The sequence below is a fragment of the Eulemur rufifrons genome, chromosome 27 (assembly GCF_041146395.1).
Source record: "Eulemur rufifrons isolate Redbay chromosome 27, OSU_ERuf_1, whole genome shotgun sequence".
NCBI lineage: Eukaryota > Metazoa > Chordata > Mammalia > Primates > Lemuridae > Eulemur > Eulemur rufifrons.
In genome coordinates, this window is record NC_091009.1 from 22727824 (window position 1) to 22799912 (window position 72089).

The window sequence follows — 72089 nt, forward strand, 5'->3', positions numbered from 1 at the left end:
CAACAAATAAGATCGTTTATCTTGCCGGGGAAAGCAAAACATTGCATTGCCATTCAGAGAAGGCAGCTGACGTCCCTACCGCACCACTAATAAAGAAGGCCTTCAGAACGAAAAATAATCATTTTCTATTACTTTCCACCATGCCTCATCCATAAACACAGGGCCACTGGTAATTACATTTAGCGAAGAAGCATGCTCTGTGTATTACAATTTCCTGAGATGAAAAAAAAACCCTAAAGAACACCCCAGACTGGGGGTTGAGATGAAGGGCAGCACAGAAATACGGGTTGCCCTCTTCTCGGGTGCCTCTGTGTGCTGGTGAGGGGCGGAAGACGAGGGAAGAGGATTGGGAAGACAGAGTTTCCATGAGATTTTTCTCTTTCCTCTTCTTGGCCCGAGTAAAGAGGAAGGAAAGGTGCGATGCATGTGCAGGAGAGAGCAGAGACACAGAGCAGGTGGGGACCCGGAGCCCCGGCCTCGAGATGGTACCGGTCTGGCTGCTGCTGCTACCGTGCACACACCGCTGTCCGTGTACACACGGACTCGGACGCACGAGACAGCCGTGTCCACGCGCATGCGCACACACGCCTCTCGTCGCGGGCAGGGAGGCGGCATGGCTGCGCTGATAAATCCGCCGCAAGCCCGCAGACTCCACGCTTCCCTGTCGCCCAAGCATTTGGCTGGCCCGCCCGCACTGCCTTCTCTGCCAAGCAAGGCACTGACTCCACAGGAGAACCGTCCTGTCGATCTCCGCAGGAATATAAGACCTTTTTTTTCCAAGTAAAATGTTCCCCAACTCTGCAAGGGAGGTTGGCAGTACATCTCCAACTCTGGCCTGTCTTTTTAATACCCCTACAATAGCTCGGTTGGACTGAGACCAGCTGTTGGTACATTACCATTTGTAAATGCTTAAAACAGCTACTCCTTGTTTTCTTGGCAACACTGACTGTGGAAGGAAAAAAAAAAAAAAAAAAGCTAGCTCCAGCCACTTCCATTCAAACATTAAGAACCACTGACTGCCAGCTTGGCATGCACCAGCCATTGTTTGCACAGCTCTCTTCAACAAGTTTCTTGTCACCCCACTCTTCCTCCAGACACCCCTCCATACGAAAAGAAGGAGAAAAAAATTCAGCAGCATCCCACGCCCCTGCGTCCTAACTCCAGTTCACACCCACCGTGGTGTCAGTCCTCGTCTGAAAGGAGACAGCGCACGAATGCTCTTTGTCTGCCTCTTGTCTTTTATCTGACCCTGTGCCCCGCTCTCTCCCCAAGCTGGTTATCATTTTACAGCCCCGGCTGAAGATCGGCATCTTCCAGATGACCCCGCCCCTTTTCCTGCTCTCTGAATGCGCAGTAAGGACATATAGCCTTTCCCAGGACTGTCATAGGACCCCAGTAGGGGAGACAATTTTGGGGAGACAAGGAGATGGCCAAAGTCCATGTTGTCCCCTCCAGATGAGACCACTCTGAAGAAAGGCTCCTGTTCTCGGTGCACCTCTCACGTCACCAAAGCCCTCAGGTTTTCATTTGCGACAAGAGTCAGATTCCCAAAGTCAAGACTTGGCTCCTCCAAATAGATGAGGAATTGCATGAAGAACGTGTGAGGCTCTTTCCTGCCCCCCTGCAGGTCCTCACCAGAGCGGCTGTTGGCAGGAGCAGCCTCCAGGGCCACATGCCCATCCAGTGTCCCCGCTCCACACGCCTTGAATAGTAGCAGCCCACAGGCATCGACATGCCCAGGGCCGCCGCCGTGGGGACAATAGGCTTCATGTGCCATGTTCCCACTCTCGTGCCCTTCTGTTCGATGGCCTCCCCCACCAAGGGCAGTGGTGGTTGCATCTGCCCTTGCTCCTTTAGTGGGGTTTCTGGGCACAAGAAGGAGAGGTCTGTCAGCATCGTGCACACTCTTGGAGATCAGTTAATTCACGTAGCCAAAATGTCGCAGCAGGATTGAAATTCCACACACAAGCTCCAAGAGGAAGGACAGTGCCCAAAATGGGGCTCAGGAGGACCAGCGCCTGGGGGGTGGGGAGCAACCTAGCCAGAGATTAAAATTTCCCATCCTGGTTTTATGGAAATGTGACAGAGCCAGTTCCTTATACTGAGACCAGGAACCTGGAACAGGTAAGGCAAACCAGCAGGTAACCTCCAAAGCCCAGACAACTGGTTTAGGAGCAGGGGGCACACGGGAAGGAATGCCAGGCAGTGAACCTGGGCTCTGCCACTGGCCAGCTCAGCCACCAGAAACATTCAGGTCATGTTTTAAGGTCTAAATCATCTCAACTGTACAAATACAGAAGTCAAGCTGGACAGTTGCCCAGGTTCTTTCAGTTCTAGAATGCTATGCCATTGTCTTCCTAATTTTCTTTAGCTTCAGCTAACAGGAGTTCAAGTATGCCCCACCCTGAAGATACCGGATGTACAGAAATTCAAACCCTGAATTTGAAGTTTCTTTAAAGAGTTAACTCTCTTAATACATTAGATATCAGATTTATAAATATCAGTGTATGCTCAACTTTTTTTTAGGAAAAGATTATAAAATTCTTTGAACGGAAGCTTTCAATTTCAACACTTGGCACACAACAGGCTCATTATAGATAATGTTTGTTGAATGGGACAAATTTGATGTGCAAAGTGGGGCCCCCAGGAAGGCTGCACAGGTGACTTAAGAAAACCAAAGAGCTAGGGATAGGTAGGTCAGTCGGAGACTAAACATTGGCCACGGGCAATGGGAAGCCAGGCAATTATAATACAAATAAAAAACTTAAGTCTATGGGTTTTATAAAACCTTGCAATGTACGTATCATTGCTGAGACAGAAAATGCTCTAAGATTCCTTCAAACATTAGTCAGTCTGGCATATTAGTTACAACTGCCTCCAGCAACCCTGCCACGGATAAAGCCTCAGGAGAGCTTTGTCTGGGATATCCTGATTAACTCTCCAGCAGACCTTCTTCATGCTTGTTGAACTGCCCTCCCTACTGGGCTAAAAGCTCTTTGTGGGCTGGGGCTGTGTCCAGCTTGTCCATATTGTATTCTCAGAGCCTTGCACAAAAGGTGCTCTAGGAATAGTTGGTTGATACTAAGGTGGTTTGAGAGAAAAGGATGCAAGAGCTGACTCTCTGCCCTCAGATCCCTTCCCCTCATTGTGTCTAAAGGCCTTGATGACTTAACTTGTAACATCTACGGAGATGGGGAAAAAAAAAGACAGGGACACCTTCTGACACAGAGAAAACAAGCAATTCCACAGTCATTAAGAACCAGAGGTGAACTGAAGGGCCGACCCAGGCTGGGTCTCTGACCTCAGCCTTATATATGGCATTCAGCCACTGATTGCTCAGCTGGGTAGATCTCGACCCCACAGAGCTACAGAGGACACCTAAGGGAGTTGACTCCACTGTGTTCTAAATCCCTACCGAGCCTCCTGACACCTGCCATCAGCGATGAGGAAGCTGCATGAAAGAGGACGGAAGAGTTGGCGCCGTCCCCTAGATATGGAAGGAGGACCTGCAAAGCCTTCAAGGCACGGTGGTGAGTCAGCCATAAACACAAGACAGCCAGCCCTGCTGGGACACAGATAGTAGCAAGAACGGTAATAGCGGGCGCCCCATGCAAAGCATGGCTTTACGCCCTTCATTCATCTCATCCTACCACAACCATGCCAGGGAGGTGCAATGACTGTCCACATTGCACAGATGAGGAAACTGAGTGTCTTAGTCCATTTGTGTTGCCATAAAGAAATACCTAAGACTGGGTAATTTATAAAGAAAAAAAGTTTGTCCCACGATTCTGCTAGCTGGAAGATTGGGTACCTGGTGAAAGCCTCGGGCTGCTTCTGCTCCTGGCGGAAGGTGAATGGGAGCCCGTGTGTGCAGAGATCACGTGGTAAGAAAGGAAGCAAGAGAGCAGGGAGGTGCCAGGCTCTTTTTAACAACCAGATCTCTCAGGAAACAATTGAGCAAGAACTCACTCACTACCTCGAGGAGGGCACCAAGCCATTCATGAGGGATCCGCCCCCACGACCCAAACACCTCCCATTAGTTCTCACCTCCAACACTGGGGATCAAATTTCACAGTTTTAACTGTGAAAATATCCTTTCACATAGTATCAGTAGTGAACAAGGTAGAACTGGTCCGCACTCTCAGGGAACTTGCAGTGTAGCTGAGGGTTACAGATGAATAGGTAGACACAGCACAGCGCAGAAAGTGGGGGCCAGTTCCCATGGGGGGACACACAGCCCAGCTTTGGGGCTCTGCAGGACTAGAATGAGGAGACTTTGCCCATTCCGTAAGAAGAGGTTTCACTTTTGCATTGACAAAGCCTAACTACCAATCTAACACATGAAGATGAACAAAATGGCCAGTCCAGTTATTTGGTTGATTTGACCATGATCGCCAAGGTGAAGAGTGCTGGTCCTGCCTTCTTCCTCCAGAATGGCCTCGGTTCAGTCCAATCTGCCAGACTCTCATGAACCACCGAGCAGGGGCAAAGTCCCATGCTAGGCACTGGGCAAGCATTTGGGGCTACCGCGAAGAAGGGACCTCCCAGCAGGACAGCAGCTCCGACAGGTCACTCGCACAGCCGTGAAAAAGGCCTGTGCCTTTAGATCCCTGCGATGGCTGAACTCGGAGCTGAACACCAAACTCCAACCTTAGGCTTGACCTTGATTTGGCCTGCTGAAGGTCAGAAACCCCTCCTGGCCTCCCAGCCTGAGCTGGAGAGGTGAGAGGAGAAGACAGAAGGTTTTATTATACCACCCAGGCCACGCCTGCCAACTTCTCCCCACAACCGCTTCAAAAAAAAAAAAAAAAAAAAAGATAGAGTGAAAGGGAATTGGAAAAATGGAACCCCCTACATCCCAGAAATATTACTTTCATGAGCTGTATGAATTATTTAACAGACAGCTGAAAAGACCAAACTCAACAGAAGAATACAAAAAACCGGCTCGCGGTACAGACACCTTCCCTGAAGCCCATGACAATGAAACGTATTTTATGCCACAGATCAACAAGCCAGAGAAGGAGGCTTCGGAGACAGATGCCCACAGGGATCATTAGCCCCTTATCTCTCACCCCTTGCCACCAGCATCCAGATCTCTGAGCCCGGGCAACCCAGGGGGAGCAAAGCTGAAAAGTGTGTATATTGTAAGTGTTGGTTAAACAACCCCACCGTATTCTTATTTGCTGGAGGTTTTAGGGAGCAGATGTAGGACTGGCAGGGCTTGGAGCTGGCGATATTGTTCTAGCTCGCTCAGAGCCAACACGGAAGGGAAAAAAGCCACACACACAAACACAAAAAGCTGCATTTGGTGTGTGCGCCTGGGTGTGCGCACTCGCCTCTGTGCCATCCTCTCGTCCAAGGTTCCTTGGAGCCGAGCTGACCGATGCAAAACCAGGCTTGGGGCCCGGCCAAGAGAAATACAACTTCTCCCAGAAGCTGCGCGAGGGAGCTTCTCCACGCGGCTCGCTGCAAGTCTCCCCTCCTGCAGGCGCGAGGGGGCTGGGGCAGCAGCTCGCCCACTGCAGGCTTGGTGCTATGGTTGCTAGAGAAAGGGCAAACAAATGGAGAACCAACCATAAAGGCGGCCAGCAGCAGCGAGGCAGTGCTGCAGCTGCCAGGCAATAACTTAGATAGTTACAGCTGCCATCACCTAGTTCATGCAAGCTTTTTAATATCTTTTGGCAGCTCTCGGTGTCACAGCACAAAGGGAGAGTTGGCACTTCGCAGCACACTTTGTTTGACATAACTGTAGGCAGGACCCAGCTGATACCTTCAGTAATGTGGATGGGTTTGCTCTTAAGGTGCGTTTCAGCAGATCAAACGGTTTTTTTTTTTTCTCCCGCCTTTCTCTCTCCCCTCCTGCCACCCCCCTGCTCGCATTCAGGGCACGCAACGCCCCTAAATCACACGTTGGGAACCAGATCAGATTAATGGGAGGACTCGGCAGGTGCAACATAAGGTTGGCCCCATAAGCGCCCAGCTGAGGAGGAGAGGAGAGCAACGCACAGAAGACAGGAGCAAAGAAAAGAAGGAGAAAGGAGGAAGGAAACACAGTGCGCTCCAGAACTCTCTGGGAGCCTACCAGGAGCCGCAGCCCCTGCTTCCCTACCCTACGCCTGGAATTTTAAATAAATCAGAATGCCACCGTCTTGCTCCCTGCTCTTCACTCTTTAAAGTTATTCATTGCTTGGCCACACACCTCCTCCCCAGTCCCACAGCAACCCTGCGGCTTCCAGATCTCTCTCCCTGCCCTGTGGTGACTGTTCTGAGCACCAACAGCCGAGAAGGCGGGTTGCACAAGCACCGCCCAAGCACGGGGCGAGGGAGCTGGCAGAGCCATTTTCTAGGATCCCTGCGCCACGCCAGGCGTCGTTGTCTGGTGGATCCAGGAGCCTTGCTGGGGCTAGAAACGGCCTTCCCTAAGACCCCACGCGGCACAGATGGGCGTGAAGGGAACATGTGGGCGTGGGAGGAGGAGAACATGAGTCCCAGGACGCGACAGGGAGAGGCGGGTAAACCCTCTGCCCAGGCCGAGCTGTGGGCGGTAGAAACAGTTAGACCAAGGAAGGGGATCGTCACTTTGCGCCAGTCCTCAAACCTCGCAGCACGTTTCCTTTGTTCTTCCCTCCAAGCAGTGGCTCTGGGTGCCTGCAGGGCACCCCTGGAGGAGTCACCAGGAAGACGCAGAGAGCAGCCACCGGGTCAGCACAGATGACCGTGGGCTCCTGTTTGTCGGCGTATTTGCGCGCTAGAGCTGCCGTAACAAGGTGCCACACGCTGGGTGGTTTAGACAACAGGCATTCATTGCCTCACGGTTCTGGAGGCTGCAAGTCCAAGGTCATCAAGGTGCCGGCAAAGCTGGTTCCCTCTGAGGCTGCGAGGGAGAATCTGTTCCAGGCCTCTCCCTTATCTTGTTGTGATTGCTGGCAATCCCTGGCGTTCCTTGGCTTGTAGACACATGGCCTCAATCTCTGCCTTCATCCTCACACAGCGTTCTCCTTTTGTGTGTGTATGTGTGTCTGTCTGTCTCCAAATTTCCCCTTTCTGGAAAGACACCAGTCAAGTTAGATTAAGATCTACCCTATTCCCATAGGACCTCACCTTAACTAATTATATCTGCGATGACCCTATTTCCAAACAAGGTCACATTCTGGGGCCCTGGGGGTTAGGACTTCATCACCTGAATTTGGGAGGGGACACAACTGAACCTGTAATGGCTGGGTATCTGTTATGTAGCAGGCACTGTGCTGCGTGTTATTTCTCACCCTTTAACAGTCCTGCAAGGTGGGTGCCATCGTCCCCATTTTACAGAGACTGAAAATGGGGCTCAGGGAGGTCACAGGTCCTGCCTGAAGTTAGGCAACAACAGGGCCCTCTGAACACAACAGCACAACCCTTGCTGAGAACCTGAGAATTGGCCACTGCCACACTTCTCCCCTAGGACCCTGGCAGGGGACTGTCACCCCCGGCCTTCTCTTTGTGAGCCACCCTGGCAGGAGTAGCCTGGCCTAGGATCACTCGGTTCATCAGATCCCAACGTAACTCACCCCCCGAGCTGTGTTTTCTCCAGAGTGAACGTGGCAGGTGGTCTGCGGGTGGGGAGCCCTGGATGGACGTGGGAGGCATGGCGTGTTGGGTTGGAGCCTGGCCCTCCCTGCACACGCTGCCCTTGCCTGGCAACGTTCTTCACTTCTCCTGAGCTCTAAAGGAGACAAAATATTCTGTACTTTATCATCATGCATGCATTTCGTATTCAATATCCACATATTATTTATTAAATAATAAAATAATGGTGGGACAGTACCTGCTACATAGTTCAGGTTCAATAAATGTCGGTTTCCTTTTGCCTTTTTCAGTGCGCCTCCAAACCTTCTCTCCCTACTATCCCCACCATCGGCTCAGGGAACACAAGCTCACTGTCATATCAAGATGAGCAAAACACTAATTCAGCAATTCAGCATGCAACTGCTATGTACCTGCCCACCCAAAATAAATACGCAGTATTTATCGATCACTGACTCCATGCCAGGCATTGTTCTAACCAATTTACATTAACTAGCTCAATTAACCCTCCCAGCAGTCCCCTAAGGAGGAACAATTGTCATCCCCACTTTACAGATGAGGAAACAGAATGAAAAGGCTAAGCCACCTGCTATAATTCCTTGCACGGAGCCAATTACTCTAGAACTCTGTTTTTATTACTAACTACAGTTTTACTCACTCAGAGGGAGATCTGGATTAGGAGAAAGTCATGGTGAGGTTGTCTAGGAGGAACTGCAGCTTTTTCAGCTTGAAACAATGTTCCCTGGTGTCCTTAGACGGCAAAGCCTCAGTCCGCCCAGGGCAAGCAGAGGTGCCCTCGCAGGAGCTGGGAGTGTAGGGCTTTTAGGGACTTACACCTTGTTCCTGCTATGCTATTTGCATTGTTCTTTACTTGCCAAACTCTTCTTTATTAGATAGTGTAAAAATGCAGATCAATATTCCCAAATGCCAAGTTTTAGTACTAAAGTCTAAAAGAATTGGGGCTTCCTATTCCTTCAAGATATGTCAAGATGCTCTCAAGCTTAGAGGTGTGGCCTCACCGTGAAGGTGAGAAACATACTCAGGTCCCAGACTCCCTTCCTTTCAAACTAAGCAAGAATATTTTCGCTTCCTATTTTCCTACCCCCAATCAGACATGTAGCACCTCTTAGCCCTGTTGTGCTGAATGATTTCAGCAGTTTCCAAAACAAAATTAAATACAGCTCCAGCTTGAGAAACGTTCCACCTCCTGGAGTCATGGCATTTAGTATTATTATTCACTTATTATTATTCAAAACAAATAAGAATGATAAAACATCAGTTGGAGCCACTCCAGGACAGAAGGAACTGGAATATCTAATAAAAACCATAGTATTCCACAAATAGAAAGTGTTAGAAAATGCAGAAAAACAATGACAGAGGACATTCTGCACCTTCTCCCCAAAACATAAATCACCTGAAAAAACAGAGCAGCTCTAACTGTCAAGCCAATCTGACACGGGGAGCACTGTTTAGGGTACCTCCACTGAGAACCTCAGGGAGATAAAATACATGCAGAGCATCCAGCACAGAGTAGGACATGATTTTCAGTTTTCTCCCTTCTCTAGGTGGCATTCAGTGGAGCTTCCTTCAAATAGTCTAAACTCCCTCCAGCTAAGAAGAAATGGCTATCACATTCAGGAATTCTTTGCTCTCCACTAGAAAACATCCAATGACCTCCCCCTGCATTCAGGAAATCTCACTATTCCACAAAAGTCCTTTAAAGCCACATTGCAACCTGAGCAAATGTTTAACTCCAACTTGGGAAAAATCACGGGATGTTGGAAACCACCAACATTCCGAGACTGACCCTTCCCAGAGGAGAATGGGGCAGGTTAGTGGCTGGGCAACTCTTGTTCAGTCCCCAAAGCAAGGTGGTTATGAATTTCACACAGATTGAAGAGGTAGCCTTTGCTCTCTCCCCCGAGCCTGCACCCTTCACCTTGTCCCCCCGTCTCCCGATTATCTCCACGCCTAGATTCTCCTGCGTGGCCTCCTCCAGCCCCACCTGACGAGAGGCTCCTTCCTGAGATGCCTACCTTTGGGGGTACCGACCCTTATAGCCTTTGGGGGCACAGTTTACCTGCAGATGGTTCACTTTACCTAGATATATTTCCAGAAGGGAAACAGGCAGGGACAGGCAGATGGGACCCCCAGGGACCACCATATCTGCTTCCCTGCCCACTCTCTTCCTTGCTTCTCAACCATCAACTCCTGCTGCCATTTTTGACTTGGAGAAGCATAGATGGGAAAGGGAAGCAGCGTAGGGGTGACATCCAGAATGGTTTGCATCAGCTTTGAATGGGGGGTTTGGGGGAACTATGGTATCAAATCCTATTTTTTTATTTGTAATAATGTACCTAATCCTTGCATGGAATCAGGAAAATTTCCTTTCATCGTGGTATTACGAATAATAGCCAAAAATAATGTTTTAAATGGAAACAACCTAAATATCTAACAACTGAGAATTTGCTAAACAAATCCAAATAATTGAATACAATGCAATAATTCAAAATGCTGTTTACAAAGATTTTGAGGACTGGGGAAATGCTAATGATATAACATTTGTTTAAAAACAAGATACATTTACATATAGTTTCATCTCAGCTATACAAATATGGAAAATATATACAGTACTAGAAATTGTTTTGTCTGCCGATATCTCCTTTCACTGTCCCTGCTTCCAGCTTTTCTGGGAACTTCACACACACACACACACACACACACACAGTTGTCACAAGAGGAGCCATTATGCACAATATGGCTGGCCTCTGGCCACAGTTGATTGGTCCAGGGTGGACATCTGACCTAAGCCAGGACAATTCTCTCCTTCCCCAGCAATTCTAGAATTGGAACTGAGGGGATCTTTCTCTTTCCAGCAGCAGAAACGGTAGGATAGAGCGCCCAGTTGTTGCAGCTGTGGGCCCATGTGTCCTGCCCTGTGGGCCAGAGACTCCAGCAGCCAATCCACGGGCGGTGGGGAGGGGGAGCGGGGGTGGCAAATGCCAACAGGAAGAAACGAGAGTCGGAGAAGGAGCATCCAGACAGCACATGAGTCCCCCCCTGTCTCACTATTCCTGAGGCCTGGCCACATTTCTGCCTTTGGGGTCCCTGAAACAGACAACCCCAGATCCTTATAATAAAGCCCCAATTTTACCTAAGTCCTTTGAATTGGATTTCTGTCACTTGTAACCAAAAGGATCTTAACCAATATGTGCTCCCTTGAATGCCCAGTTAATTATGCACCCTCCTACAAACCTCAAAATGTTACTAGAGGAGGGCTATCTAACTGCAAGTAATTTTTTTTTTTTTGCTCTTCTGAATTTTCCAAATTTTCTATTATGAACACTTTTACCATTCAGCATTCAGTGTTCACCTCCAGATCTACCACTTTAATTCACTTACACACACCATACATACGTACTTTGCACAAGGTTAAGAGAAAACTTTAAGTTATCAGAAAATTTGTATTTATCAAATGTGTGTGCATATATGTGTGTATATGTATGTGTGTATATGGTAGTAAACCTTCATATTAGACATAGAAACCAAAAATCCTGGGAACTGCTAGCCTTTGAAAAGCCCTCCCGGAGGCCTCTGGAGCTCCGCTCTGGGTCCTGCCCTTGCTGTCCTCAGTCCAGTCTTGGCCTGGCCGTCAGACCACATTTCCCATTCCAGCCTCCCTGGGGGCTCTACTGATTCATTATCTGAAGGTCAACCATTTGCACATCATCACAGAAAAAGGAAGGGCAGGAAAACTTCTCCCATCTTCCCATGTGGTATGACCACTTCTCATTTCTTCCCTTGCTCCTCACAATCACTGCCATTTTGGCCTCCCCTGGCCTGTCCTTCCTCCCCAGTGAAGCTTTCAAAAGCTCTATTCTTTGGAAGCCCAGAGCAAACCCTCTCTTCTCACTGAGAATCAGAAAACTTGGCTGGCACACCCCCTAGTGGTGGACTCATGAATCCCCCCTTAATTACTACAGGGTACAACCCCTGGAGTTTCTCAAACTGTGTCCCATTGGACCCAAGTTCTGCAAGAAAATAGCCCAGGAGAAAAGTATTGTATGCTTAAGTCAGATTTGAAAACACTGGGATAAATAAAATTAATCAGTTTGCCTTATTGGAGGACAACTCCAAGTCTTTGATATGCTAATGACCCCTATGACTCTCCAAGATAAGACTTTAATATACAGTAGATCTAGATTTATTTTGATCAAACATTTTGGAAAATAATAGAATCGCTACCACTTATTGAGCACGTACTATCAATCATAGTAGTCTCATTTATAGGTGGAGAAATTGATGCTTAAACAGGTCAAATAACTTGTTTCGGTTAGGCTTCGGTGACACCAAAGTCCATGTTCTTAACCACGGTGAGACCCCAGCTTGATGTTTGTCCCAGGGTGTTACTCTGCAAATCCTACCCATACATCTTACTCTTCCTGTTCCCTGTATTACCGGTCACGAAAAACTACAGATTTCCTCTCTGTGAAACAGGAAAAGCAGGGGCCTTGGGAGGATATACATGTCTCTCCCTGCCCTTGGGAAGCTTCCAGTTTCAGTGGCAATAAAGGGAGAGTCAATGTCTAAATGCCACAAACAGATCCTTCTTGACTCAGCAAAGGGGACATGATAGGGTTCCATGTCAGGGGCCCAGACACACATATTCCAATGAGATCATGGAAAATACAACAGGATATGTTTTTTATTTCTTCCAAGAAAAACTTGATTTCTTTTGAGTCCCATATACTTGTTGGCCTGGTCTTATAAGCAATAGGCTATGGATAAGTTTTTTCATCTGTTAAAAAATGGAGATGATCATACCCATCTCACATTTTTTATTGTCAAATTTAAGTACATAATATATTAAAAAGCTTAAGTCTGACAGTACAGGTTGATCGTTTGTTTTGGGTTTTTACTTTTTTTTTTTTTTTTTTTAATTTCAAGTAATAGAAGCCCAAAGGTAATTTATTGACTCACACAAATGAAAAGTTCAGGCTTCAGGCACAGCTGAATCCAGGGACTCAAATGAGAACATCACTAACCCTGATTGCATGGTACTGCACTTGTACTTTTAGAGAAAGGAAATAGAACATAGTACTCTGACTATGCCTGGATTCCTTGTCCTAGTTGACATACAGATACTTCAGATAATTATTTGGATGTTGGGAGTTTGGGGATGAACCCCCACCCCCCACCACCCCTACCCCCACCACCTCCAACAGTGGCCCTCCAGCTACCTTGTTGAATATCTATGTAGAGACTTGATTTTTCCATCTGTAGAAATGGGCACACTATTCCTCCTTTTCTACTTTGGTGCAAGCTGATAAAAGTTGTAAAGCTTTCAATGCTCTTTCCTTAGAAGATTAGATATTGTGATTTTTCTTTTTTTTTTTTTTTTTTTTTGCTATTAATGTTCACACAGAGAGCATTTTATACCCGCAAAATGTTTTCCAAGTATGTATTCATTTTATAAATTTATCATTTAAAACTCCACAATTAGCCTGGCAAAACACACACCTTCAACATTACAACCACAGTGTAAAGCCAATCAAGCCAGAGGGAGAGAGAGCGGAATATATATATACACACACACACATATATATATATCCCCTTCCATATTTAAATTCGCATTGTGTGTGTGCGCGTGCGTGTGTGTTTGCAAGACACATATAAATGGTAAATAAGGAAACTTAAAAAAAGGACAGATAGATAGTCCCAGATTTTAATACCACCCCCAAGGTAGAACAGGTGGTGAAAATATAATAAAACATGTTGCAAGGAACTTGTCATGAATTTTAAAAACAAAAACGCCTACGGACCAAATAAACTGCTTTGACATTGGGCTAAATCTGAAGATCTCGAACTATTTTAAATGACAAAGCAGAAGTTCCCAAGAGAGGGAGTCCAACAGAAACGGTTTGAGGGTGATTGCTGCCGAGCTCTCACAGAAGGGCTGACACGGAGCCCACTCCCCTGCCCAGGATGGGCTACATGCAGATGTGCCCAGCGCCTTGGGGCCAGACCATGTGCCCAGGACCAAGGAGCCTGTTGACCAAGGCCTCCGGGAGACTCCTGCACCCACATCCCCACCTGCTTGGTGGTTTCTCAATGGATCTGAAGGCAAACATTTGGGACATTTGACCAGAAGCTGGACTTATGCTTACCGACAACCACTTCCAGGTGTCTTGTTTGAAGGTGGGCTGAAGGTCCCAGCACAGGTGGTGCAGGCAGACACCCCCTTCTCAGCAGCACCCTCCCTCACAGACCCCATTCATTCATCACAACAATCTGCCTGTGGCCAACAGTTTTATAAAGAGCTTCCACTTCCAGTGCCTGTCTCCACTAGCACAGAAATGCTGGGAGCTGCACATCAGGACGCCACTACTCCATTTTGCAGTAAGGAAGAGGTGAAATGATTTGCCCAAAACCACAGAACTGGGATGCCCAAGATTTCTGGCTCCTTGTCCAGTGCTGTGTCTACTAGAATATGCTCGTTAAGACCATCCCAGGATGAGCTGGAGAGAGGGGTGGGCATTCTGGTTGCCCTACCCCAGGCTCACAAGTTCAAGTGCCTGAAGAAGTCAGGCCAGGAGCAGCAGAGTTGAATGTGCTCTACAGTCAACCAGAAAGCCTGTGCCCCATTTCTAGGCAGACAGTCACCTCTGGGTATCAGCAAATTGCTGTCATGCAGAAGTGACAGGGTTTCTCATTTTGTAAAGGGAAGCCAGAGATCTGAATCTCTATGTGAAATATCTTGATTTCTATATATCCGTTTGGTTGCCTACCACTAGGATAGTTACTATCCGCCCCCCCACCCCAAAAAAAAAAACACAGAGAAAATAACAAGAAAATTACAAGACATAGAAAAATTGGAATCTTTGTACACTGTGGTAGGTAAAATGGTGCAACCACTATGGAAAACAGCATGGCAGTTCCTCAAAATATTCAACATGAAATTCCCATGTGATCCAGCAATTCCACTTCTGAGTATGTACGCAAAAGAATTCAAATCAAGAGCTTGAACAGACATTTGCACATCCATGTTCATAGCAGCATTATTCACAATAGCCAAAAGGTGGAGGCAACCCAAGTGTCCACCGATGGATGAATGAATAAACAAAATGTGGTGTGTACACAACAATGGATTATTCAGTCGTAGAAAGGAAAGAAATTCTGACACGTGCTACAACATGATGAACCCTGAAGACATAATGCAAAGACAAATACTCTATCACTCTATTTAGATGAGGTACCTAGAGTAGTAAATTCATAGGGACAGGTAGAATGGTGGCTGCCAGGGGCTGGGGCAGGGAGGAATGGGGAGTTGTTATTTAATAGGGATAGTTTCAGTTTTGCAAGAAGAAAAAGTTCTGGAGATTAGCTACACAACAATGTGAATACACTTAATACTACTGAACTGTATACTTAAAAATGGCTAAGGTGATGAATTTTATGTCATTTGTATTTGGCTATGATTAAAAACAACAACATTATGTGATTCTAACAAACACATCTGCAGACTGCTTTGGGCCATAGGGCACAAGTTTGAGATCTCTGCCCCATTCTGGTACCTTGTGCCCTTTCTCCACCCTACCCCCAAGGCCAAGAGGTAACCCACTAAAAGAGAGCCGGTCTAGAGGTACAAAGGGAGTCAGCGAAGCTGAGTTTGAATCCTGGCTCCTACTCTTGCTAGTGGCATGACCTTGCAAATCATTTAATCTCTCTGAACCTCAGTTTTCTCATCTGTTGAATGGGACTGGTAACAGCTCCCTTGTTTTCTCAGCCCTCTCAGGGCCCTGGCTCAGTGAGAGCGTGCTGGCCTTCAACTCCATTCTCTACCCCCAAACCTCTTCCATTCAAAACACTTCTCTCTCTTCCCACACTGCGCTGTGATCATTATAAAACTAAGGGCTCCTCATAGTTTAAGACTGGCCATGTTTATGCTCCTCAAAGTGTACAAACACATAATAAGTGCTCAATAAATCTTACTAGATCAAGCAATTGGCCAACCATCTTGCTGAGCACTGATTAGTGGCAGACATTCTACTAGGTGCTGAGGAGACCAACAAAAGATTATGCTCTTAAAGATGTAAACTGGCTGAGGAGACAAGACACGGGCAAAACAATTAGAGAAACAGATATGGTCCAGAGTGTCCTAGTATGAGCTAGGGCCTGGGCTCCCACCACCCCTGAGAAAGAGGTAATGGAAAGAGAACCTCTTTCCCTGTCTTTCACACAGCTTCTTTTAAGCTTTTCTTGGCCCTAGAGGTAAGAAACTCATCTCCCCACACAACTTCTCAGAGATAAGACCAGGCCATTCCCCAACACAAGTATCATGATGAGTCAGAACAGAATTAGGGCAGCTCCCCTAGAAAGATTAGGGGCTGTTTTATACGCTGTTCTAGAGGGTTCCTTGGGGAAATGCAGGCTGCACCACTGTTGCATCTTCCTGCCCATGAAGCCAGGAGAGGCTAAGGCTCGGATATCACTCACTTCTCCCCAACCCAGGACCTCAATTCTCACCCCTGATGAAATGGACAGTTCCCTGGGTCAACTGGGTCGCAAGTATGTGCTAATTCTCTAATCCGGCTTGTCCTTGGAGGTTCCCTCCCCATCCTGCTGGCCGCACCAGCTGCCTAGAGGAGCACAACCGAGAAGAGATTTGGCAATTATCCAGTTAATTTGATCAGTGAAGACAGCCAAACAAATAATCCAGGCCAAAAATGTCCAGATCAGCTGTCTACATGGATCAAATTCCACTTCACTGATGCCGCACAGGTTCAGCCCTAAAGAATGGGTTTACTGAGAAACACATCCCAGTACCCCGGCATCCCAGACTAGCTAGCTCTCTTTTGTGGGAATTTGCTAGAAGTGACAAGGAGATAGCAAGCCAATATTCGAAATTTTTCCTGCCATTTCCCCCCTAAAGCTACAGCGTCAGTCAACTTACACTTTGTTTTCCCAATGACAACAGGCAACAATTTCATCAAATGCTCCAACAATGCACAAGGGTCCTCAGCTTTCTGGCTTGCAACATCTGAGTTCTAAACATCTGCCTTCCCACCTCCTCCACTCAGTCAATAGCCCATTTTAAGTTATGTTCTTGCAGCAACCGCTCCCCGGCTATCAAATTCTCTGTCACTTAGGATGTGGTTCAGCAGCATGTAACAAGTAGAACACACAAGGATTTATTCTTTCGTGTAAAAGAAGTCCACAGTTAGGCAGAACTGGAGGCTCCTAAAAGTCATCAAAGATCTGAGTTCCTGCAATTTTTCTGTTCCAACACCCCTGCAGCATAAAACTCCCATCATTAAGGTCCCCTTGTGAAGTAATATGGAAATCATATGATGAAGTCTAACTGCAAGGGATGTTGGGATATGTGGTCCTTTACCTGCGGACACTACTGCTGTGAATACAATCAGCATTCTGTTACTCAGGTCAAAGGAGAGATTGCCAGGCCACTAGAAGCCCGTGCCACAACTTGTTATTGGTTGCATTTAAGGCTCCCCAACCAGGACTCAGCCCATATCTTATTTAAATGTGTAAACCCTCCATGCGCAGTCCTTCTCACAGAACAAGAGATCAACAGATATGCATTGAATAATCACTAAAAGCCAGCCCTCATTTTGGAAATAAAAGAAACTGAAGAGGTTTTCCATTAGGATCCTAACTTAGACTGAATCTCAAGGCTAATTTTCATCTAATTGCCATAATTCTTTCTACGATTTTTAAAGATGTTTTTGCTTCACATCTACCCTTCTTAAACAAGCGAGGGTTTCAACCAAGGTCTTAGAGTGTCATTTAGAGCCCTACTAGTCGAAGTGTGGCCTGAGAATCACTACCTGTCTGCAATTTGCAAATCAACTATGTCACTAAGCACAGTGTTTCGTTCGGCTAATATTCTGTTCATAGCAAGACTTTCACAATGAATAAAGCAATGCTTTTATTTGCATTCTGGAGTAAGCTCCTTATCTTTTTGTAGACTAGCAAAAATTGAGCAGCACTGATTAAAGTCTATACCTTCAACTACAGCAGAACTCACGGTAGGCTATGTGAAGACATGGTTGATTTTATATCACAGTCAGTATTCCTAGAAACAAAGACTACCCAAAGACTGAAAAAGATATGTAATCACAATTCAAAAGGACTTTGATTATGTATACAAAAAAGCTAATCCAGCCAAAAAAAATTTTATTGGAAATCCAGGTAATCCTTACCTTGCACTAGTCAGGATGGGGAAGCCATGACTTAATAGTATGTGAGAAAAAGACTTAAAGGTCTTAGTCAACATCACCTCATTAAAATTCAACACTGATGTGATCACCCAAAGAGCACATCCAACTTTAGGTGCATTAACAGAAGCACTGAATCTAGAACAAAGGAGGTGACTTTCCTACTCTATTCTGCATTAGTCAGAACATGCATGGAATATTGTGTCCAACTGTAGACATACCACTTAGGAGAGCTGTTGAGGAACTGGAACTTGTGCAGAGAAGAGCAACCTAAATGGTGAAAAGACTCAAAACTATGCCACATAGAAACCATAAAGCTTTGAACAGCTGATGTTTAGCCTGGTGAGGAGACTAGGAGACAAATATGCAAAGAGCTGTCAAATGAAGAATAGATTAATCCTGTTCTGGAAAATGCTAAGACATAGAACCAGGACAAATGGGTAGAAGATACAGAAAGAAAGATTTTGGCTCAGTATCAGCAAGAAATTTCTGACAACGGAAACTACATGAAAATAGAGATGGATATCTCAGAAGGTCATGAACTCAACCACTGGAAGAATTTAAACTCAAGGTGGGCAACTTTCTGGAAGGGTGGTGTATGGTGGGCTCGAGGACCAGATGGCAGTTGGACTAAAACCTGAAGGAGTCATTTCCACCCAAAACCCTGTGATATCTGATCTATGGCAACATCTTAACAGCTACACCTTACAGTGTTATATAACTTGATGGTTTATGGCAGTGGTCCCCAACGTTTTTGGTACCAAGGACAGGTTTCGTGGAAGACAATTTGGGGTTGCGGGGAGGCAGAGCTCAGGCGGTGATGTGAGCGATGGAGAGTAGAACGACTGTAAATACAGATGAAGCTTCGCTCACTCACCCACCACTCACCTCTTGCTGTGTATCCCCCACCCCCGCCTCCCCAGTTCCTAAGTTTCATGGAAGACAATTTTTCCACTGACTGGAGGGTTCATTGTGTCTCTTGGGTCTCACAGCTCCTTGGAGTAGGTAGAGTGGATTACAGATGAGAGAACATCATGGAGTCAAGCATTCAAGTCAGGACCTACTCAGAGTTACCCAATCCCTAATCCGCCCCTCCATGGTGGGGGGCATCACCATGTGAAACCTCCCCTCTTAATTACAAGTCAACAAGCAGAGAGAGACCCCCACAGAGGACAGCCAAGCAGGAGCTCCTGGTGGCTCATTCAGCCTTCTCCAGGTGTTGTTCCTACTTTAAGGGGCCCAACTACAAGTTCTTTCCCTACCTTAAGGACCAAGGCTCTAGACAGATGTCTGCAAACTATGGCCCATGGGCGAATCTGGCCAGCCACCTGTTTACACAAAGTTTTACTGAAACGCTGCCTCACTCATTCATTACATATTGTCCATGGCTGTTTGCATGCTATAAAGGGCAGAGCCCAGTAGTGGGGACAGAGAGGGCATATGGCCCACAAATCCTAAGAGATTTACTATCTGGCCCTTTACAGAAAGTATCTGCAGACCTCTGCTCTAGAACATCAGTGTGGAATACAAATATTAAGCTCGTGTTCTCCATTATCATGAACAACAAACATGAGAAAATCCTGCAGGACTGGGAACCCCACCCAGGAAGCAAGGTTCCTTTCACAACAATTTCCTAATGCAAGAGAAAGGGCTACGAGTCTTTTATAGACCAAAAGTTTTTATCTTCTGCCTGCTGGGTTTTGATACGCCACTGCCCTAGGGGACAGTTATTATGACTATTTAAAACACATATAATAAACCAATTGTTCCATCACCGTGTCTATTTTTAATAAGCACTGACAATGCACTACAGCATAGTTATGGGAAAGAGCAATGTAATTCTATGAATCAATATTAGGACCTAATTAGCCACTGAGCCCAGGCTGATAACAGCTTATCGTACCTTTCAGCCCAAAGAAAGCTCAGGTAGATGGGAGGGAGAGAGAGGGCGAGAAAGAAGAAGGAATCAAGAGCTAATTATGATAAACTGGTTTCCCTGGTAACTCTGTTTATACCCACAATGATGCTGCCATATTTTTAATGATAAACACAAAGGTCTGATGGGAGATTATATAATGCATATTGTCTTATTGCTGGTTCTGCTCTAGCAAATGTGAAGCTTTGTGAAATTCTATGAGGCTAGGAAAATTAGAGAAGCTTTCTCTAACCCCTAAACATGTTATTGGTGTATTTGCTGGGTACCAAAGAGCTCAAGAAGATGGAAACAGACATTTATGGCGCTCAATGAGTCCTAGGTGCCAATTCAACTCTAAGATTTTTAATTACAGCATTTACTATTGTCTCTTTACCAGTTGGTGCCCCTTGGTCATCTCTTTGACAAGACCTGTGGTTTGAAGAGGGACATGCAGTGAGCAAGGCAGGAGGGAGGGGCCCTTCAACTGTGCCTTTGGCCATCAGTCAACGCTGGGATCTCCAAATCATCTTACCATATCCATTCTCCACTCTCATCTTTCAGGGGTGTCTGTACCCTGATTTGTGAAAATAACATTTTTTCCTGAAATATTTGAGTCCAATGGCAGATAGTATAGGTTGAATCACTGAATTAGGGGTTGGAAAACTATGGCCCATGGGCCAAATCCAGCTCACTGCCTGTTTTTGTAAATAAAGTTTTCTTGAAACACAGCCCCACCCACTCATTTATGTACTGTCTGTGGTTACTTTTGTGCTACAACAGCAGAGTTGAGCAGGTGCAACAGACTGTGTGGCCCACAAAACCTAAAATATTTACCATCTGGCCCTTTACCAAAAACGTTTGCTGATCTCTGCACTAAGCACCCATATTCTGACTTGCCTATGCCTTGATTTCCTCTGCTACAAAGGCCAGGAAGCAAAATATTCAACTTCAACCTCCTTCGTGGCTAGAGGAAGCAATGTGAAACTGTTCTGGCCAAGAAGATGTAGGAAGAGGTCCCTGAAGAGGTTTTTCCTCCCTCAGCTCCCTAAGAAAGGTCAAAGCCTAAAGAATGGAACAGTTTTTCCCCTTGCCTCTCACACTTCTCCTTTCTCTGCCAGACCCCTTCTGCCTGGAACACAGACTCAGCACCTGGAGGTGCAGCAGCCATTCTGCAACCATGAAGACAAAAGTCTTCCCCAATGAGGGTAGAGCTGGAATACAGAAGGAGCTGGACCTTGTTAACATTCTTGAGCAGGTGCCCAGCACTGGACTATGTTCTAAGGCCCTCCACACTTCTTGAGATGTGAGAAAAATTAATCTCTTTCCCATTAAACCACTCTGGCAGGGTTTTCAGCTACACACAGCAGGACTGAATCCTAACTGATCAAGGGAATATAAAGAAAGTGGAGTCAACCCCTAACAAGCTGAATGATGACGGAGAGGCAGAGTCACGGCAGGAGTAAAGAGTGACAGAGAGATTAACTGACCACCTGAGGAAACAGACTTGTGCCCCTGGTAGACTAGAAGGTCCAGGAATAAATTGTTGGGCTGCTGGCAAATGTGACCCAATGCTGTAACGAGCAGATGAGGATGCCATGGAGCCCTGTATTAGCCAGGGTTTTCCAGGGAAACAGAACCACTAGGATGGAGAGATGAGAGAGAGAGAGAGAGAGAGAGAGAGAGATTATAAGCAATTGGCTCACATGATTATGGAGTAATCTTCAACCCTGATTTAAGAAAGAGACCCCTAGAAATGCAGACCAGTATCACTTCCAGGTTTTCCTACAGCCCTTCAACAAATTCGACGACCCGCTCATTTCAATGCAAGGAGCACTTCTTAAGCATTTGCTCTGGCCAGACGCTGTGTTGAGCGCTTTGAAGACTATCTCACTGAATCCTCTCTCACACCTGCCCCACAGGTTTACTGTTCTATCCAGGGAGGAAGAAGCAAGGAGCTATAGCTTTCCCATTTTACCCAGGAAGAGACTATGGAGCAGCTTGGAAAAGCCACAGCCCATTCTTGCCATGTCAGTTAGAAACATTTCAGCTCCAAGTTGCAGAAATATCAACCCCAACCACCTCGCCCAATATGGGAATCTGTTATTTCCCCTAAAGGAAGCTTCAGAGATGGGTGAGCTCAGGATGGTTGATTCAGTAGCTTAATAATGCCAAGTCCCATACTCTCTCCATCTTTTCTCTGCCCTCCTGGGTGTTGGTGTCATCCTCAACATGACAGAAAGACAGTGGCCATATCCAGATAGTTTTTCTTTTACGAACAAGGATGTTTTCGTAAAAGCACCCTTGGAAGACTTCTCTCCATGTTTTATCAGCCAGAATTAGATCACCTGCCCTTTCCAAAGCCACTCACTGGCAAATGGAGATAAAGAAGAAAAAGAGTTGGACAGTTTTATTATGTTTGTTATCACAGCCTGCTACGTCATTTTCACCTGGAGCAAGCAGTCATGAGCTGTAGATGGATCCCTGGACCCTGCGGTGAAATCTTCTGGGATGCTTTGAAAAATATCAGTCTCTGGGGCTTTGCCTCCGCACTGTGCAGTCAGAACCTTGGGCCCAGAAATGAGCGTTCTAACAAGGTCCCCAACTGATTCTCATGTTCAGTGACTTTGAGAATATCAAAATACACCCCCGACCCTAAAAAGAAATGACTTAGATTGTTACTGGGGTCTACCAGGCCCCACGTGAGCATCTCCCACTTTCCCTCCTCGCTCTGCCGCCATCAGTCCAGCCACGCTGACCTCCCTGAATATCCCAACCCCATTCTCACCCTGGGGCTCTCGCAGCTATATTCCTGGTGTAGGCTGAAGGACAGTCCCCCAAAGATGGCCGTGTCCTATCGCAAACAGGTAATATGTCACCTTACCTGGCAAAGGAGACTTAGCAGTTGGGATTAAGTGACATCTGTCTTCTTTTCTTTCCCATTTCCTACCTCCTACAAGTTTTCTTTACTCTTTCATTTTTCTTCTGTTCATTTGAAAGCTAAACCTTTATTTATATTTGATACATAAATATCTTCCTAATTCTAAAGTTGTTTAATGTATACTCTGGTTTCTCTTCAGATCGTATAAATCTTTCACCTTTTAAAGTTGTTTGATGTTTCTAATCTCCTCCCAAATAAAGCAAGAACTGTTTATCTCCCCAAAACTAATAACAATTGTTCTGGTCAGATCTTTTGTTAAAAAAAGGAAAAAAGTATTTATAATGATTAATCTTATTACCAATCAACATTAATTTCATTTTTCACCACCCGTTTTGCATCTATCTCTTCACTAGAGTCACCTTTCTTCTTTTGAAGTACATTTATTCATTTATTCTGGAACGGTCTTAGAGGGTTACTTCTCTTGGTTTTTGTACATATGAAAAGGTCTATACATCACCTCACATCTCAAATATTAGGGGTTTTGGGCTATTGAACCTGGGTCAATGCCTATTGTCACTCAGTACTCTCAAGATAAGATAAGATAATTTCTGGTGTCTATTGTGAGTTATGAGACATTTATCGTCACTGTATTTGTTACTCTTGACTTTCATCACTGATAACAGAGGACCAGGCAATTCAGATTCAGACCAAATTTCCTGAAGAAGTTCACAGGTCAGCTCTGCTCCATGGGCCTCTCATCCTCTTCCTGAGACAAGCAGGCTACCTTACAGGACAAGGGCCGGCCCGGCACAGTGACGCACGCACGCCTGTAGTCCCAGCTACTCAGGAGGCTGAGGCAGGAGGATCGCTTGAGCCCAGGAGTTTGAGGTTGCAGCGAGCTATGATGACGCCACTGCACTTTAGCCTCCAGTGACAGAATGAGATCCAGTCTCAAAAAAAAAAAAAAAAAAAAGACAAGAGCATGTTTTTTTATGGAAATGAAAGAAGCACAAGAATGCAAAAATGTTTGTAAGATCACGCTGTATATTTACACATGCACATAGAGTTTCCATGTAAATAGTATCATACTGTACATACTATACTGCCTGTGTACTAAAGGCATTATACTATGTCAGTACACACAGATTCTAGTTCATATGGTTAAAAAAAACTAAGCAAATCAGCTTAAATAAAATAAAAGTAAAATTCTTCTACCCTTACCATCTTCTATCCCATTATTCAGAGATAACCACTTTTGATTCTTTCTACTTTCTGTTTTTATGGTCATTTTCATCATAATTCCTATACTTCTGTATCTTGATTGATGAACTTGACAGTATCAATTGATTCTGCTCTATGAAAAATGGAAAAATTTAACTCCCTAATACTACTTCCTACCTCACATCTATTCCTGGAGTTTTATTAGTTATATTTTTTCATTGTTCTACTGGTCACTTTTATAACATTGAAGATCCAATATTAAGTCTTCTCTGCCTTATCTATAGATTAATTACTTAAAATTTTAAAACCAAAAAGTAGCAGTTTGGCTTCTAGCTATGACATATGAACTTATAACACATCAGCCCTCTTGTCCAGAATAACTAAAAAGTTGGATTTTTAAAAAAATACATTTATTCAATGCATCCTAGAATGGATCCAGGAACCAAAAAAAAAAAAAAAAAATGACATGAGTGGAAATACTGAGGAAATCAGAATAAAGTCTGAAATTTTGTTAATAGCAATGTACCAATGTTGATTTTCTGGTTTAAAAAAATATACCCATGGTAGTGTTAACATTTGAGTGAAATGCATACGGGAGCTCTCTATACTATTTTTTGCAACTTTACTGTAAAGTTAAAATTATCTCACAATAAGAAGTTTATTTTAAAAATCGAAGGCACTGGAGAGCTGCTAAGACAGGAAGATTTGAGGGGCCAAAATCTCAAAGAGAAGGGAAGTGCAGGAGAAAGTCAGCCCTCCATGCTGCTTTTAGCCTCAAAGTATTTGCAGATTCTTAAAGCTGCAGGTAAGAGGCCAAGGAGCAGAATGTCACAGAAGCCGCACAGAAAGTGACAGCCCTGAGGCTGAGAATCTAAGCAGAGCTTTAGGCAACCTCACATGGTTAGAAGAATAAAAATTAGAGTTCAGGGCCCATTAAGAAGGAGGAGCCCTGGAAACCACCCCAGCCAATCAAGACATCTGAAAGATGATTTGCTAGCAACAAAGGCAAACCAAAATAGACTTGCTTTTCCCACTACTGAAGCCCAGCTCCTAACAAGCTTCATTCTAGTCTGTTCGCAGGTGAACCACCTGTCACCTCTGGAGGAAGAAAAAAAAATCATCCAGAGCCTCAGATCATCTGTGCAATTTTTCATTCACAACATCCAGAATTCAACCAAAATTACTTACATAACAACAGGTAAGCCCAAGTGACCAAAGCACAGGACAAAACAAACAATAAAGACAGACTCAAAGGAAATTCAAATGTTGGAGTTATCAGAAAGGAATTTGAAATAACTATGATTGTTATGCTCAAGAAAGTAAAAGAGGCCGGGCGCGGTGGCTCACGCCTGTAATCCTAGCACTCTGGGAGGCCGAGGCGGGCGGATTGCTCAAGGTCAGGAGTTCGAGACCAGCCTGAGCGAGACCCCGTCTCTACTAAAAATAGAAAGACATTATATGGACACCTAAAAAAAATCTATATAGAAAAAATTAGCCGGGCATAGTGGCGCATGCCTGTAGTCCCAGCTACTCGGGAGGCTGAGGCAGTAGGATCGCTTGAGCCCAGGAGTTTGAGGTTGCTGTGAGCTAAGCTGACGCCACGGCACTCACTCTAGCCTGGGCAACAAAGTGAGACTCTGTCTCAACAACAACAACAAAAAAAAAAAAAAAAAAAAAAAAGAAAAAAAAAAGAAAGTAAAAGAAAAGATGAATAATTTCATTACACAGAGAGGGTAATTGGGCCATTTTTAGGATGCTAGTAATATTTTGTTTCTTGATCTGAATGTAAATATGCATCAAGCTGTACCCTCATGATTTGTGAATATAGGTTATATTTCAATAAAATAATTTATTCTTGAACAAATAAATAGTATTTATAATATTTAATTTAGGCAAATATTATTCACTGCAGAAGCAAATAGTGCGATTGAAGTCCTAAAGAAAATATACGACCGTGTGTCACTAAACCGGTATAATTTGAAGAAAAATATGCTAAAAGTCAGAGTTAAAAGGATTTGCATTTTCTTAATGCATTTAATTATTCAACAAATATTTATTAAGCACCTACTATATGCTAAGCACTTTTCTAGGTGTAGAAAATACAATAGTGAATGTAATAGACAAAATTCTCTGCCCTCGTGGAGCATACATTCTTATTGAGGTATAAAAAACAAACATAATATGTAGATAAATTATAAGGAATGTTAAAATATGCTAAGTACTATGAGAAAAAGTTATCTATAGAATGACTCAAAATTATGCCACATTTTAGCTGACTTCATATTTACCCTATGTTTTTTGATATAGCTTTTTTATTTTTCCTAAAATTTCTAAATTCCTTTCTTTTCTTAATGAGAAGAAATACACATTTTTAAAAATCATGTCCATAGAATATTGTAGGTTCATAATCATACTACTTAGTGAATCAAATTCACTTTTTTCTTGAAAACATTCTTTTTGGAGTTATGTGACTTCCTCTTCTAATTTGAACTGATTGCTTTTTTTATGCCTACAGCTGCTAAACTGGGATTTGTATTTAATGCTCCCTGGGTATTGGATTCTATATATTCCTCCTTCTTCAATTTTTTTCTTATTTTTATGGATTACATGCTTAAGGTTTTCTTTGTTTTTGTCTTACTTTGTTTAGAAAACTATGTGGGAAATAAAATTTCTGAATCCCTCCATCTCTGAAAAATGCCTTTATGTAGATCTCACACTTGAATGACATTTTGGCTGGGTATAGAAATTTTGGTTCAAAGCCATGCTCAAGGATCCAGAAGGCCACGTGTGGCCCCGAGACTGCAGGTTCCCCACCCCTGGAATAGAGTATTTGCAATGTGCTTGCACTGCACTAAGCACTTCCCCCAGCCTATCTCACATAATACTCAACAACAGCCCCGTGAAGTAGATAAAATGATTACCAGCATCTTACGTTTGAAGAGAGAAAGAATATTATAGTGACAAAGAATTCAGGCCATAGAGCCAAGTGTCCAGATTCACATTCAAGCTCCCCCACTTACTAGCTATGTAAGCTGGCACAAGTTATTTAACGTCCTTTTGCCTCGATTTTCTTATCCATAAGACAAGGACTATAATAACATGCACCTTACAGGATTGTCGTGAAGATTAGATTGATTGATTAATACAAGTCCTTAAGACAGTGCCTGCAACATAGTAAGGGGTCTATTGATGCCAGCATTTTTATTGTTATTAGAGGGGTTAAATAGCCTGGTAGTGGTAGAACCAAGAGGTTAACCCCAGGCATCTCAGACCCCTAGTCCATGCTCTTATTAACCACTCAATGTGGCCCTTCTCATGTGAAAAATGAATGTCTGCATGGTGAGACACCAGGAATGCCCAGACGTGCTCCTGGAGCCCAAACATTTCATTAACCACCTGTCGACTGGGAATTTTATAGGTAGGGCAGTAGCTGAAGACTTTGCTTCCTGTTGAAATATAAATATACACCTTCATCCACCCTCTTCCAACCCTTGAAGTCCTCAGTCAGTCACACTTGAGTGTGAATGAGCTCCAGATCCCTTCGTGAAAACCATTCTTTTTTTTTGTTTGTTTGTTTTGTTGAGACAGAGTCTCACTTTGTTGCCCAGGCTAGAGTGAGTGCCGTGGCGTCAGCTTAGCTCACAGCAACCTCAGACTCCTCGGCTTAAGCGATCCTACTGCCTCAGCCTCCCGAGTAGCTGGGACTACAGGCATGCGCCACTATGCCCGGCTAATTTTTTCTATATAGATTTTTAGTTGTCCATATAATGTCTTTCTATTTTTAGTAGAGACGGGGTCTCGCTCAGGCTGGTCTCGAACTCCTGACCTTGAGCAATCCACCCGCCTCGGCCTCCCAGAGTGCTAGGATTACAGGCGTGAGCCACCGCGCCCGGCCAATGAAAACCATTCTTAATTGGAAAGGTGCTGCAGGCAGCTTGGTGGGTATCTGAGAGCAGCAAATATAAAAGGCACATGCTGAGAGGCGCAAAAGTCACAGAGGTCCACAAGCAGGAGCTTCAGAGACAACCTTTGGTGAGCTACACAGATGGGATTTGATGATTTTATATTTGTCCTCCATCGTAGCCCTGGGAAGCAGGGATTACTATCATCCCCATTTCATATAATGAGGAAACTGAGGTTCAGCGATGCTAAGTGACTTGTCCATGGTGGTTGCACTAATGGATAAAGGGCACAGCAGGACTGGAGTCCGGGTCCCCTAAGCCCACACTTGACTCTGTCCATGGTCCTGCCGTGCCCCTCGCCAGCCACTGCACGGCTGGGCCCTGCCTTGTTCCTGGGCACAGCTGCACAGGTGGAATCAGGCAGACCCTCACATCCACACTCCTGTCCACACACAGGAAGCTTCCAGAGCAGGCCTAGATTTGTCAAAATAGAGGAGAGGTCATTGTTCCCAACCATTTGCAGGAATATCTGAGTTAAAAATGAAAGATTTGTCATTTGCATGGTGAAGGGAGGCGGGGGAGAGGAAGCATTGTTAGGTGTTGGTAATGTAAAAACATAAGTATGCTGTTATTTATGTAATTAGTTATTGCTTTCATTATGGGTGCAGTCTTAATGGTTATAGTATTTATGTATAATTACCTTAATATTCACTGAAATTTCCAAGTAGCTCCCTAATTAACTGTCTCAAATATATAATTACATTGCATCTTTACGCAAGACTTGCCTAATTAATGTAGTTACACCACTTCTTTTGTGAATGTGCATTATTAAATGCTCTTTGCATCATTCTTCTGACTTCTTGTAATTCACGCTTTACAAAAATTAAGACCCCGAATTAGAAACCTTCACAAGCAGCCCAATCCAGCAGCAAAGCAGAGGCTCAGAGCTGCTCTGGAAAAAAAAAACAAGGACTTGCTAAGCCTCATTATGAGTTTCTCGTTACACAACCTTCCTACTTGGAGGTGACAGAAGCCCGAGGTCACAGAGCTCATGAGAATAGGCAGCCTCAGAGGGAGGCCCTCGGGTCTCAACTTTCTTCACCTAACTCAAGCTATTGCCCTCAGTGTTAACCTGTCCCCAGCAGGGAAGGCCACCATGGGCCCCGGGACCTCCACATGACAGTAGGCTGAACCCTATATCCTCTTCCAAGCAGCACATCTGAGGCAGCCTTGATCACCTAATCTGTAAAATGGGCACAATAACAATTGCCTGTCTTCTCAAAAAATTCTGCAAGAATTCAGTCAGGCAATGGGCATGAGAGAGAACTGAAGTGTATTATGAATGCAATATATGAGTGCAATGGATTCTCTCTAGAACTACTTTGCCTTGCCACCAGAGTGGTCTCACAGAATGCATCACTTATTCAGTGCTGCAGAGCAAACCATCCCAAACTCAGTGGCTTAAAACAACCACCATGTTACTTAGCTCATAACTGTGTGGATGGACAATTTGGGTCAGGCTCAGGTGGGTTATTTTTCTGGTCTAAAACTATTCTTGTTAGTCTAACTCCCGTGTCTGGGGCCACAGCTGTGATGGCCAAGATCTCTCTCCATGCAGTGTCTCGTCTTCTACCAGGCTAACCTTGGTATGCTCAGTGTTGGAAGCATTTCCAGCCCAAGATCAAAAGATAAAAGCAGCCTGGCACAGTGGCCCATGCCTGTAGTCCCAGCTACTCACTGAGGCAGCAGGATCCCTTGAGGTCAGGAGTTCAAGGCTAGCCTGGACAACATAGTGAGATTCCATCTCTTAAAAAAAAGGAAAAAAAAAAAAAAGCTACAAGATACAAGCCTTCTAGACCAGAACTTGCACATCATTTCCACCACATTCTATTGGTCGAAACACCTCACAAGCCCAGCCCAGATGCAAGGGCTGGGGAAAGTTTGTGCCATCGTTCACAATTCACCACTACAGGCTTATCTCCAATCTATTCTTTTGGAAAAGAAAATTATTCTTCAATTAGTCAATATCCAAGTGTTTATTGAACACCTGCTATGGACTTAGCATTGTGATAGATCCTGTAGAGGATCCAAAAGAAGTTTCAAACATAGTTCATTGCAAAACTAAACCTCAGTTGAAGAAGCAAAGCCAACAAACATAAATAATGAAAAAGAAATACAGTATGTGCAAACTATGACGTGCAGCTTGTACGTGCAACACAAACGCCCAGAAAGGAGAGATCAGTGGAGTAAAGAGAGAAAACCTCACAAAGCAGACAGGACTGGAGAGGCCAAGGGGAGGAGGTGACCACAGGCCAGGCAGGGCATGCAGTGGGATAATCAGATGCAGGGGAGAGGGAGGTCCGTGCTGCAAAGGCCTTTGGAAGTATTTGGATGTGATGTGGGAGAAGGAAGGCAAAGTCGGATTTGAATGGAGTAGGCCCAAGATTCATGAATAATTATTTATTCAACATTAAGCAAATATTTCCCAAGAACTTAGGAACTCAGCTCTTCCCCCAGGTGATCAGATGGTTTGCTCCTCTGGCTTCAGGTCACTTTCCAAGGAGGCCTTCCCAATGTCCCATGCACACTCACACATGCACACGTGCACACGCATACACACGGGCCACTCCTACACATACACACAGCCTCAGCCCTCATGAACCCCTCACCCTGATTCATTGTCTTCAGAGAACTTGTCACTACTTCATATCGTATCACCTTTGTGTTTCTTTGCTTCTTGTCTATCTGTCCTCCTTTCGCCTACAGGATTATATGCTACATGAGGGCAACGACTTAATCCATTTTGTGTGGAGCTGCATCATCTCCAGCCCCTTGAATACACCTGGCACACAGCGGACCCTCAATAAACATATGCACAATACATAAACATATGTATTGTGTTCATCCGTTTACTCATTCATGAATGAGTAAACGGATGAACACAATACACCAAGAACCAGTTGGCTGGATCTAGTCGTCACCAAGAACAGCATCAAAATCCATAATCTTGTGATCATGAGATAAAGGAAGAAATGCCATTGTATTTAATGATCACTCCCTGCGTTCATTAACCTGGAGGCCAAATCAGCCGGCCTCACCAACCTACTGCCCCTACCACCTGTGTCCTCCAGAAGCCACCACCTGTGTCCTCCAGAAGCCGACAGAGTGGGGTACACATAGCATGTAATTGGAGCAACAAGAGGAACACAACTGAAATTATTGGAAAACCTACTATACTCTATAGTTATGTAATGCAATTCATTCAACAATATCAACTGATATCCTGGCCAGGTCCCTGAGATACAAAGATAAATAAATCATAACACCATCCCTCAAAGAACTCCCAATGTAGAGTGTCCGTCATCCCTTTGCATAATGCCAAGGCCACGGTTCGCATTGTAGTCTATATAAATAGATCAGAACTAACTCCGCAGACTACAGTGGGAATGGTACACCCCCTACCCAGAGTTATGTAACACAGAGAAAGACTAAATAGGTGTATGAAAAACTCAACAAGCTGGGTCATAGCAAGGAATAAAGATCTGGACTTAGAGCCAGGAAACATGGATTTAACTTCTGGCTCTGTCACTCACTTGCCCCGTGTTGCTGGGCAACCCACTCAACTCCCTGAGTTTCAGTTTCCTCCTTTACAAAATGGGAATAAGAAAAACATATGCTCTAATGGTTGTAAAGATTTTGAAAGAATTAAATTATATAAGGTATGTGGTATCACTTTATAAATATATAAAGAGCCAAACAAATATTAGGTATTGTTGTGCCTTCCATACAAAATAATGACTTCTTAACTTCACAGTCTCCAGTCTCCTTCATTGGACACACCCTGTTATTAAGACAAAGTCTCTCTCTTATCCGCAAATACATATTGAGTAGCCTCTCTGTGCCCAGCACTCTCCTAGGCAATACAGAGGGATTTAATAATCATGTACTTGGCACCTGGCACAATCTTGGAACCTTAGCCCACACTTGTTGACACATAAACTTGATTTCAGCATCCTTCTACCACTGCCTAGCTCTGCGATGTTGGACAAATCAATTCGCCACTCTGAGCCTCACAATACTTGCTGTACAATGAGAAGTTTGGGCTAGATCAGTCATTTTCAAGCTCAAGTTTGAAAGGGTTCTGAAGATATTGTATTGAATTTCATTACTAAAAGTGAACTTTAAGCAATTTATAAACCAGAGAAAGACACACACTCAAATGTCTCATGTATAAAATATTAGCACATTGGATACCTTCAATGCTTTAACTTGACTTCTTATTGATTTTAAAATAAGAAAATCCTATAACTTTGGACTTAAGAAATGAATTTTAATAATATATTGCTTTTATGTCTTACATATTGGGATCCTATAAAAGATTTCTTTTGAAAAAGGAAATATACTGATGAAAAGAAGTTTGAAAATCACTAAACTGATGATCTCTGTGGCCCTTTCACACTCTCTAGTTCTCTAATTCTGCAGATGAGTACAGAACAGGATTCCTGCCTTCAAAGAGAATGCAATCTTTTTGAAAATATAAAAGGCAAAATTCAGTGTCAGCAAGAGTGAGACCCATCTTTACAAAAAATAGAAAAATTAGCCGGCGTGGTTGTGCATACCTAAAGTCCCAAGTACTTGGGAGGCTGAGACAGGAGGATCGCTTGAGCCCAGGAGTTAGAGGTTGTAGTGAGCTATCATGAGGCCACTGTACTCCAGCCCAGGTAAAAGAGTGAGACCCTGTCTCAAAAAAAAAAAAAAGGAAACTATTCATATGATGAAATATACCACAAGACAATTGTGCTAGCTGTCCTTTGATATCTCTTCTGCCCTTTTTTCACAGTATTATTTGCATACATGTTTGCCTAAAATAAAACCTATGTTTCCCAGCCTCCCCTGTATCTCGCTATGGCCACATGACCAATTTCTGGCCAATGGGACCGTAGACTGAGGTGGAAGTTGTGTGCATATGTGTGTACGTGCACACACACGCAAAGTTCTTGGTAAGTGTACTTAAAGAGAAGAAAGCTGTCTTCCTCTGTCCTTCTCTCCTTCCTGCTGGCTAGATGATAGACCTCTGGTTGGAGGTATAGCAGCCACTTTGGACCATGAGTTAGCAGTTACATGTTGAGGATGGCAGAGCAATAAAACAGAAGGAACTTGACCTCTGATGATGGTGGACCACCTACCTGGACTTTCACATGAGTGAGAAATAAATATCCATCTGATTTAAACCACTGTTATTCAGGGACTTCTGCCACTCACAGGCCAAACTAATCCTAACTAATACAACAACCTATCATTATGTACTTAACTTCCCTAAGGAGCTATAAGCTTTCTGCCATCCTAGCCTCTTGAGGCCATGAAATGTGATCTGTATTTGTGCTTTTTACAGAAGCCATCATTAGTTCATCTGAGTGAAAAATGACTGTGAGAGCTGGTTCTTCCCCCTGTGCACGTCTCTGAGCCTCAGCTCCACCATATGCAAAATGGGAATAACAATCGCTGTCTAATGGGATTGTTGTAGGGAGAGCCGGGGTAGGGAAGACACTGGATTCAAGCCTCAGCAACATAAAGGGTCTCACGTGATCTCCAAGTGAGGTTTTCATCTCTGTCACAGCAATACTCAACTGGATTGGCAGATGGCCACCGAACACCTTCAGACAGGCACCCTGTTATCATATACATAGGATAGATAGATAGATACCTTCTGTAAGTGTCTTAGGAATAGGAGCAAATTTATTGTAAAGCTAATGGTCATAAGCTTCAGGACCCCTCCCTCATGCAGACCCCTTCCAAGGTCCTGGGAGAGGCCCTTGCAGTGTGTTCACACAAGCATATGTTTTTATAAAATTTGCAAAAGTAAGATATTTCAGCCTGAGTTGGTTAAGACCTCTATCTCTTTCCACTCTGACTCCCATTCCTACTTCCCCTCTGATGGTGCAAGAATGGTTGTGGGTATTTGGGGATTCAGCCAAGGAAAAGCTGAGCTGGTCACACATTTAGTTTGGGCTTTGTGGGATATATCTGGATCGCCCACAAGCTGGTGGTCCTAGCACAGCAATGGCTGCCAAGAATTCTCCTGCTATTATCAATTCATAGCATATTTGAAAATAGAACATGGGAAAAGCGTAATAGAGGTGTTCCCAAATTTGGCAAATATCCTTGCTAAAGCTAATCAACCTCTCTGTGCCTCAGTTTTCTATCCATAAAATGAAGATTATAGAGTTTACCTCATGGGGTTGTTGTAAAGATTAAATGAGTTCATTCATGAGAAGCATTATGAATGGCAGCCTGGCCTCTCAGTAAGTGTTACTGATTGCCATTAATATTATTATCACCCTGAGACTGGGAGTATTTTCTAGCTGTTCCCCCTGGGAACCCAAGAAGTTCCGATCCTGCTCTTGAAGTTCGCCAGTGAATGCCTCCCCTAGTTATTATTAAAAAGGCAGCCCTTCTTGTTACCAAAATGTCCCTGACCTGCAACACATGGCATCACGAGGACATAGGAAAGGAGTTCAGGAAGATTCCTACAGCTACACCACTCCCAAAAAACTCTAAACCGTATCCCGAGCACCTCACAAGACAGCTCAGCACAGCCGGGCAAACCACTGGAGTTGGTTAGAAGTGTGGTCTGTGGTCAGGGCAGAGAGAGAACAACCCTCTGCACTCAAGAAGGAGCCCACGGCCCAGCTGTGCCATCGCCACCGCCACCAGCAGAGGAGCCGACTAAACGACGTTGAAGGAAACAGTTTACCTACCTGCAGGATCTGGCCCACGCAGAATCAACTAATGAGACTCTTCCTATAGGCCTCTCTCAGGCCAAATTCCTGGGCACTGCTGGCCGTCCTGGTGCCAGAGATCTATTAGAGTCCCCATAGGAGCAGCATATGTCTTCTGTGGCATTTCTTTTATTTTGCATGTACAGACAGGCATGGCCTCCACTGCCATTTGATCAGATCACCGTGTCGATGGCTTTTTCTAAAGGACAGCTAGTGGAGAAAAGGTGTTTAAAAAGGCCTATGAACCCTCACACCTAAAAATATATCTCTAAGGAGGGGACAGCACTTAAAACATTCAATTCAACCAACGTTTGGTGAGAGCCAGCGATGTGCAGTGTGCTGTGATACGCTCTGAGGAAGTGGCACAATATGAAAGAATTGCATTTTAACTGAATCGACTACATTGCAATCAATTGGCTGCGTCATTGTGGCAATGCATCTGAAACCCGAGCTATGCATCTGAAACATCGGGAGGGTCCATTATCCAACCTGGGACACACATATGGAAATTTTTTTTTTCCAATATAGGATTTTTCCATTGTAATTTTTTTTTTAAGATCTTGTGATACCCAGATAGTTACCAAAATAACCAGTAGCTGCAACATCGGGGAGCCCAAACAGACACAGGAAAAATACAGCAGAAGGGGGAGAGCCAGGAAAACAGGAAACATGGAGAGGAGAGTAAAAAGATGTCAAAACAAAGGCAGCGTGGGCGGGCAGCAGAGAGGCCACGGGCTTGACTGCTGGCACGAGTCCCTCAGGAGCCTTCAGAGAACTGCAGGGTGACGTAGTCCCACACCCAAACAAAGGACTACGGGCCTTTTCACCTCTGTTTTACACATGAAGTCATGGCTTCCTTCAAAACCAAATGATTGCAATGCCACCAACTTCCCTGCACAGCCCCCGGACAGCAGCAGACATGGAGTGACAAGCAGCACCCTCGAACTCAGGTGCAGACGCCTGCCCCACCTGGGCCTGCCTCATTCCAGAAGCCTTCATGCACCCCGCCGCCCCCATGCATCTCCTCCATCCCTGTATCCCTGTACTGACACCGGGCCAGGCCCACAGTACACGGTTGCTCAATTATTGACTTATCTGAACTAAAAATGGCTTTGACCCTACCACCCAATACCCCTACCACACTGCTCCCATTTCCTGGCCTAGATTTTCAGCTCCAACTAGAGAAACGTACCCACCCATGGCTAAGGGGCGGCACCTGCACACACTGGGCACCCAGTGTTGTTGATTAACTCATAGACAAGCAGAACTTTAAGACTTGGGTAGGACCTAGTGTTCATTAAGTCAAACCTTCTTCTTCTTTTTCAGAGAAGAGACAGGGTTTCTGTGTGTCACCCAGGCTGGAGTGCAGTGGCACGATCGTAGCTCACTGCATTCTCCAACTTTTGGGCTAAAGCGATCCTCCCATCTCAGCCTCCTGCGTCCTCCAGGACTACAGCCTCAAGCACTGGCTAATTCCAACCTTCTTCTTAGACATGAAACCTCCATATATCATTAAATCGACAGAAAAACTTCAGCTCATGAATCTCCTGTGCCAGGACATTAGCAGTCAAAAAGGGACACTTGCTCACCTCCTACCATGGACAATGCAATGGCTACATGTTTATTTCTCTCTTTATGTTTTTCTTCAAATAACAGAAAAACCAACCATCACCACCTCTTCTTCCCTCTCCCCTCTTCCATGAGCCAGGATAAAATGCCACCTTCCCTTTCTACTTTTCCAGCAATTTCCCCAGGTTCTGAACTGCTCAGCAGAGCTCTGATCTCCTCTGGCCTTAGCAAGTGCCTTCTGAAAGTAGCCGCCAAGACCATGAATATTTCTCCTTCTAGAGGAAAACGAAAGCATTTAAAGCCAAGAGCTGGCCACTTAAACCACGAAGTCCTCACTGTTCTCAAGAAAAAGAGGGGTCGTGGAGTGGAATGTGGACAGCACACTGTTGCCATGAGTTTGTGGAAATTTCCTTCTCAACCCTCCAAGCTGGTCACCACTTTGCACAGGTAAAGTGAGAAGGGCTCAGGGTGGTTCTCTGTTGTTCCAGTGGGCACACTAACTTGGTCTCAACACCACCAACTTCCCCGCCCTTGAGCCCAAGAAGGCGAGAGGGGGCAGGCAGCACATTGCTCGTCATCAGTCAGCAGGATCATTGAGCCCTTGCCAATCCGGATTGCAAGTGGCTCTAGACAAGGCACTCCACAGGGGGAGCTGCTCGCTGGGGACTTCCGGTATAGTCCACAGACATCCGGCCACCTCTCCCATGCACTGTACGTTCATTGTTCACGTCCCTCTTCCCTACCAGACTCCAACAGAACACAGATTGAAGCATCTGACTCCCCGGTGTCCAGCAATAAATGTGCATTTGTGCTAAAGAAACATTAACCTGAGACATGAACAGAGAAGCCAGTTGGTCGTGGCATTTCCAAGTAGAGGATCAGAGAACTAACTTGGAGCTGAGGGAAAACGAAGCATGTTGAGACTCAGATCCCAAATCCACAGCCCAGATGGATGGGAGGGGAGGTGGAAATAGGTTTCTCCTATATCCCATGGGAATCTTTTTCTTCGGGCCGTTGAAAGTAGTGGCGAAGGAGCCGGAGTGGACACAATACCCAGTGTGAACGGGCTTCCATCTCTCCGCTGGCCCCAGGGGAGGCCCGAGACGAGGCCGGTGGAGACGTCTGTGGTGGGAGCTTTTCCGCACAAAGCGACCTCCCTCTTGAACCCTTCTCACTTCAGGTTCCTTTGAGAGGGTGCCAAGGTTTCACTCACTGGCTCAGAGAGCAGCTCCTTCCTCTGTGAAAGGCGAGGCAGGAGGAGCTTTTGTCGCCTGTGTGACAGGAGGGGCTGGGGGGGCCCAACGGTGAGACCCCAATAGAGGGAGGACCTCAGACAGCTGTCTGCCAAGGCACAGAAGAATGTCTTTCTTACTTTATGAGAAAGAAAACAAACAAACAAACAAAAAGATCTAAGGAAAAGGGAAAGAAAGGTAACCATGGAGCTTTTTCCAAGGAGCCTAAGACAGCTATCTCCGCCAGCCAGGGAGCGGGAAAGTTCAGCTTTGTTCTGATGAAGGGATATGAGGCTTATTTGGACCAGAAAAAAAAAAAAAAAAACCCATCAACTGAATAATCAGATGCCTCTGGACTGGCTACAGAAGGCTCTATCTGGTGGTGTCCATTCTGCCTGCCGGCTTCCTGCAGAGATGAGAGCCTCCCCCAAGACGACTGCCATTCTCTAAAAGTCGAGTTCTTGGCGTGGAGCTGGGGCCCTCATGATAAGGGATTAGATGGTCTGGGGCCTGCTCGGGCCTTCTCCCTGCCAGTTCTGCATGGAATTAAAATGCCCAGCGCTGAGCTGCTCGCCCAGAACCCCACACCCAATAAATCTGGGACTCCATGGGTGCCCTGAAGTTGGAAAGGAGATCAAGGCCGCAGGGAGACGCCTTACTGAGCTTCCTGGGAGAAGGGAGTCATTCCACCTGTGAGACTGAGAAGAGAAAATAATAAGCCCCAGGAGGAATTTAATTTCCATTTATTTCAGTCACAGTAAGTTCCAGAAAAAGAACGACTTGTTTTGCATTTTATTTTTGATGGCCCAAGTGATACTCTAACCAGCAGAAAAGGAATTCTTTGATTCCTTGAAGAAAGGTATTAATACGACTAACACCAAGCCCTGGTCAGGGGCTCGGGGGTGGGAGAAGGAACTCATAGCAGCTGGGACCTTGGTCTGTGTAATTAGACACCTTATTTATTTATTATTTTTAATTTTTTAAGGGGGGTAGTGAGGAGGGGGTTCAATTTATTTTCTCTTTTTTTTTTTTTTTTTTTTGAGACAGAGTCTCACTCTGTCACCCTGGATAGAGTGCAGTGGCATCATCACAGCTCACTGCAACCTGCATCTCCTGGGCTCAAGCGATCCTCCTGCCTCAGCCTCCTCAGTAGCTGGGACTACAGGTGTGAGCCCCTACACCCAGCCAATAGGCATTTACAAGGGCATGCGTGGACCAGAGAAAGGACCTTCCGTGTGACCGTCTCGGTTTATTCAGTTCCTGGAAAAAGCAGTTAATCCGTATTCACTCACTTAATAGGAACCGACCTGGCATTTCACTCTATTTCAGCCGTTGTGGGGCCCATTCACAGAGTCTCTGTTTGCAGTGAGGCGGGAAACGACACAGGACGGCACGACAGGCCAACGAGAGGACATTGAACCCTCAATGTCTAGAATGTCTTTCCTTTCTCCTCTCCCCTTCTATTCTCCTCCCCTTCCTTCTTCCTCTTTTTCTCACACTGCTGAGACCTCCCAGCAGTTCCCACCCACACTCAGAGAATGATATAAAAGTATAAAGCTGACTTTATATATGTATAATTACATATAAAATATAGAATGTCTGACTCCCGACTCCTACTAAGTTGACACAATACAGATGATCAATTCAGGAAAAGTAATGTCTTTCCTTTCTAAGAAGTCACTACTTCACTTACCCGTCCAATGAGCACCAAACTTAAAAAGGTGAATTGGGCAAAATGTCGCTTAAGGAGATCAGTGGCCTACATTTTTGGCCTCAGTAAATTCTGTTATAGCATCACAGCACAGTGAAATAACTTGGGCAAACTTTCAGAGCGGGCAGTCAATGCGACCTGACCTTTGGGCCGCATTAGTTTTCAGAACTAATTTGTTTAAACAACAAATACTTGTTGCACGACTCCCAAAGGCCAGGTCCGGGTCTAAACGGTGGAGATGGGGGCTGAAACACACAGACAGCACTTCCGGCCTGCTCTCCACAAACCTACCTTCTAACAGGGATAATGGCTGATATACATGTAAAAAATAAATAAATAAGTAAATACTACTATAAAAATAAATTTCAGACAATGGTAAGAGCCAAAAAGGCAATAAAAATGTAGTAACGAGAGAGAAGGGGTAGAGGGGTGACCACAAACTGACCTTTGGAAGGCAGAGCTGGCCCCTTTGAGGACATGGAACGGATGCCAAGATCCAACTGATGAGATGATCAAGGCTTGGAAAGATCTGGGGAAGGGCTGGTCTGGCAGAGGGAACAGCAAGAGCAGAGGAGGCTGGGCAGAGAAGTGTCAGAACAAACCTTAGCCAATTACTTTTCAACAATACCAGAAAAGTTCCCTCTCTGTCTGAGTGCTTTTTTTTTTTCAGATAGAAATTAATCATAATAATTTATTTCCCAATCTCTTCCCTGCCAGCGCCTCTTGTCTTGTATTGAATTCTTCCCTTAGTTCCCCCTCTCTACCCCCAACACACACACACACACACACACACACACACACACGTAGCCACGCAGGAACTTCACAGAGAAAATGAAGTTCCTTCTTCAAGACCTTAAGACCACCCACAAGTCGGGCACATGACCAAAAACCTGAGTGGAATGCGTGAGTCACAGACCCCATGGCTGGAGGGAATCAGAGACCCCATGGCTGCAGGGACGTGCCAAAGTGCCAGAGAAAGGAGAAGGAAGCATTTGTGAGACTGTGAAGGAAGCATTTGTGAGCATGGTTTTGTTCCTTCTTCCTTGGTTCTATAGGAACAACACTGGTTAATATTGTGCTTGCTTTTTTTTTTTTTTTTTAAACGGATTAAGAGTTAGTCTGAGGCAAGAAAGGTTGAAAAATAGAGCAACTTCTTTCTTTCTCTCCTTCCCCGTTTGAGCAACTCCCCCCTCCTCCTCCACCCAGTCTAGGGATCGCGCCCCTGCACTGTGTGCCTGCAATCTTCCCATTTCCTGCATTGCATGCGAAGGAGCATTCAAGAGTTGGACAACAAGGATTTCATTCAACTTGATCATCTTCTCAAAAAGAAAATTAACAAAAAAAAAAAAAAAAAGAAAGAAAGAGAAAAAAGAGGAAGAACAAAAGTTGGGAGAGGCCAGACTAAATGGAGATGATCTGAATGCATATTTGTGTTACAACTAATACAACCAGCATCGGAGAGGGACCAAGATCAAATAAATGGTAAAACCTGACAAAGAGAAGAATAGATGGTATGTGGAGCCATCTGTTTTGGAGGACACCCAAATCTGTCTGAATCTGTGAGGCCAAACTACCAGCTATTCTAAGACGCCCCATTCCAAGAGTGGCCTAATGCGTATCTACACAATCAGTTTCTCTCACCATCACTTTGGCTGCAACTTTTTTGTGCAATTAAGTAATTTATTCCTTTCTTCAGCCTCCTGATTCTAATGAATCTGAGCCACAAACAAGCCTCAGTTGCTCCTATTCAAGGAGTCTGATTGCATCTGGCAGTGATTGCTGAAAATCCTGAAGAGGAAACAGGGAAGTGAAGCATATTGTTTGGGGGGGTAATAGGTGAAGACCTGCCTCTCTTGACCTATAATACATTAGTGTCAGTGAACATTTGGCAGCCTTCAGATGATTAGCAATGAAGATGAATCAAGCAAAAAAGAGGTAGAAATCTGCCTCATCTGAATCACCAGAACTGCATACATTTGCATGCTGATTAGCTGTTCTTTTGTCTGTGTTCCTAATTATTATGACACATTATGTCTTCATCATGCAAGATTCTGATCTGTCTTGTTCAAAATGCATGTAGAAAAAAGTGCTGTTTATTGATTCAACATGTAACTTTTATTTTTATGTTTGCTTTAATTAAATACATATTTGATTGCCTTTGACTGCTGTCTTTTTTTTCCTTTTCTCTTTTTTTCTTTTTCCTTTTTTTTTTTTTTTGCTCTTATTTATTTCATCTTGTTGACAAACACACAGGTAACCTTCCTTTATCACGCTCAGCTCATCTGGTCCTCTGTCCCGGCCTCCCTCCCGCTCTCGCTGGCTTTCTCAGGTGCTCACTTTCATTTTCTTGAATAGGCAAAACAGAAGAGGAAAAGAAAACAAAACAGCAGAAGAGAGAGCTGGGGGGTGAGGGGAGCCCAGAGGAGGGAGGGGAAATGGCTCCAGCCTTAGCAAGAGCAAACAAATGTTTGCGACTCTGGAGAAGGGCTTTCCTGGGAAACTCGGGCAGCGGAAGGGGGTTCAAAACAACATGATACTGCGAAAGAAAGAGCCCCTCTGTCGTTCCCAGTTGTCTTCACACGTTATTGATTCTGAGGGCTCAGGAGCAGGGCCTGGACACGCCTGGCTCCCAGGTCAGGCCTCCAAGTCTCCCATCTGGCCCTGTGGCTCCGTCAGCACATCGGGTAAGGAGGGGAGGCCACTTTCCCATCCGACTGTCCTTAGACCCTCTTACTTGCTTTCACCAGAAGCGGGAGTGGCAAGGGAAACTCACCATCTATCCGCACCAGACCCCACAGAGCCCCCCACCAAGCCGTCAGGAAGCCAACATCCCCAGGGGCAAGGGCGCCGGACAGAGGCCTCCGAAAGGAGGGGCACACCTACCCCACTGCCTCCTGGGGCTGTTCCCTCCAAGCCACTGCAGATTGTTTCCCTCGGAGGGCAGAGGGCAGCGTGGGCACAAAGGGAGAGGCATTTTTTCCTGCTGGTAACAGCCAATCCAAGCCCCGCCGTCCTTATCACCCTGCACCCAGGGATATGCTAAACAGCTGTAGTTAGCACCGAGCTATTTGGCGAATCCAATCAAGACACTTAGAAAGCGAAAGAGCACCACAGAGGAAGAGCCGGATGCAGGAGTAATTGAGTGCGCCGAGGGTCGTAGATGCTCAGAAAGAAAGCGGGGCCCAACCAAATGCAAATGGCCCCTCGCTGAAGAGGCATAATGCCCACCGCTCTTCCCTGCTAATGGGCAATGATTGGCTGGAAATGTAATCAACGGCTCTGCCCCCAACATCTATCCCTACAGTGCGGGATGATGGAAATCCATATTCATGAGAAGGCAGGCCGGCAATGTTTACTGGGTGCGGAAAGGGGGCAGGGCTGGCCTGGGTGAGGCCGAGGTCCTTGGGGAGCGATAATGAGGCCGGGAGCACGGAAAACGGGGCTGTCAGAGCCCCCCGCCCCGCCCCCGCCCTCCCCTCGCATATCTGCCCCCCACGTGGACACATGTCCACTGAACCTGGGGCCAGAGAGAAGTCTCAACATAGCGGATCCAGGATTCACCTAAGCAGAATGTCCACCTGGGCGCCCATGTCGCAGCATCATGTGTGAAAGGGTCACCCTCCCCCACCCCCCCCACCCCCGGCCTGGCAGGATCAGCGCGAATAGATGTGGTACAGGTTGGACACAGACATCTTGAAGTCCATCTTGTAATCTGTCCATCACACATTGGGTTGTCTAAGCTTTAAGGAAAAAAAAAGGGATCTCAAGCATTATCCTGGGCTGAATAGTGCCTGTATTAGTACGCTAGGGCCGCCATAACAAAATATCACAGACTGGTAATTTCCAGTAGACTTAGACAACAGACATGTGTTTTCTCACAGTGGTGGAAGCTAGGAGTCCAAGATCAAGGACTCTCCTTCATTCTGAGATCATGCCCTTTTGATATCTTGGATGTTTAAACGTCCTACCTATAATGAAATGATGGCAATGAGAGATGGTAAGAATTTTTCTAATGTCCATTCTTAGCAAAATTAAAAGCTGGCAATCCTCTGACTGGCCCCAATTAAAAAATAAAAATCCATGACCTGTCGGTTCCTTCAGAAAGCCTCTCCACATTCCTCGCTCCTTGGGTCCTGGTGCGTAAATCTTAACATCTGATTTTGCACTCACTTCTATGTAGCTCTGCAACTGTTCCCTGATTCTTTCCAAATAGATTGCAAGCTTCCAGAGATACGGACCATGACGCTTACATCTTCTGTTTCTACTTTTATATAGCACAGAGCAGTGCACTCAACGCATGCCCAGTAAATGCTGAATGAATGAGTAAAAGAATAAACACATAAAGTTGACTTTAAAAACTACCCCTTGGAGGCCAGGCGCGGTGGCTCACGCCTGTAATCCTAGCACTCTGGGAGGCCGAGGTGGGCGGATCGTTTGAGCTCAGGAGTTCGAGACCAGCCTGAGCAAGAGCGAGACCCCATCTCTACTAAAAATAGAAAGAAATTATATGGACAGCTAAAAATATATATAGAAAAAATTAGCCGGGCATGGTGGCGCATGCCTGTAGTCCCAGCTACTCGGGAGGCTGAGACAGGAGGATCGCTTGAGTTCAGGAGTTTGAGGTTGCTGTGAGCTAGGCTGAGGCCACGGCACTCACTCTAGCCTGGGCAACAGAGTGAGACTCTGTCTCAAAAAAAAAAAAAAAAACAAAAAAAACTACCCCTTGGAAGACTCTTAGGCAGTGAAAATATTCTGTATGATACTATAATGGTAGGTACACGTCATCACACATTTGTCCAAACCCATAGTATGTACGATACCAAGAGTGAACCCTGATAGAAACCCTGTAGGCTTTGGGTGATTATGATGTGCTGTGTAGGTTCATCAATTGTAACAAATGTATCACTTGAGTAGGGGATGTTGATAATGACTAGCTTGTGTGGGGGCCGGGGGTATATGGGGAATCTCAATACCTTCCTCTCAAGTTTGCTATGAACCTAAAGCTGTTCTAAAAAATTAAGTCAAAAAAAAAAAACAAAAAACAAAAACAAACCACCCAACAAGTTTTCAATGGGCCCAGGAAAAAGCAGGAATTTATAAAGAGATAATGGGGTCTTGAGACCTTTCGTGGTCCCTTCTGACTTCAACTGTCTATGGTTCCTTAGTTTGTGCACAAACTTTTGGGATGAGAAAGAGATCCTAAATCAGCTGAAATGTGCTACAGGCCCAGAGGATATGGAAGCTTCCATGCTGAAATTGGTCCAAGATATGAGGTAGCTGGATACATCACCAGGATCCAACTACTTCTTACCATCTTTGCCCACAACACCTTCATCCTTCACCTACATTAATGCATTAACCTCTGTGCTAGTCTGGATGATGAATGGCCTTCCAAAGATATCTACAACCTAATCCCCAAAACTTGTGACTATGTTACCCTACATGGCAAAAGGGACTTTGTACATGTGATTAAGGATTTTGAGACAGCGAAGTAATCCTGGATGATGTGGGTGGGCCTAAGGGTCCTTAAATGGGAAAGAGGAGGGTCAGAGTTAGAGAAGGCAATGGAATGACAGAAGCAGAGATCAGAGGTCAGGGAAAGAGCGAGACTGGAAGATGCTTTGCTGTTGGCTTTGAAGACAGAGGAAGAAGCCAGAAGCTAAGGAAAGCAGGTGGTCTTTGGAAGACATAAAAGTCAAGAAAATCAATTCTCTAGAGCCTCCAGAAGGAACACAGTGCTGCTGATACCTTGATTGTGAGACTTTGGCCTCCAGAACTATAAAATAATATTATAAATTGATGTTGTTTTTAAGCCACTAACTTTGTGGTAATTTGTTACAGCAGCGATAAGAAACTAATACACCCTCCTTACTGGTCTCAGGCTTTGCCCTTTTCTCCTATGGTCTATTTCTAAAACAAAGGCCAGAGTGAGCCTTTTAAAACCTACATCAGATCCTGTACCTCCTCTGCCCACGAGCTTCCTATGGCACCCTATCTCAGAATAAACTGCGAAGTTCTTAAAATCACCCGCAAAGTCCTACCTGACCTGGCCCTCCCAACTTCTGAGGCTTCCTCTCCTACCATGGCCACCCACTCATTCTGCTATGGCCTTATTGGCCTCCTTGCAGCTCTGGGCATCCTTCTGCCTCGAGGCCTTTGCACTTGCTCTGCCTCTGCCTAGAAAGCTCCTTCTCCAGACCTCCAAGAGCTGGCTTCTCACCTCCTTCATATCTCTGCTCAAATGGCACCTTCTAAGTGAGGTTTCCCTTGAGTGTCCTATTTAAAACTGAAACCCCCTTTCACTCCCTGTCTTTCCTCCCTACCTGATGTCTCTATGGCACTCAAACCCTCTGACATACTACATATTTAACTATATGTTTATTTATTCCCTTTCTCCAATAGAATGCATTCTTCATTAGGACCAGGATTTTTGTCTATTTTGTCAGCAGCATCAAAATAGTGCCTGGCACATAGTAGGTGTTCAATAAATATCTGCTAGATGGATGATCACTCCCTGCCAGCCTTTCCCTATGGGAGCAATATCAATATGGCTTTTGTCTCACTTGAGACCAAGGGAACCAACACTGATAAGAACATACTCATCACAGTTAACAGTCACTGGTTACTGACCAGGTTCCAGGCATTGGGGTAAGTGCTTTACATGTATTAACTCAGTTAATCAGACCACAGTGGTTCTTCACATAGGGTCCTCAAGGGAACTCCTCAGGGAGCAACCAAATTCAAAACAGAGAACAGGAATTGCTGATTTCTGCTTAAGGTCCCAGCAGGTTCAAGGCAAAAGAAGAAACTGTCTACTGCAAAACTGGTATCATCACAAGACCTTTGATAAAACGGAATTTGAGACCCTCACCTCCTGAAAGGCTCTGAAAACCTCTGACCCATCATAGGTATGCAGTCAAAAAAACCAATGTCACTTGCCAATATGGAAAGAGACAACACGAGTTCAAAATGAGGAAAACCTCACAAAAAATACGGGACTTTTGCTCAACAACCCACCCTTGCCCTAAGCCTCCAAGTCCTGCGCACGCTCTCATGTTAGAGGTCCCAGTGGCACAGACCGGGTGGCTAAGAGGGTAATGAGAAACCGAGCAGGGGGAGGGGCAGAGATGGGGCGACGGGGCAGAGGCACCCAGAAAGGGGTCTGTATGATCTCTCACACCCCAAAGACTCAGAGATGGAGAAGTGCGCCAAGCACGGTGCGCGTGATCCAGGCTGAGGTCAGATGGGGTTGGCTCTGCCGAAGTCCCCCTTCCTCACTCTACCCGCACGGGTCTCATCCGGGAAAACGCTTTCCGAAGCCACTGCACGCATGTGCGGGCCTCACGCGCTTTGAGGGGGAAGAAAAGGAATCCCCTTCGAGGCCACATTAAGGGTGGGGATTTTCCTTTGTTTGCAATTGTAATCTCAGTAGTGGCTCTAGTCAATAAACAAACAAGTGAAAAGATTCAGTGAGGTGTAAAAATAGATTTGCACAGGGCAGACAACTGCACATTCCACTTACTTACCTCTTCTAACAAACCAATACCTGGGGTGACATTTATTAATAAACGGCATTACCAGGTGCCTGATATGTGGCTCACAGAAATTAATTACCCGGCCCATGGTAAAACCATAACAAGCCCGCAGTGCTGTAACATTTGTGCTAATTGAAAATGAGATAAGTGCTGTGGGTGCAATTTGCATTCAATGCAGTGTATTAATTATCTTCAGTTCTCTTCATGATAAATATACCTGACTGAATCACGCTCCTAATTTGCCGGGTAATAGAGTCGTAAGTGCATTCCCTTAGGTAACCAAGGGAAGGCGCTGGGCTGTGGGCAAGATGGGGCCTTCCACCTTTCCCAGTTCTTCCGCCAGGTTCGCTCAGCTACTTCCCAGCGTTCCTGGGACTACAGTGAAGTGAACCTGTACACTCACCAAAACTCCCAGCCTCGAACCCTAAGCCTTCCCTCCTCTCTCACCACACTGGTCAACTGTTCTAGAAGCTCAGAGAGCGCTCAAAAACGTGCAGTTAGAGGAACTATATTTCAGTCCATTTAATGACTCTACTGTACACTGACTATTTTCTCTGCAAAGACGGGCCTTTTGCTATTCATTGGCCCCCACATTAATTCAGGATTTAATTGCATTTGGTTCTGAACAGACATGAATTAAAACTTGCAGTACAGTAGCAACCAAGACAATCCAGGATTGAAAGATGCTGTGCAGTTGCAGCAGGTCAGGGCTTGGGGGTGACAGCTGGGGGAGCTAGTTGAAGCCAACTCCCCATGTGACCGTGTTTGGAGACAGGGCTTTTACGGAAGTAGTTAAGGTTAAGTGAAGTCATATGGGTGAGCCCTGACCCCTGCTAGGATTAGAGCCTTGAGAGGTGGGAGACTCGCTCTTTGCCACGTGAGGACAAAGTGAGAAAGCAGCCTCAGATGCCTCAGAATGAAACCTACCTTGCCAGCACCTTGATCTTGAACTCACAGCCTCCAGACCTGTGAGAAATAAATATTTGTTGTTGAAGCCACCCAGTCTATGCTATGTGGTCATCTTAACATCGGTGATATTTAGCTCCCCTAGGAAACAAGGCACTGCAAAAGCAGAGTACATAATAGGGTATTGAAGCCAAGGGCTAGAGAAAGGAGAAAGGCAACCAATCAGAGAAGGCTTTCTTTAGAATGTTTTGTTTGTGAGCCCATTATTTCAATTTACATATACCCTGAGTTACGTTCATATTTTAATATAATACATTCTTAACGAAGTAGCCAGATGGGTCTTTTTGAAACATAAGTCAGATTTTATCACTCCTCTGCTCAAAACTCACCAACAGCTCCATCTCCGCCCCCGAGAATAAAATCTCCAGTGCACCCCAGGTCTGACAAGTCCCCTTACCTGGCCAGCTCCCTTTCTCCCCTCACCCCCCACCATCCTCCCCTTGGCTCACTCTGCCCCAGCCACGCGGGCTTCCTGCAGCCTCCCAGATACCAGCACACACATGCCCACCTCAGGGCCTTTGCATCTGCTGCTCCTTATGCCTGAAGGCTAGTTCTTCATTTCCTTTCTGTCTCTACTCGAATGTCACATTATTGGTGAGACCTTGCCTAGTCATTCTGTGTAAAATAACAACCCGCAACCCCCCCCCTCTGGCAACACACACACACACATACACATACCCACATGCCCTACCTAACTGCCCCTACTTTATTTTTCTCCGTAGCCATCCTCAGTAACTGACAATTTGCTTATTAATTTGTTCATTGTCTGCACCCTAAAACAAAACCTTCACAAGGGCGGGAACTTATTTGTTCTCTCTTATATCCCCAGAAATTTCTTTTTTGTTTTTAATCTTTTATTTTTTCTCTAGGCTCAGGAAGAATCAGCAATTTCAATAGTTTCATGGCTGGGCACAGTGGCTCATGCCTGTAACCCCAGCACATTGGCAAACGGAGGTCGGAGGTTACTTGAGGCCAGGAGTTCAAGACCATAGTGAGACCCTATCTCTACAAAAAAAGAATTCAATAGTTTCTGGCATATGATAGACACTCAAAAAGTGTTTCTTAAAATCATTAGATTCACCAGAAAATACCTTTAAAAATTAAGTCAGGGCCGGGCGCGGTGGCTCACGCCTGTAATCCTAGCACTCTGGGAGGCCGAGGTGGGCGGATCGTTTGAGCTCAGGAGTTCGAGACCAGCCTGAGCAAGAGCGAGACCCCATCTCTACCAAAAATAGAAAGAAATTATATGGACAGCTAAAAATATATATAGAAAAAAAAAAAAAGTTAGCCGGGCATGGTGGTGCATGCCTGTAGTCCCAACTACTCGGGAGGCTGAGACAGGAGGATCCCTTGAGCTCAGGAGTTTGAGGTTGCTGTGAGCTAGGCTGAGGCCACGGCACTCACTCTAGCCTGGGCAACAAAGTGAGACTCTGTCTCAAAAAAAAAAAAAAAAAATAAGTCAGGATTTGGGTAATATAAATTATTATCTAGTGTATGGTTTAACCTGCCTTGATAATTTTTCTCTTCCTCACACTAAATGCCTTATGTGAATGGAAGCTTACAGAATAAAGAATGCCACCTTCGTCACAAAAAAATAAGTATTGCTTAGATGACTGAAAATGTGAATGATTATAAGGTAGCAGATATTAATAGTATAATAGCAAGTGATATATAGAGAGAGAGAGAAAGAGAGAGGGATAGATAGATAGGCCAGGCATTAAGCTAAAGTCTTTACATACTAGGAACAGAGTTTTAAATACATTATCTCATTTAGTTCTCACAATAACTATTTGAGGTAGGTATTACTGTTCCCATTTTACAGAGAAGAAAACTGAGGCTCATCGAGCAAGTCATCTACACGAGATCATGGGGATAGCAAGGAATGCAGCCAGTTAGAATTTGAACACAGGTCCTTAAAGCTCATGCTCTTAACCAGTCTCTATATATACTGATACAGACCTGAAAAAAATCAAATATATGTAAATTAAACCTCAACTGAAATATACCAGGAGTATTTACTACTTAAAGGCAACTTGCAATCACTTCCAAGTTGTATGTTTTAAAAAACAAATAATGCTTTTTATGAACTAGCCCTCTAATGTATCTACCTGTGACAAACACATCAGCTTTATCTCAAGCCAGAACACACCCACGATTTTATAAAACATTTTTATTTGGCTTTACATTATAACATGTGACATTTTTGCCAGGAGGTTGACTTTCCAAATTAGGTTTTGCCCAGGCTAGTATGGCAATGGATTTATACCCCCAAATCACGACCCTGGACAAAGAGGGAAGGAAAACAGCCCTCACAGGTTTGCTGAGAAGCCCCCCTGGGATTAAACTTTTGCCAAAAAGACACACGAAGAACTCACATGGTATTGAAAGGGTCAAAAGGAGATTTTTGTTGTTGTTGAAAAATTATCGTTATTATGTTTCTTTTAATATAAGCAGAAAATCAAGTTTTCCCGGCGTCTCACCATTCCATCACGTCATTTAAAATCATTGCGATTGAAACACAGAACAGCGCAAGGACTTACTGACTTCGCTGATTTGCCTAGTTGAATTACGGAGCTCAAACAGTAATTATGTGCCGTGCGTTTCTAAGATACCTGCTTGTCCCTACTCTCAACGGCGGAAACACACCAGGCGGGGGTCAGGGGATTAGGCTGAACACGGGTCTCTTGCGGCTCTTCTACCCAATTCTTGACTGAATTTGAGTATCTCTCAGAATCGAGTCTTTTAGAAATCCCTCCTATTCTTCAGCACCCATTTTGTGCTACACGAAAAAAAAAAAAAAAATCATTCAATTGAATGTCATATTCCGCCTAGCTCATTTGGAGCAATTCATATGGCAGAAACAGCATTCAGTTGGGGACTATATTTCCCTCAACGTACTTTTATTGCTGTTAATGGAGAAAACCTGGAGGAAAAAAAGCCCCTGTGGCCAAACAAGCTCGTAAAAATAAGTTTGATTTAACCGAGTGTCTTTGTAGCAGGATTTCTCAGAGCCTTTAATTGCCTAGTAGGCATCTCAAGTCCCCAGGGCAGGACATAGTTGCATTTGACAACAGGACTCTCTTTCTAAAAAGAACCTAAGGATTCCATTCCTTGACTGTTCCACAGTCAAGGCTTTAGGAACTACTAGTATCTCTAAGGGGGTCCCCAGACACTCTGGCTTCAAGATTACATTTTACTTGGGAATAGAGTATGGCTGTATCCGGTCCCCCCAAAAGATATGCTGAAGTTCCAACCCTGGTACCTGGGAGCGTGACCTGAGTTGGAGATTGGGTCTTACGGATATAATCAAGTTGAGATAAGGTCATTAGAACGGACCCAATCCAATACGACTGGTGTCCTTTAAAAAAAGAGGAAAGCGCCCTGTGAAGACAGAGACCCACCAGGGGACACCATGTGACAACAGAGGCAGAGGAGGAATGCCAAGGATGAGCGGCCACCAGCAGCAGCTGTGAAGAGGCAAGGAAGGATCGTCCCCACCAGAGTCGCAGAGGGCGCACAGCCCTGCCAACGCCTGGATTTCGAACTCCTGGCCTCCAGAACCATGAGAGAATCCACTTCTATTATTTTAAGCCAGGACGCTTGCGGTACTTCGCTACAGCAGCCCTAGCAGCTAACACGGGGGAACGAGACGTGGGAATGACTGACTACAGAATGGACGCAGCAAAACACAGCTGCGTACTAGGTGACACACACAAGAGGTGAGGGTGGAAGTGGCGGTGCATAAGAAAGTGTCACCCAAGGGGGAGAAACAATGAAGATGCAAGCTCAAGAGAAGAGGCCTGGTCCCTGGGGTGGCCAGGGATGGCTTGGAGGAGGGAGTAGGGGAGATGAGGAAGAGTGAATACACAATTTTTCTGGATTTTTAGCAGCAGTTGAAAAACACACACACACAACTTGGGCCAGGCACAGTGGCTCAGGCTTGTAATCCCAGCACTCTGGAAGGCCAAGGTGGGAGGATCACTTGAGGTCAGGAGTTCAAGACCAGCCTGAGTAAGAGCAAGACCCTGTCTCTACTAAAAATAGAAAAAAGTAGCCGGGTGTGGTGAAACATCCCTGTAGTCACAGCTACTCGGGAGGCTGAGACAGGAGGATTGCTTGAGCCCAGGAGTTTGAGGTTGCTGTGAGCTGGGCTGAGGCCACGGCACTGTAGCCCAGGCAACAGAGCAAGACTGTATCAAAAAAAAAAAAAAAAAAAAAAAACCCACAACTTGAATGACTAGAATAGATTGACACCTCCCTTCTGAGAGTCCTCTCTTCTGGGAAGCACAGTGGTCATCTATCTGCCTTGAAGGCATCACATAGATCCCAGTGACCTCTTATAGACACCCGAATGAGAAAATACATGTGTTTCTCATTTTTGTGAGCTTTGGACTTCTGGGTCAGCTTGCATGTCATTAAAAGAGCCAATAAATAAGAACAGCTAAACAATTACTGATTCTAAATCAAGCCAGTTACACAACCATCCTGTTTCAATAGGAAGACTCGGGATAGGAAAAATATCTTTGAAACTTTGGAGTAAAAATCTTCATTGAATAAACGAACAGTTAAGGGTTTATGTGGGGGAAGGGAGAGGAATCAGGAGAACCTTAACTTTCAGCGTGAAATGCATCTGTTAAATAGACCTACTAATGGTGTTATTGTAGCTAAAAACAGCGACTTGAAAATGTTGTGTACGTTATTACTGTCATTATCTACCAACTGTAAGAATGCTATGTTAAAACTAACTCAAAACACCTCGAGAAAGGTAATTGCTACTAATGGATCTGAAGTGTGCAAAATTGGACATCATTACCCTGTCCTCACATCGTGGGGCTGGGGAGGCTGCGCGCGGCGGCGGTTAGTAGGCTCACTCGTCCTTCAATCAGGACTGAGGTTTGAGGAGAGGGCCAGGCTCCCTTTCACGCTGTCGCTCAGGGACATTCCACACCGCAGGATATTAGAGGCAAGTGTTTACGGGGCAAAGCCAGGGGCAGGAGATGGAGCTTCGGCACCACTCACTCTCCCAGCTTCCCAAGTCCATTGTCTTGTGGGGGAGGGGACTAGAGCTAAGATAGAATCTACCTGCCCGTGAAAATCTCCTTCCAGGTGCCACTTTCTCAGATCAAATGCCACCGAAGCGGCTTAAGCCTTGCTGACCCTGAAATGAAAGGAAATAAACCGGAATCAAAGGGTTAAAAAAGTCAAATGGGTCACCTGGAGTCATCCTCTGCTCCCAGACACCTAAGTGCCCCTGAGAAGAGCAACTCAGCCTGCACCGGGATGGCTCCTGCTCTGGGACGGCACCTCCAGCCTCTCAATGAGCAAAGTCGGCTCTTCCCGAGGCTCTGCCCAGCTCCTTTCAGCTGTGACAACTGCTCCTGCTCTGGGCTGAGCGTCCCACCTCCTCCCCTCACACATCCCCCAAAACCCCCTTCTCCAACGCTAATGGACAGTCATTTTTAAAATCATTAGTCCTTAAATATTTTCCGAACTTTCAGAACTAATGTCTCAAACAGCACATGCATCTTAACATCCAAGTGAGTCTCTTCTGCCCAACTCTCCAGCACACCTCCCACCATGCCCGCCCCGTCATACACACCCAGCGCACGCACACGCCAAAAAATCCTAGAAAGTGGGATCTGACCGGGAATTTCAACGTCTTTTCCCTCTTCAGGTCTGACAACTTTGGCCAAATGTCCCTCCTCCCTACTGGCCACAATACAGGAGTACAAATAGAGGGGCCGAAAGCCCAGAAATTGTATAAGTAAGCTCTGACTAAAAAAAAGCACTGCCTAAATTTTAAATTTAGAATTAAAAAAAATGTAAGTCCTTCACCCATGTAAGATATTTCTTCCCAAGCCCGATGGCTCTGGGTGAGTGGGACCCCCAGCACCCTTGTCACCCGGGACCCTGAATCATCCCATTGAATCGCCTAGAGACTGAGCAGCAGGGACCTGGGGGGTCTCCTGGTCCCCAGCTGAGGCTTCACACTGCAAAGGGCAGCAGGGCTGGACACAGGACAGGTCCATGTGGCCCGATGAGACGCTGGTGACAGGAGCGCCAGGAACACTCACTATTGGCTCACTGGCAAAACACGCTGATTTTTAAAACAAATTCCTACACAAAACCCCAACGTACACACTATAACGTATTCATTTCTTTATTAGCGCTATTTACTTCTTTGTTTATTGAAGATGACTTATTTAGCATCGAGTAACTGTGTTAATGTTCAAACAGTGCCTGCAAACAAAAGAGATACAGATGCCTGATGGAACATCGAAAACAGCCAATGAATGCAGAACCGACATTCCGACATGGGAAGGCAGACAAAAAACCAATAAATGAAGATAATGTCAGGTCTTGATTATTTTTCTCGTGAAGAAAAATTAAGGAGGCAAGGGTGATGGGGGCGTGTGAAGAGAACGGGAAGGAAGTGAGATCCCTGGAGAAGAGTCTTCGGGCAGAAGGAAGAGAAGTGCAGATGCCGTTAGCAGGGAGCGTGCTTAGGGAACTGAGGCATAGCGAAGGGGCCGGCTGCCTGGAGCACAGAGAGGTGGGGTGTGTGGGTGACACCAGAGAGGTGAGCAGGAGCAAGACATGGTTGCGCCTTATAACCTCCGTGAGAACTTCAGATTTTATTCTGAGAGAGACGAGAAGCCACTGGAAGGTTTGAGCAGAGGAGAAATAAGGGCTGACCTGCTTTTAAAGGATCGCGATGACTGCTATGTGGAGAATAGACAATACAGGGGCAAGGAGGCGCGTGGGAAGACCAGTTAGGAAGCCACTGCAACACTGCAGGTGTGGAATGCCCAAGGATGGCCGCGAGAGGGCATCAGATTCTGGGGACGCCCCAAGAGGACCCACTGGGATTGGCTCATGGGCGGGATGTGGGGAACGGGAAGAGACGGCTCAAGCACAACTCTGGCTGGAATGGCTAGAAGAACCGGCAAAGACGACAGACCTGTGGTCTAGTCCTGCCCGTCACGGGCAGCATGAACTTGTGCAGCATCTTCAACCCCTCTGGGTCTTCTTCATCTCAGAAGTGAGTTGGTTGGACTAAGAGATTTCCAAAGTTCCTGTGAACTCTAACATTTTTCGCTTCATTTTTGACATGAAGATGACAAAGGAGATCATTTTTAAATACTCAGGTACTACATCAGTGCTCTCAGGGTTCAAATCCTTCTCCTGGGCAACACCTATATGGTCATCATCCATTTCCATCTTCTCTTCCTCAATTTTTAATTCACCCAGCTCTGCCAGGTCTCTAGTTGTCCAAGGCTTTGCCCACGACTGGAGCAGTTCTCCAATTGCTACCAACAGCTTTATGAACACTTGGGTCTTCTGCACGATTTGCAATTTTACTTTGTCATCCATTGATATTTGATTTCCCTTAGTGTTGTCAAACGTTTCCCATACCCTGAAATTAGCCAAAGGGTGGACGGAGAGCCAAAGATGTTAAAGATATTGACCCACTGGGCAGGGTTAACACTCTAGTGTGAAGCAGGGAGAGATGTTTGAGTAGAGTCTGATTTTATAAGTGGTCACTTGTTAGAATGACTTTTCCTTCCCCAGTATGCAACTGGGGACTTGGATAATGAATACTTACACAACAAAAGGATCCTTAAGCCAATGAAACAGTCAGCTTCAAAAAGGTTTCCCGTAATTGGTCTGTTAGCAGATAGGCATGATGTTTTAACATCTAGTGCCAGATCTGATTGCATGTTATTGTTAATTATAAATACTGAATATTCAGTGGGTCCCCATAGAGAAAATGTTTTGTACAACCTGTTCCTAGACTTATCATATTTATTATATAGATACAGAGAAAATAAGAAGAGAAAAATGTGTAAAAGTGTATTTCCTAGTTTCCTTTAGAGATAAATTCATTTTTCTTCTTTCTTTTGAATTTTGGCCATAGCCCAATATCATTACACAGCCCTGTGACCACCTGAGGCTGGCATAATCCTCGACTCGCTGCCCAGTATAGACTATGAGAAGGTCCCCAGCAAGCGCTGGACTCTCTGGGATGCGGGAGGTTGGGGGAGCTGGGAGAGGCATGCCGATAGAACGAAGACGACAAGAGACCAGCGAGTTGACTGCATCAGTCCTGATGGTCTCTCTTTGTGCTATTTACCATTTCACTTGAGTTTCACAGAACATACTCCAGGGAGAAGCCGACCCAGGGCCCAGACTGAGGAGGAGCCCTTTGGAGACCCTTCTGCTAAAGGAATTGAAGAGAAAGGGTGGCATTCCTTCTGCTCCCATCCTGGGATGGGTTAAAAAAAAGAATACTTACAGGAACAGAGGAGGGGAATGCATATCATTTCCATTTGCTAGCTTCAGCTTTTCAAGAAAATAGAAAATTCTGTGTAAGGCAACAGAATACGGGATCTCATAAAAGAAAATGCGAAGGGAGGAATGAGCTAGGGAAAGAGAACCACGAGAGGAGCTGGTACTCCATGACATCTTCAGTTTCCTGGAGAACATGTGTCACAGGAAAGGAGCATATGGCTAGTTCTGCAGGACTCGTCCCAACAAGGGGAAAACCCTTCAAAACCTATAGCCTTCTTACGGGAGTGCAAGTGAGAGACAGCAGCTTAGCAATTACTTCTATTGCTTACATCTGGCACCAACTGGTCACCACACAGTCACACTAGCTCAGAGATGGAAATACGAAGCAAATTATGTACCTCCACTTCCCTAACCCACCACAGGCACACACACACACACACACACACACACACACACAGACCTGCATGCTCGCACACGTCCATGACAGGCACTGCTAAATGCTATTGATACTATAAGCTCCATGTGGGCTGGAAACATCAGCATTTGGTACAGTGCCTGCTACCTGGTAAGTGCTTTGTAAATATCTGTTGAACGAATGAATCATTGTGCTCTTCCCCGTTGAGCATAGATGTGGCTTTAGGGTCCTTCTCAACACAAAGGTTGAGTTCCGGGCAGTCTACCTACCGCCAACAAAGAGAGGTGGCAGGCAAATTGAAACCTACTTCCATTCCTTCACAGTTAGCTAAATCATAACACTGTCCCTTTAATTGATGCGATTTGTATCTGAAAACATAAGTAGATTCCCGGGTTACCTTGAGCTCCGTCATGACATGCAGGTTAATTTGATGCAGTTGTTTTCACCATGAGGCACACAGCTTCACATATTTGTAAACAAATTCTGTCTGAAACATCAAGCCTATATAATGGATGCTCTCATAACTCACTATCAACGCTGCCTGTACATATTTAATAATGATGTTTTTCTCTAATTACTGTGTTTGGAATATATTTTAAAAAATTTTTTGGCCAGGCACGGTGGCTCGTGCCTATAATCCTAGCACTCTGGGAGGCCAAGGCAGGAGGATCGCTTGAGGTCAGGAGTTCAAGACCAGCCTGAGCAAGAGTAAGACCCCATCTCTACTAAAAATGGACCAAATTAGCCAGGCAACTAAAAATAAAAAAAATTATCTGGGTGTGGTGGCATGCACCTGTAGTCTCAGCTACTCACAAGGCTGAGGTAGGAGGATCCCTTGAGCCAGGAGTTTGAGGTTGCTGTGGGCTAGGGTGACACCACAGCACTCTAGCCCAGGCAACAGAGAGAGACTCTGTCTCAAAAAAAAAAAATACAAAAAGAAAGAATTTTTCTCTGTAATTGAGGTAGACATAATGCTCACCAATGTGTCTAGTTCTCTTTTCTTCCCGGACATATAGATGATCACGTTTATTTTTCTGACCCCTGGCAATTAGGTGGGGCCAAAAAAGGCTATAACTGTATGTCACTTCCAGGTTGAAGCACTTAGGAAACAATGCTCAATTTTCCGTACTCCCGTCACCTGCCATGGCAATCTTAAAATCATGTCTTAAGATCAAGGAGCCACGATATCCAAGCAGACTGGATCATTGAGCCACACTCCCTTGGAGGAGCTGCCTGAAGGAGAAGTAAACTTGGCTATGAAAAAGCACCAGCATGTTGGTGTTCCTTGTTACCATAGCATTACCTCGCTTATCCTGCCTGATACAGCAATGAATGAGGTCTGTCAGCTGTAATGGAATTCCTGTCTCCCGACCTCAGCCCAGTGCACTTTTGGAGTGGTGATGCCTATATTCTCAGAAGTTACAGGATCAAGACGGTTGGTAGAAGAGAAAATAAACAAGAACAGGAAAGAGGTAGAAATGGAAAGGCCAAAGCACTCAGGAGACAGGAGCTGGGAGGGAGAAGGAAAGATGGTGGAGGAACCATTACTGGGAAGTTCATGGGCACCATCTCCCTCCCACTGAGTTAAAATGAGCTGAGCAGAACACTCAGCTGGAGTTGGGGTTCTTGACCCAACACTTTTGCAATAGAACTGGCCCCATAATGCCAGAGCCAATTAGGACCTTATTTCAGATGCTGGTTTGGCAAATACACAGCAGGAGTCTTAAACAAGTTTAAATCTCAACTGGATCCAGTAATAAAGAGTTCGGATGAACTTCGGACTGTTTCCCAAGGACAGGTTCCGGGAAAGATGATTTGGGCATTCCCTGTAATAGAAAAATTGGAAATGGTCTGAATGATCAGCAAAAGAGGAATTATTAAAAAAACGAACAACCATAACAAAAACAGGGGACATCCATGTAATTATAGGTAAAGCAAAATAGTATTTTGAAAGAATGTTTAGCAGCGTGTGGAAATGTTTATAACATTATGGTGGGTGAACAAAAAGATGCAAAGTTTTCTATGCAGAATAATCTCAATTTTATATACCAACACATAACATGCATAAAAAAGACTAGAAGAAAATACATAAAAAATGGTGCCAATGATTGCCTTTGAGTGGTGGGTTATGGTGATTATTTCTTCTTTGAAAGTTTCTACATTTTTCAAATTCCCTTTAATGAGTATATATTATTTTAAATTAGGAGAAAATTTTTATTTCAAGCAAAATACATTTGTATCAGGGCTTCAGTGATTTTAATTATCCCAGAGTATATTCTGGGGTAAGGAAAACTTTGGCTCAACCGTCTCAACCTTCTAAACACAATCCAGGCAATGGTCATTAATGTTCGGTATAATGGCTCTATAGAGGGGGTGTTTTATTTTTATATTTCTCAGTTGATATATTATTAATTAAATAAAATATTATTATAACACTACTCAGAGCCTCGTTGTTAAATTATTTATAAAACATTTTGGTAATGTAAAGCTATCCTCAAGTTGGCTCACTTGAAATCCTGAGGAGAAGAAAACCACAGGGATTCCTAAAATAATTCAGCATGGCTGAGAGGAAGGTGCTGGACTCCCCCGGGGTGTGGGCACATCCTACACTCGCCTTTGTCAGGGGAAACACAGCCAGGGTGTGGGCCCTGCCCGGGGAAGAACCACGCCCTACATTGAGTCCTCAGGGAGACCCGCTGCACCAGCAGAGAGAACAGACCACCTCCCAGAAGGCCCTAGAATCCAGGCATCCCTGCACGCATGAAACCAGCTCTAATGTCCAAGTCATCTCAGAGCCGGAAGCTGAGGTGGTGTCAGGATTCCAGGATTGCAGAAGGAACAGGCAGATCTCAAACGTCAACTGCAATCTCGAAAATCCTAATGAACCCTGAAGGGAACGCTAGATTTCACTACTAAGGCTTCCAAGTAAGTTAAAACTACCAGGCACAAAGCAAGAACGTCTCTATCCTCTCCTCTCTCCTCCCATCCTGGAACTGAGTTGGAGAGCCCTCTATTCAGGCTGCGCCTGATGTGTCGAAGACCTGAGACCGACGACAGTCAGCCGGTCCACAGACCCCCACTGAGCGGCCAGCGTACGCCGAGCACGGCCATGGCACTGCCAAGTGCTGTAGGCAGCAAAGTAGAAAGGGAATACCGTGATTCTCGGATCTTTAGTGTCCGTGCTTGTCACCTGGGGATCTTGTTAAAAAAGCAAATTCTGTTTCCATAAATCTGGGGTAGGGCCTGAGATTCTCACAAGCTTACAGGTGATGTCAGTGCTTCTGGGACATGGACAGTATTTTAAGTACCAAAGGTCTGATGGGTTAAATATATACAAAAATAAGCTATTACTGTTGAATGCGTATGCCAGGCATATTACATGAGGTCTATCCCTGGGTTTCTCCCAGCTTAGTGACAGGTGTCTGAAAGGACACTGAAGCCACTTGGACAGATAGGTGATGCCTAGGGTTAAACCTGTGCCCACATGTGGATGGGCCACAGTTAGACCAGTGGACACGCTGATCTCCTACATGCCAACCCTTCCTGTCAACATGAAGACAACGGGCCAGTAACCTCAGGGAGTGATGCTTAACCCACAGGAATGTAAGTATTATAAATGGGACTCTGGACTAGATAACTTGTTCTTGGGTCCCTTTTAATCCTGAGATCCTAGGAGCCAATGAACACGGCAGATGCAGAAACCTACAAATGGCCATTAGTCAACGTCTGGCCAAGTAAAGATACTGTAAAAGCAAAAACAAGAAGAATGCATTTCTCTTAAGAAAGATTTGTAATGAAATTAATCTTTCATGTTGGAGATTTTCGTCTGTTCACACTGAGAGTGAAGCACTCAGAGACTGCGTAAACTCTGGTTGGGGAGTGGTGGTTAAAGCTTATCTATTGGTAGAATCTCAGACCCTATCCCAGATCTACTAAAACAGAATTTGCATTTTTAACAAACCTCCAGATGATGCACATGCACAAAAGTGTGAGAAGCACAGGACTACGTGCCTTTCTTGCCTTGTTTACCACGGCATCCCCAGGGTCTTGACAATGCTTGGCATATACTAGTTGCTCAGTAAATATTTATTGACTGGCTGATGGCTAGCCATTGCCTATAATGAGTAATGTGTCATTTATGGTGAAATTACACATTAAATTTTTATTTTAAAAGCAGCACAATTGCTGACTCCAATAGCAAGAAGTCCTAGGGCACCAAATGGCCCTGCCATTCATTCTGGTGGGCATTGTCACATTAGGCTATCTCTGCTTCCTCCTAGAATCCCACTAAAATAATAAGCAAAGGAATTTTCAAAGGACAAAGAAAACCTGAAAAGAGAAGACAGGCTTCTCTCCTCAGATGTCTTCAAATGTTTTGGGGGTGGAAAGTGGATATATGGGTGGTAACTGCCGAGGTCGTGTGGGAAGCCACCAGCCACTCAGGGAGACGCCAAGTCTCTCTCTGGCTTCTTACATGTACACACGTGGAGCCAACGGCACCAGGTATTTGACGGTCTGATGGGCTTTTACCAAGAACAATTCAGAACTTCAGTGATTAACCTGGGAGATGAGTAAGATAGTCCATTTTCATGGCACTTTACAATCAGACGGTTCAAAGATTCCAGTCAATGATCGGCATTTTTAACTGGCATAAAGAGGCCTTTGAAAGACAGAAAAATTCTAAAATTGCTTCCTTTAAGGGCTTCTTAGGAAAGGCCAATAAAATCCTGGTTGATCTAAAAATCCAAACTTAGAACTCTCCTCTCCCTCTCCTAACACAATAACTGCACTTTGGCCCCTCTGGTTCCCGGAATCTCCACCTCTCCTCCCTCTTGCTCTGCGACCCCTCCTTCACCCAGCCCTCTCTCCTCCCCTCCACTGCCCATCCCAAAACACAGCCTTCTCCTGGATGATATGTGCTCACAATGTGGTGTTTGGTGGTTTTTTGTGTTGTTGGTTTTTTTTTTCTTTTTTTTTTTTTTTTTTGAGAGTGAGTTTTGCTCTGTTGCCCCAGCTAGAGTGCGGTAGCATCATCATAGCTCACAGCAACCTCTAACTCCTGGGTTCAAGCAATCCTCCTGCCTCGGCCTCCCAAAGTACTGGGATTACAGGCATGAGCTACCACACTCGGCCAGGATCTTGACTAAGAGGCATTATCCAAGGCCTTCTGATAATTCTTTTAATATGTGTTGTCTCCACAGTCACTCACCGTGCTCCCTCCATTCTTAAATGCTCCTGGTCAGCTACTCCCTCAAAAGTGATAGATATTCAACTACAAAGGCAAAAATCACAAGCCACTCTGATAGCAGTCATTGCTGACAAGTCTAAGGCTGCCCATTGACGTGAATTATATAATTTGGAGAAAGTGAACAAATAAAAATCTGATCAAATGATAAGGCTTGGCCTCCTTACCTCTTGGACCAAGAGGTAAGAGACCCTAAATGACTGACAACGTTTCACTGTGGCCCTTGTGTGACTTGTCCCCTGCAGCTGTTTCTCCCACCTCTCTTGATAAAACCCAGATTTCCCATCCAGTGGATGGTAAACCACAAGAGCAACGCTGCTTCTTCTGAGAACCATCTTTGATCAACTATTACTGAAATGAGCTGAGCTTTAGCTGACTTTCACAGATCTTCAGCTGAAGGTCTGTAAAACCTTTTCCCTCCTTGCCCAGGGCAGAACACTCTATACTAGGATCTCCTCACGCTTTAACATCCTAAAGAAAGTGTCCAGTGCTCAATGGTGCTCTGGCTGATTTCCTTCTACGCCTGCTGTGGTTTCACTGCTTAGCAATTTCATGTCCAATATGGACAAAGAATAAAAGAGGATTAGGAAAACTTAAAAACTATCATTGCATTATGGTAGATTACTAAGAATTATTTCCTATTTTCCAAATTTTCTCTAAGGTAGCTATCGTATCTTAATAGCAATTATATCTCCTAGCGAAAAAGGAGAGGGATGCTTCACTCAGTTCCTACACAATTATAGACAGCTCCAGGAAAAGATTTCCAAGAACATCTTAAGAATTCGACGTTTTCTAAGATGATACTCAAGATAGATCTTGAGTTATCTGGGGTATTAGTTTCTTTAAACTTTTTCTTTACTTTAAAAAAAAAAAATAGCTAGTTTCCCTAGCAGATAAGCAAGTATTTGGTTTAGACACGACCAACGTCTCAAAAAGCTTTGATTTCCTGCCACCTACCCGTCTCCAAAATGCCAAATTAATGGCATCTGAGCCTAACAAAGTGAGGCAGCCACAGCTAAAAATGTCTTTATAATGGGGGGTAGAGAGAGGGGGGAAAAAGCAGGGATAATTTTTTCCCAATATGTTTGTCATTATTATAGGTTATATATACAGAAGGAAAGTTAATTAAGCTTTAAAAAAAAAATCCAGCACACATCAATGGCTGCATTTTAATGAGTACAAAAAGTTGAGGTGTTTACTACCAATTAAAGTGGTTTTTAAATAAGCATTAATTAACACAGAAATTCAGAAGAAAGTTATACCTTGTCAAAGAAAGGCCAGTGCGGGCTATGCCCACTTCTGCTCCCATTCACATTCAGATAGTAATTACCACCAACCCTATATTTTCCATAATAATGAGGAGACGCTGTCATGTCTATCATACAACAACACACACACAAAAGTGGTGGAATTAGAAATTCTCAACCTGAAGTAAACTTTTCAAATTTTTTTCCTCCTGGGTTTTTTTCCCTCCTCCATGTCAGAATGATTCAAAGAGGAGATGAGCCTGGTTTTAACGGTGAGTTTCTTTTTTCCCCCTTTGTAGGGAACCCTGTGGGGGAGCCCTCGCTGGGCAGAGAGGGGCATTCAAGTCCACATCAGCAAATCGGAACAATTACCCAATCATGGTTTAAGAGGGCCTGCGGTTCTTCCTTTGTTTCTTAATCATTACGTTAATTTGCATAATCCTATTCCCTCAACTCCACTTCCTTTTAGAAAATTATTGTCCATCATAAGGTGGTGAGGAGGAGAAAGACGTAAGAGCTTTAAAACCCACAACCTAACTAGCACACAGTCTGATGGAGGGTCTCATGCTTAAGTGAAAGGTGGTGCGGAATGTGCTGGAATTTGGGGAGCCGCCTATGAGGATGCCAGGGGGCTGTCGCCAGAAAGGATGTCTTAAGTACCTGGAAGCAGCAAGGTCCAGATCCTCAACCTGACAAATCAGACCCTGGCTTTTCTTAGGGGTGACCTTTTTTAACCAAATTCACATATAAATTAACCAATACATCAGCAAGTTCATTTACTAATTTTTAATGAAGGGGTTCAGAGATTTCCTTTCCAGAGCCTGGAATTCCCGGGCTCCCTATCCAGGTGATCTTTCCAATATCCACGTGTTTAGGAAAGGAAGCTGGCTCAGAAGGCTCCTTGGTGAACACAAAATCAGAACAGGGGCGCAGGATGGTGTGCAAGGATTCTGCCCAAAGGAATGGTCACCTCTGCATAAGACGGATCTTCTTTCTTGTGGTCAAAGCACTCTCACTCCACACACCCTGTGTCTCTTTTTGCTTTTTGAGACAGAGTCTTACCCTGTCACCCTGGCTAGAGTGCCATGATGTCAGCCTAGCTCACAGCAACCTCAAACTCCTGGGCTCAAGCAATCCTCCTGCCTCAGCCTCCCAAGTAGCTGGAATTACAGGCACGTGCCACCATGCCTGGCTAATTTTTTCTATTTTTAGTAGAGACGGGGTCTTGCTCTTGCTCAGGTTGGTCTTGAACTCCTGACCTCAGCCTTTCAGAGTGCCAAGATTACAGGCGTGAGCCACCATGCCAGGCCCCTTCTTCCTTACGTGGGTACAGCAAACATGCTGACTTTGGTTTCTTTGGACTCCACGTTTTAGTGTAAATTCCTCCCCCATTTCACTGACACATATTTTTCTTTATCTGACAGTAATAATCAAATAATTGTGATAATTTAATTAGTCACGCTCTCACCATGCAAGAAACTCTTCACAGTTATAGTCTTCAAGGATCCAGTAGAACACCAAACAAGAAAGAGCAATTCCAGGAGTCTACATTGGAAATGTTTCAAAGAATAAAGCTGACAAAGTTGCTGCAGGCTCGATTCTTGAAGATAAAGCGCAAGAGGTGCTGGGTAGGCAGCGAGGGATTCCAGGTCTCCCAGGAACACAAGTGGGTGCCTTTGCAGTTCATCCCCCCAATGGGCTTTCGCAAAGGCTCACGGGGGACCCGCACGAGCAGTAAGACTCAGGTCATATAACTCCCAACCGTCCAATCAAAGTGGTTCCATGGTGACTTCTGAGCCACGAGGGAGGTCCCAATCCGGACATTATCACAACTAGAGCTAGGAAAAGACTGAAAATGGACTGCAAAAAACTACAAGCAAAAATCTAAAACCAAACAAAAACCTAGGAATTTAGTCTGGAAGGAGAACAGGCTGAACTGACATACCAGAGAAGGAGCAGCTGGAAATCAGCGTGGAGTTGGAGGCAGAGACCCAAACCTCGCTGCGGAGCCACAGAACACAAATGCTCCGGTTGTGGGCACCCCGCATCATCCACCCACAACGCCTTTCTAAAGTATAGCTGTTCATTGTCCGCACTCACTTTGGTCTTATCGGATCCATTTGTACAGGAATAAACAGCCTTCCAAGAACAGCTAAGTACCACCGTGCATCTTAGGAGAGAACAGTAAAAGGCTGGTAACCCTCGAAAATTCCAGAAGCGTGAAGACCTACTGCCCAACGTGGCTGTCACCTTGGCCTTTGCTTCTCATGTCTTCCACTGCTGTTGCCTTCACAGACAAATGCTCATCTGGGCATGATTTAAATACCCGGTCGATTGTCCTTCTTGTTGGAAAAGCGCACTTTCTCCGTAAAGTAGTGCTGGGTAACATGCCTCCTCGGTCAGGTCTGGCAAAACGCAACGTCCCTTTTTCTGAAATTCCTCAGTTATGTTACACCCATTATCTTGCCTTATTAAAATGGAAAGAACGTCCCCCTATGTGTGTCCCATTCTGCCATTTACCAGAATCGGGATGGATGGTGCCTTTCCACTCAATTTGGACAATGAAATGAGTTTCATTTTTATTTATGGGCTTCATAAATCCGTTTCACTTGCTGCTTTTCATGCCCCAGTTCCACGCTGTTGTGTTGGGATTTCCCACCCTGCCAGGCAATTAAACCAAAAAGTCGTGGAAAAAAAATTTTTTTCTTTACAAAACTCTTCTGAAGCCAAAACATCCACAAATCATCTCCATTTCAGGTTCAATATATTTAAGGGATGGGATCTTTAAGTCTTTTTTTTTTTTAACATCCAACTCCCTAGATTAATTCTTTTGTTGTCATCACCAAGCCCTCATTTGAGTTCTAAAGGTTAGTTCAATATTCCAGGACGGAAAGAACTCTTTAAATTTAGATACTATGTTTCCAGACCTGGTGCCAGGCATGTGAGAAGATAACACGGTGGCTGGGTGGCTGTAGGGCTTGGGGAACAGCAGGGGGCTCGCAGACCTCATCACCTGGCCTCAGAGCGGGCTGCACCTCGGATGCCGCGAGCAGCAGCAGCAAGGAGAGTCCAGGTTCCACGCCAGATTTAAAAAACAGACAAACAAAAATCCCATCAAACCCAATCGTGCAGACCTACGCCATTAAAGGAAGGGTGGAGGGAGGAGGTCCTGTCTCTCAGTACTTTGCCACTCCCACAGGAAGCTTCTGCTGTTTCTCTAAATACAGAGCTGAACAGCAGGCTTCTACCTGATAAGGCTGCGTCCAGTAGGATCCAGGGGATCCAATCCAGGGTTATAATATTTATGGATTGGGTTCAGGTATAGTTCAGTCCTGTTATACAATCTAAGAAAAGAAACTCAAAACAACTTTACTTAGACATAAAGCCAGGAATCTGAATTTTCTGATAGCCTAGACACAAGCCAAGCTGAATTTACTGTGATGCTTTCTTTGATTCAATCACGTCATATATTTCTATATATCGACTAGCGGAAGCAGGCAAGGCATGTTTAAATATGGCTCTATTAGGCTATAAGCTACTTGAGAGCAAGAACCTCGTGGAAACAGGAAAAGAATGTTTGAATCTGTCTCTTGTAGATTGTAAACTCCTTAAGGTCAGGAGCCATTGTTGGTTCCTCTTTATGTCTAGTCTATGGAAAGTGCTCCATGTTTGTTAGATTCATTTACCTGAAATTCTTGGTATGCAAGGTGAGCTGGCTGCTTCAATTGTCATGCCACTAATCGTTAGGGTTGACCCAGATGCTCCAGCTGACTGGGAAGGTATTCCCTTCCTCTCTCTGTGCAGAGCCTGGGAAGTTAAGCTAGTAAGCAAGAATGTGCAAGTGTGTGGACGGCACAATGCTGACACGGTTGACACAAGTGTTTTGGTCCAGCTGGCAGGTATTTCCCTGGAGTGGAGATGGGTGGATTGGAATGTGATGAGAATGTCACCAACCATTAGTATCATCCACCTCCCTTTGCAAGCCACGCAACTTTCTGGCTTCAAAAGTACTTGCCTAGTCTGGAGAGAATAGGGCTAACATGAGTACTCTCGTTCATTTAGCAGTTACTACTATTATGAAAGATTAACAAACCCATATTCTGATTTATATCACAATCTTTCAAACTTTTGCTAATGTGGGTCTATCCCCCTGAATCTGATGAATTAGGGCGAGTCAAGTTCTGGACTTGGCCAAGATGAAGTCTAGAGCCCACATCGCGCTAGCCACAACAGGGGTATGATACCATGGAACTTCCACCTCAGCAGCCAGCCAGGCCTCTTAAACATTTCTAACGCTATATAATATCTCAGGAAGTACTTAATTCTTCCTCAGGGATCCTGCATGCTAAAATGAGCAAGAAAAATATTAGACAGAATAGCAGTTTCTTTATCCCACTGGATTGCAAAATTGCATTGCAGTAAAATTCCTCAAAGAACAAAATTATGCTTGCAAAAAAAAAAAATTCTTTGGTAACACTTAACAAGGCGAACTTAAACCAACATAGAGACTCAAGATGACTTCATAAAGTTTTGCAGGCTGTACACTGCACAAGGGGACAAGGGGCACCATCAAAGAGGCACCCTTCACATCATAGGTATTGTAGATTGTTATATTTACTGGCCAGTAGCAGTGAATGCCTTGAGGAAAGGCAGCCTGTTTCTAAATTGCACAAAGATACCAATAAAGACTAGCAGTAGCCCTGCAGAAAATGATAATCTGGTAAAAGGACAAGATAGAGAGCATTCTATCTTTTCCACTTAAAAAATTTTATGTATATACGTATACACACACACACACACATATATATATAAAAAATACTATATAGGCACCCCAGAAGTTCCTCCGTGTGCCCCAATCATAACCTCCTTTCCCCAAAGTAACAATTATCCTGCTATAGTTATTACTTCTTTGCATTTTAAAAATCATTTTATCGCTCAACTGTGCATCTCTAGACACTATTGTTTAGTGTTGTCCTTCTTAAAAATGTTCATATCTTTTAATTCTTTTTTAATCTGTTGGTTTCCCCTGCACACTCTTTGTTTCTTTACAAATTATCTGTTGAAGAACCCAGGTTATGTGCCCTATAGCTGCTCATAGTGTCTGTTGCTAACTGCGTACTCGTGGTGGCATTCAACATGTTTCTGCGTCTTCTGTATTTCCTGCAAATTGGCAGCTCAACCCACTTCAGATTCAGACCCAGACTGGATCCCTTTAACAAGACCATAGGTGGTGTCTGGCAATACTATTGGAGGCACATGTCTGGATGTCTTGCTTTTTGTATATTGCCAGCCATTGATCTTAATGCCTGAATCCATCCATTGGGGATTGCAAAATGGTGATATTCTAATTCTATCATTTCTTTTTCATTCTGTAGCTAGAATAGTTTTATAAAGACAAGACACTCCGTCTCTTCGCTTACTATTTGGATGCCCAGTGGTACAATTCATATAAAAATCAGGATAAATGCTTGATTCTCTCCTTTTATTTCCCAGTTCTCAAGGTGATGAATTGATTCCCTGTAATTCTCCAAAGGTGATCAATTTTTTAAAATATCATTATAAAGTCATGCATTTAAGCATATATGATACATTTTGATTCTACCATTATTTAAGGTCAAATACTAGTCTCACCACCAAAATATGATTACCAAAAACATTCAAAATCTTCTACATATGGTCTCCCTATTTTCCTCATTAAAAAAAAAAAAATAGCTCCACTACACCTACACTGCCAGAGCCCATACCCATCACACACTCTACTCTCTCCCTCCTAGTCCTCCTTTAGTCATAGTTTTACGGCTATTTAATTCTTAAGTTTCTATGTTGATGTTTTTCTCATCACTTCAGTTGTTTACCATACATTCTCTACTAGATTTCTAAGGAAGAGCTTACGGGAACTGCAATAGACTGAATGTTTGTGTTCTCCCCAAATTCATGTTGAAATGCTGCCTTCCGGCCGGGCGCGGTGGCTCACGCCTGTAATCCTAGCTCTCTGGGAGGCCGAGGTGGGCGGATTGTTTGAGCTCAGGAGTTCGAGACCAGCCTGAGCAAGAGCGAGACCCCATCTCTACTAAAAATAGAAAGAAATTATATGGACAGCTAAAAAAATATATATATATAGAAAAAATTAGCCGGGCATGGTGGTACATGCCTGTAGTCCCAGCTACTCGGGAGGCTGAGACAGGAGGATCACTTGAGCCCAGGAGTTTGAGGTTGCTGTGAGCTGGGCTGACGCCACGGCACTCACTCTAGCCTGGGCAACAGAGTGAGACTGTCTCAAAAAAAAAAAAAAAAAAAAAAAAAAAAGAAATGCTGCCTCCCAATGTGATAGTATCAGGAGGCGGGACCTTTGGGAGGTAATTAGAATTAGATGAGGTCACAAGGGCGGAGCCCTCAAGAATGGGATTAGTGCCCTTTTAAAAGTCACAGAGAGCTTGCTTCCTCTCTCTGCTCTTCCCTGTGTACAAAGAGAAGTCAGGAGTCTCCAACCCGGAAGAGGGCCCTCGCCAGAACCCCATCATGTTGGCACCTTGATCTCAGACTTCCAGTATCCAGAACCATGAGAAATAAATTTTCCTTGTTTATAAGTCACCCAGAAAATGGTACTTATAGTAGTCCAAACTAAGACGGGAAAAATATTACCTGAGTTCTTACATGTTGATAACCACTTGTAGTCAAGTTTTGCTGAATATAAAATCCTTGGCTCCCTTTCTTTCCTTGAGTATTTTAAATATGTTGTTTCACTTTTTTTCCCTCAATAAAGTGCTGCTGTAGAGAAATGTAATAATTTTTTTCCCTTATAAAACATGTCTTTTTTCCTTCTAGAAGCTCAAAGCACTTTTCTTAGTGTTCATAATATTGCAAACATTCTCAGGTATGCAATGTGCTTTTTCCATATGTAGCTTCATTTTTTCTTTTAGTTTCAGGAAAATTTTCTTATATTAATTTTTGCTAGTTCAGTTCCCTTGCTTTGGTTTTCTTTGTAATCACCTACTAACTTTATGTTTCACCTTCTTTGCCTACTTCAGGATTTGGCACTTTTCTCTGGAATCCTTCTTAATTTTCCTTTTCAACTTATCTCTCTCTCTTAAATCCCTCTTATTGTGAACTTCTAGCACTTACCAGGTGTTAGAGTGGGCCAAACACTTTCACCGTCAGCCACTGTTCTCAAATTGGCCCTCTGAGCTTCCCGGTGAATACCAGTTGGATATTCAGGCGTTCTCTGTTCTCAGGTTTGGTCAGAAGCTACACTGCTGCTTCCTTTTCTCTCTTGCATACCATGCAAGTCTTGTGGCTGCTGGTATTTTGTCCCCAACTGCTTGTATTTTGGGATTCAAGGTACTTGTCACCTAGTTTTGTTGCAAATATTGTCTATGAATTTTTTATTTTGTTATCTAGTTGCTCTGTACATTTCTATGTGGGATTATGTGGGTAGTATGTTACCACCATCATCATCATCTTCCCAGGCTCAGCGACTTTTAATTCATTAATTTTTGCTTCCTCTTGATTCCTTCCCCCAGCCTGTCACAAGCCTCAGTTTTGCAAAGAGCCCCTATGTTATTGTGTGTGTGTGTGTGTGTGTGTGTGTGTGTGTGTTTGGGAGGGGAGATGTGTGGAGAGGGTGAGCAGAGGTTGCTAGTTGTGGGCAGAGTTGCAAAAAGTTAAAGATATACTTCCTGGGCCAGGCATGGTGGCTCACACCTGTAGGGCCAGGCATGGTGGCTCACACCTGTAATCCCAGCACTTTGGGAGGCTGAGGCAGGAGGATCACTTCAGACCAGGAGTTCCAGACCAGCCTCAGCAAGACCCCATCTCCACAAAAAATAGAAAAATTAACTGGGCGTGGTGGCGTGCACCTATATCCCAGCTACTCGGGAAGCTAAGGCAAGAGGATCCCTTGAGCCCAGGAGTTCGAGGTTGCATTTAACTATGATGATGCCACTGCACTCTAGCCAAGGTGACAGAGTGAGACCCTGTCTCAAAAAAAAAAAAGAAAAAAGAAAAAAAATGATATAGCTCCTGCCCTTAGGAGTTTATAACCAAGAATTCAATGCTCATCCACTTACTGAAGCAGAACTACCACAACCTTGTTTCCAATCAGCTCTTACTAGCTCACCACGCCAGCTGGGGCGAGTCAACTTCTCAGGACCTTAGTTATTCCATTTGTCACACACAGAGCAGATGAGTTGCCCTGTGTAATTGTACAGGTTGTGGGGGAGAAATGGAATAATGAAAGCATGTGTAACCTGGTCACCAGTGACCTGCACCCTCGAAGGCAGAACCATACCTTCCATCATCTTTGCCTCTACCCCTCCACGCCTGGGACAGCGCTTGACACATTCTGAGCACCCAGCGTCTGCACCTTGAAAAGAGTATTTAAAGCCCTATTCTGTGATAATTAAATTTAAAAGCCCCACAGCCTCATCAAGGATGACAAGAGTTAATATGCCCGTGCTTGAGGGCTAGAGAGGCCAGCCTCAAAAAAGACCCTTTGCATCGAAGAAATGGCCTTCACTCCAAAAGTCAACCGTCAGAAGACACGGAAGAGCTGAGTTTTTAAAATGCATCTTTTATTATTCAGCCTTCAGCAGAAATGTCACCTTTCTAAAGCAAGCTGTTATCATGCGCTCCCCGTGCCAAGCAGGCGCCTCTGAGGAGCAGGATTTTATCTCAACATTTTTAGTGATTTGTATTTCTCTTTCAAGGAGTTCCATGCCTTAAGGCACCTGAAACACTAACAGCACAAGAAGGTAAGGTTACACAAGGAGCCGTCTCCAAAACATGAAACGGGAATTTTTGCAAAACAGGTCCGGGATCAGCATCAAAGCTATATAGTCTGCAGTCACCCTGCCCAATAATTCATGTCCTCTCTGCGCAGCTCATTGTTTTCTGGTGGGCTCCTTGGTTGAGACCATATTCTCAAAGAAACTCCGTTTTGTGACAGGGCCCCCATCAGCAGGCTCAGCCACGTGACAGGCCTAGAAGCAGCCAGCACAACTGCCGGCGACGCTTGCCAATAAGCCAGATGCTGCCACATATTGGCATCTGGGTCCTGGAATAGCAACCATGTTCTCAGTCTGGCTAGGGATTCTGACCCCAGCTACGGAAGGAGACAAAGGAAGGAAAGAAAGAGACAGAGCAAGGGGAGGGAGAGCAGACTGTGCAAGAGTCTCTTGGTAATTTCCCTACCATGGGTTTAGAGCTTCCACAACAAAAGACTCTGGTTGGAAAGCTGCTACCGATGCTGCTGCGACGGGCGGGAGAGGTAGAGCCGGGGAGCGTTCTGAACCCAGCGAGTTGTTTTGGCACCTGGGGAGTGGGGGTGGCTGATTCAAAAGGAGACAGCTGCAGCAGGCAGCAACTGCTCTCCCCTCCTCTCCCTCG